General features: G+C 43.0%; 3 protein-coding genes and 1 long non-coding RNA gene across 6 annotated transcripts in view; 2 read left to right on the top strand and 2 right to left on the bottom strand.

Moving 5' to 3' along the window:
- The first annotated feature begins 4,438 nt into the window (after nucleotides 1-4,438).
- PDK4 (pyruvate dehydrogenase kinase 4) lies at nucleotides 4,439-14,630 on the top strand. Its single transcript, XM_015619096.3, has 11 exons — nucleotides 4,439-4,693; nucleotides 5,542-5,683; nucleotides 6,708-6,779; nucleotides 7,329-7,513; nucleotides 7,946-8,035; nucleotides 8,608-8,685; nucleotides 9,308-9,384; nucleotides 9,881-9,979; nucleotides 10,273-10,383; nucleotides 11,095-11,208; nucleotides 12,152-14,630. Exons 1-11 carry the CDS (start codon nucleotides 4,546-4,548, stop codon nucleotides 12,293-12,295), a joined length of 1,260 nt encoding a protein of 419 aa, XP_015474582.1. The 5' UTR covers nucleotides 4,439-4,545; the 3' UTR covers nucleotides 12,296-14,630.
- A 4,366-nt stretch (nucleotides 14,631-18,996) lies between these two features.
- Nucleotides 18,997-21,285, bottom strand: LOC107200490. The gene is made up of 2 exons (XR_001519638.3): nucleotides 21,018-21,285; nucleotides 18,997-19,289 (listed from the first exon to the last, which is right to left on the bottom strand). It is a non-coding gene; the product is annotated as an uncharacterized LOC107200490 (long non-coding RNA).
- Nucleotides 21,286-27,843: 6,558 nt separating this feature from the next.
- Nucleotides 27,844-37,294, bottom strand: ASB4 (ankyrin repeat and SOCS box containing 4). The gene is made up of 5 exons (XM_015649147.2): nucleotides 37,081-37,294; nucleotides 33,372-33,671; nucleotides 30,739-31,229; nucleotides 29,006-29,119; nucleotides 27,844-28,391 (listed from the first exon to the last, which is right to left on the bottom strand). The coding sequence occupies exons 1-5, from the start codon at nucleotides 37,292-37,294 to the stop codon at nucleotides 28,203-28,205; spliced, it is 1,308 nt and encodes a 435-aa protein (XP_015504633.1). The 3' UTR covers nucleotides 27,844-28,202.
- Nucleotides 37,295-52,884: 15,590 nt separating this feature from the next.
- LOC107200070 (serum paraoxonase/arylesterase 2) overlaps nucleotides 52,885-60,948 on the top strand; it is a 14,767-nt gene continuing 6,703 nt past the window's right edge. Inside the window, exons 1-2 of one of the 3 annotated variants that reach the window (XM_015618039.2) lie at nucleotides 52,885-52,969; nucleotides 56,726-56,796. In XM_015618039.2, the coding sequence (XP_015473525.1) occupies nucleotides 52,923-52,969; nucleotides 56,726-56,796 (118 nt within the window). In that variant the 5' untranslated portion in view covers nucleotides 52,885-52,922. Of the gene's footprint in view, nucleotides 53,008-53,325; nucleotides 53,434-56,725; nucleotides 56,797-60,948 lie in introns of those variants that run through there. The other 2 variants (XM_033511852.1, XM_015618038.3) reach the window with 2 other exon arrangements.

The following is a 60,948-nucleotide window of genomic DNA, read 5'->3' as shown; positions in this document are numbered from 1 at the left end:
CTTTTGCCCTGACTTTTCACAAAGTGTCCACTTTTTCCCAGGTGATCTTCTCCAGAGCAAGGCTGTTCACAGTAAATGCAGCCATGGCCCAAAGTGGCAGCTGTCCTGATGACACCTTTCCTCTATTTTCCTCTGCATCTGCAGCTCTCATAGAGGATGCCACGTGCTCTTCCACAAGAACTGCTACAGTAGTCAGCTGAGGCTGGAAAAGGACATTATTTTGTGTCTAACTATGTACTTTAGATCAGTGCCAGCCCACCCTGAAAGTCTACCTTTATTTCCTCTGCAATGGTGTACTTGGCTGAAGATTACTATTCCCCTACGTAGTAAGCAGCCTCCTGAATTGTGACAAGCATTTCAAGATAAACACTTTTGAGTCCTACGTTTATCACAGTTTGAGTCCTAGCTTTATTTCCTGAATGGTACAGCTATATTCCAAAACAGTTTTTTTCCCTCAGCTATTTCTACATTCCCAGTTTAAACACCCTTAGTTAATCTCGTGCAAGCTTCTAGCTATTTTTTTTGGAAAAGCAATTTTGAAACCAGCAATCCAGTCTCATTTTCCATGATTTTAAAGGAGATAACAGATAATTTCAGACATGGGTAACAAAGGCAGGGAATGAGGAAAAAAGGTGTCTCCTGTTCAGGGCTGCTGAGTTGCCATGTTTACAGCTCTAAGAAGGCTGCTGACCAGCCACAGATCCATCTGTAAAATGATCCAGCTACTGTACTCTTGACTTTTGCAAGTTATAAGCAGCCGTGGGAGATTGTGTAAGTGCTGAAGCAGCTGCAGAACCTTTCCCTCACTGAACTAGTGAAGAGGCATGCCAGCTTGTTTGTGTGCTCCTCCACAACCTTTCACCTACTTTGGCTGTTTTGGCTGTACTGGGAGCCCCCAGCAGCTCGACAGCTCGTGTGGCAGCAGTGTCGGGTGACAGAAAGATGAGAACGGGAAGATATGACCCTTGTTTATACTGCTATTTCTGTATTTTTTTCCATGTAAAGGGTGATATAAATATTTAGAAAAAGAAACGTATTAGTAGGTTAAAGTATCAATCCAATTCCATAAAAGCAGACCCATCTGCAGGCGGAGAGCCAGTGATTTGCCCTTGATACTGCTGGAAATTTCACAAGGTGTTGCGAATACGACTCACACACTTGTCACCAGACTACTCCTTCCGCTTACATTCCAAACTTCCTCGTGCTACCATTAATTTCCACCCAGACTTACTGCTCCTTCTGGGTATCATTTACCCTTCCTTACAGAAGCTGAATTAAAAGTTGCCTTTGTCCCTAGAAGAAAATGTTAGTCTGGTTCTGTAAGAGAAAAAGCTTTGATGATGCTGCCTGTCCACCTGTTCGCCAAACTATCCCTCCTAAGTCAAATTTGAGTAGATAATCTCCATAAAAATCTCTGTACAAGCTGGCAGGTGGTTTAGGGTGGAGAGATTAGAATTTTGCTCCATACTGGATAAAAAGGAGAGGAAACTCAACCAGACTCATTCTACTGGAGAGCAGCAGCCATACCAGTAGTCATCCCACATGTTCTGGCTGGTCAGGAGGGCACTCATCCCAGCACATCCTATCGGGTCTCCAGCACTTGTTGGGTTAGGAAGAAGAGCCTTATATTTTTGTCCCCACAGAGAAAAAGGTATGGAAAAAGCAACCATGATACCTTCTATTAGACATCAGCAACATGGTCAGTTATTACACATGCTGGCTGATCAGGAACACAGCTCTAAGTACGGCACGTTGTGTCTCCAGCAGGGGCGAGGACGTAAGAAACAGGAGGCGACAGCTGATTGCAATGGAGAGCTATTAGGAGGCAAATGGACAGGAATCCAGGCTTCATTCATTCCACTCTTCTGGACCCATCTGTTGTGGAAAAAAGCAGAATGTTAATGCAGCTCCATTTTCTTAAGCACAGTCAGCAAAACATTACTGTGACCAAGCAACTGCGAGTGTTGTTACTGCCTTTTTAAAACTTGCCCCAGGGCAGTTCAGAAGAGGAAAGTTAAAATATCTAATCAGCAGAAATGAGACCTGCTCTGATGAATACCGCAGTTCAGAATTTGGCACTGTCCTTCAGAATCACTGTTCTCTGACACCTGCAATTAAAGTGCCACATGTTTCAGAAGGAGGGCGAAATGGTGGTCTGGAGAGGAAATAAAGTGAGAACACTGCTAAAGACAGGACAGATGGACGCATTCTATGAAGTGGTTACAATTTTCACCTGCCTAGTTCACCTGCAGTTTGGCTGATGATGAACCACCATATATTGTTACATTTGTGCCTAAAACTTAGCTTTCTTGCTCAACATTCAAGACCACCACAGTAGTTACTTCACAGATATATGCAAGAATGGAAATTTATGTTTTTCAGAACTGCCTGTAATACATAACCATCATACAAAGCAAGAAACAAATCTGAATTATGAAGGAGACATGCTTCTTTTAGGAGCTCATCTGAGTAAAAAAAACTCAGTTGTGCTTCTGATGTGCAAAATTCTTGTAGAAGTTTGTTTTGATTTGAAAAACATCCAGGTTTTGAGTTACTGGAACTTTGTCCTTTTAACAAATGGGGAAGGTAACACGCTTCCTGTATTTCCTGCAGCTACAATATTACCTTTGTTCACAGCTAAACTGAATATGTAAGTTCATACCTTACTGCATGTAACTACCAGGAAAACATTAAGAAAAGAAGTTGCTGTAAAGAAAATTAATGCAAACAACAGAAATTGTTCTTAGTAGACCATTTCCCTATTCAGACTACTCACAAAGGATATTCGAGTTACTTATATTAAGCAGGTTCAGCATACTAACAGATTAAATAAAGTATCTTGTAGGAATAGAAATAGTGACCTTATAAATTGCAATAACTGCCTGCTGCAGAGTGCTTCCTGACCCAGATTTTATTGCAGAGAGTTAATTTTGAGGTTCCTGCTTGTCACCAATTAGTGGCCTCAGGAAGAAAGTGGAACAAAACAAAAGCTATCCTACAGGTTTGATGGTTTAAACAAATTTGTATTATATTTTCACTTCCATGGCTCATCTGCAACTTGCAGGCAAACCAAGTTTAAAAAGTCAAAAGCAAATAGCAAATTCTTAAATTTTAATTTCTAGCAAGGACAGGAAAAATCAAAGTCATTATATTTGCTGCTATTTCATGTCTATATTTTGCTTCATTTCACATTTCATATGCCAACATTTGATCACTGCAGTAAACCAGAATGTGTTTCATGGAAAAATAACATAATAACTCTCCCAATAAAATAATAAAACAGGGAGCAATAAAATAATAAAACAAAAAGTACAGTGGGAGTAGAATCGTAACTAGGGATAACATATATACTAGGAAGACAAAAATGAGATAAAGTTAAAAAACACAGTCTATTGACAAGCTAAAGTATTTTCCTCTGTCTATTAAACTAAGTGCACAGATTTCTTGTGAGGAATTTGATCTTCCCTCCCATGAAAAAGAGTTTACATGTCTGTTTCTGTAAATACATGCATATAAAATTCAACTGGGGAGTTGTATGCAAATATTAAGGAACAATTATTTTGTATTATTTTACTGCCACATGCTCCTGCTGTTACAGACGAAGATTTCAGATGTCAGAAAGCCCTCCGCTGACACTAATTTCATTCTTCAGTGCGTAACTCAAACCCTGCCCCCAGTGAAGTGGACTTGGCGTGTCGGGAAAAGGCCAGGCAGCACTGGAGATCAAAGCTCCTTCTCCAGCAAAGAGGAAAGGTCAAGGGGCTTTTCCCAGATCGACTGTGACCCTGGGAGATGAGCCGTCCCTGAGAGCACGGTGTCAGCCCCTTCTTAGCTCTAGTGACAGTAAAAAAAGGCCACATGCTGATCTGGGGCCAGTGCGTCAGCAGCACAGCTGTCCTCGGGTATTTGGTCGCTATTAACCAGGTCACAGACACGACCTACATGTCGACAGCCTGAACCCTGCGGCTGGGATCTGATTTTGCTCCCTTTGCCTTCCGCGCAGCCTCTGCTCCGACGCTGGAGCTACCCTGTACCCTGTACCAGCACCGTCAGCACCCCTGCATGAGTGCAAACACACAACTCCCCCGGACACCATCGCGCCCCTCACGCCGGGCCATGGGGTGTCCGTGCACAGCCTGCGGCCCGTGAGGGGCGGGAGCAGCACGGCGCCCCCGCAGCTGGTCACGGCCACCCCGCCGCCTGGCCCGGCCCCTGCCCGCTGCACAAGGTCACCGCGGGCGGCGCAGCAGCACAGCCGCCGCTCCGTGTGCCCTGCTCCCGCGGCAGCCCCGGCCGGCAGTGCTGGCGCTCCCCGCGGCGCTGGCGGAGCGCCCGGCGGGCCGGGCCGGCGGGCACGGGGAGCGCCGCCAGCGCCGTCACGAGCGCCCGGGGGGCGGGCCCGCCGCAGCCCCGCCCCCTGCGAGTGTAAATAGAGGCGCCACGTGAAGCGCCGCCACCCACCGGGGGACAGCGACGGTCCCGGGGCCGTCGGAGCTCCCGCTCACTCGGCCATCGCTTGCGTGCCACGCACCCGCCTTGGCAGTAATGAAGGCTGCCCGGATCGCCCTCCGCAGCGCCGCCCCACTGGCAGGGGCCAGTGCCGGCAGCAGCAGCGGCCGGTTGCCGCAGGAGGTGGAGCAGTTTTCCCGCTTCTCCCCCTCCCCGCTCTCCATCAAGCAGTTGCTGGACTTCGGTGAGAGTCGGGAGGAGCGGGGGGAGGTCGGGGCTGGGGGACAGCTCGAGCCCGGTGCTTGGAGGCTCGTTTCCCCGCGGAGGGGCGAGCCCGCGGGAGGGGTGCGGGAGCGGCGCTTTGCGGGACAGACGAGGCGGCGATCCCCGCCCGGAGGGGTCTGCGTTCAGCCAGCGCTGAAGTTGCTACCGCCCCCCGGCTCGGCTGCCCAGCGCCAGGGCGGAGGAGGAGAGCGGTCCCGCCGGGTATTCCCAGCCCCCCTGGGAATCTGCCGGCGGGGAGGTCGCCTGGGCCGGGCACCCTCGGCCGCAGTTACCCGGCGGCCAGGTGCCAGGGGCTGGAGACCTGTGAGTGCCGCCATCCGAGCTGAAGATGCGCTACAACACTGTTTGGGTGGTGTTGGTAGGGTGCAGGCACGGAGAGGGACACGGGCTGCGGGGCGTGTTGGTGCTCCGCGCACTCGGGGCCGGGCGGAGCCGTCGGGCGGAGCGAACGCGCTGTTCCCCGATCCATTATCGCTTTGGCAGCGCTGGCGGCTGTGCGCACATGATACTGCCAGACGTCACCCCGAACAACCTCCTGTTTACCGGAGTGCTTCTCAGGGGATTGCAATTAAGTCTCATGTCTAAATGGGAGCTGTACGAGTATTCCGTCCAGGAACACGCCGTGTCTTACTGTCATGTAAACACCGTTCAACACAAACCTGTAACACCTAACACTTAGGTGAGCTGGCCAGTAAAAGCCTCATGAATGCAGGGAAGTAAAGTCCTGAAGTTTATGGAAAGTCAGCAATCTGTATTTGCATCTTGAAACTTCTTTAAACAAAAACTTTATTTTGGATTTATTCGTAGGCTCGAATAATGGATGTGAGAGAACTTCTTTCTCATTTTTACGACAAGAACTTCCTGTGAGGTTTGCAAACATCCTGAAAGAAATTGATCTTCTTCCTGATAAATTACTAGGCACTCCATCAGTAAAATTAGTAAAAAGCTGGTAAGTATGAATTGCTTGAGTTCAGCATGCAAAGTAACACCATTTCGAGAACTTGTTAAAGACTTTTTTGAATAGTAGAAAGCATAAGAAAATGCAGTAGAAATGCAGAATGCTTCATCAAATCTGTGTTGCAAGCTGTCACATACTGTCCTTTTCTAGCATACTAAAATTAAATTGAAAAGCAATATGGTTATATTGTTATCTTAAAATATGGTTGAGGGGCACAGAGAGTTAACAGTTCGAAATAGTTAATAGAGCAAATCTTACTTATTATTTAGGAAGGGAGAAAAGAAAACATGTTCTGTTTCCACACAGCATTACCTGAGACCCACACAAATTGGGAAAGCAGGCTATGTACTTGTTTTGATCTCTTACTGATGGAGTTATTAACAGAGCTTCTATTCTAAAGTATATTGCCTTGACCTGTGCAGCAAGTGTTTGAAATTCAATTAACATAATCTCTGCAGTTGACACAGTGGTTGAATCTGATTTAACCTTGCTTACTGGCACAGTTGCAGCATTTGCCAGGATGGCTGACATAAACAGCAGAAGTATTAGAGTGAGATCTAGAAACTCTTCTTAATATAGCAAACTGTTGTGCCTTTGCCGTATGCGTCAAGGCTGTCAGATGTTAGTGCAAGAAGCTCAGCTACTTAGCTTCTGCCAAAGCTGATCAGATTTGGAAAAGTTTTGCTTTCTGATTGGCGTTGTTGTTTGGATCTTCCTTTGAAATACATCTCTTTTCAGGAATTATAGGGGGATCACTGGGTAGCTTAAGTGAGGGCTTAGATTCCTCTCTAGTGGCAGGCACAAGGAAAGACTTAAAATTTCTGGAGTTCAGGCAGTCAAGAAGTGTCCATCTGTCATTCCTTTGTTGGTTGTAACTTAGAAATTTTAAAGATACTTAAAACTCCTAGATGACTTGTTAGGACTAATGATGTGCACAAGACAAAGTATTTTTCATATTGCTAAATTAATAACAATCAAATTAATAGCATATATTTCTTGTGCTCCTTTTCAATAGGTACATCCAAAGCCTAAAGGAGTTGATTGAGTTCCATCAGAAAAGCCCAGATGACCAAAAAGTCTTATCTGAGTAAGCATTTAATTTTTTCTTTGAACTTTTTAGTTCATATTCTACGTTTTACAACATACTATAGACTTACAGTTGTGATGAGCTGAATTTTATAATCTAGCAGGAAGAGCTGAACATAGAACAAACTGGTTGAAATCTCTGACCATGTTTAGCAGTATTGCAAATAAATGTGACCTGTTGCAGCCTAATTTCAAGGTCATATTGCCCCTTGAACTGTCATAACAGAAATATTAAAAAAAATTACCTGTGATGTCATATCTCTGCCTGTTTCCAAGATGTCAGCTTGGGATCTTCTTCCTTTATGTATATTTTCCTCTGCTCAAATAAATGAGTACATATGTGGTAAATTTGTTTTAAAAATGCCAAATACTTCTGTATTAGGGCAACGAAGAATTACTTTTAAAAGAGTGAAAGAACCACACTGTGTTTTAGTATTAAGGCTGTTAAGCATTTATCTCTGCTGGTGCTAGATTAGATAATTATATTATACAAAGCTTGCTTCTATGTAGTCTGAGAATAATATTCTAACACAATCTCTTTATAACCTAGCTTTATAGATACTCTAATTAGAGTCCGAAACAGACATCATGATGTGGTTCCTACAATGGCACAAGGAATAATTGAATACAAAGACACTTTTAAAGTAGATCCTGTCACCAATCAAAACATCCAGTATTTTTTGGATCGTTTTTACATGAGCCGCATTTCCACCCGGATGCTAATGAACCAACACAGTAAGTAGAAATTTTTACCTGAGAAAAAACTTCAACCTAATGAGTAACATGTTAATATAAACACTTCTTAAAACTGCTGGAGAACTGCTTCAAGTGATTTTGTGTGACACTGAAAAGTTAGAAATGGAATCTGTCACTTAAGGAAGTAATGGGAAAACTTGTTTCCTAGACTACAGAATAACTGAAATAACTCTTTCATTGAATATGTAGGGATATCATTCTTTATGTCTGAAAAAACTTTAGAGGTGAGCCACAGAAAAGCCAAGACAGTTTGCTGACAGTAGATGGCATTTGAACTCATGAAAGGCATAAACAACATTCAGTATTTTATGTGATTGTATCTTGCAATCACACAGTATTAGTCTTTTGGGGCTCTTTTTTTAATAACACAGTATTTGGGATTAAATGTTGTGTTGTTCTCATGTCAAACAGCTCTTCTTTTTGATGATAAATCTGGCTCTGGGCACCCAAGGCACATTGGAAGTATTGATCCTTGCTGTGATGTTGTTGAAGTAGTGAATGGTGCGTATTCTCAGAGCTTTAACGTTTCTCTTCCTGATCAGTATCTATATCTGATTGCAAGCAGTTTGGGTACCAGCTTCTGTTGTAGAGGATATTGACTGGCTTTAACTGAAGTAGCTGAAGGCAGGCTATCAAAGCATGAGCTTTTAGAGAACAGAATTTAAAATACAAAGTAGTGGTAAAAAAACATGTTGAAGTAAGTCCTAGCAAGTGACAGATGAGGTAGGAGCTGAAGTTATCTGAGGTGATGAGGTTGGTCTTACCTACTTGTAGAAAACAGATGCATCAGTTCTATACAATAATGAAACTGTACAAAGATTTGCTCATGCTTCTGTAATTGCCCATTTTTCTCGATTTTTGGTGAACACAGTGGATGCAATGTTAATCATTCCCTTGAGACACATCCACTTAGCTATGTCTTAGACTGTCTAACACCTTAGCAGCTAATGCAGTTAAAAGCTGTATTCTGCCATGGATTAGAATGAATTTTTACATTGCTTGATATTATATTGCTTGATATTATTGATTTGTAATATTATATATTACATCATTCATTGAAATAATTATTTCAGATGCTTATGAAAGTTCCAAGATGTTGTGTGACCAGTATTACCTAACATCTCCAGAACTGAAACTTACTCAAGTGAACGGTAAGATGAGCTCTTCCTATCAGTAGCCAAACTGCTTCTTCTACTGAGTCAAAAGGCTCCCAGTTCTGTAACTTTAGTGCACATACCAGTTCATCTGACTTGGGCTAGTTCCTCTTCATTTTCTATTACAGGCATCTCATTTAAACCCCAATTTAGAACTCAAATGTTGGTGTATCTTAAACACAATATTTTTGAGGTACCATTTATAAATTTGAGAAAAGTCAGACAAACCTGTACTTAAAGTAATATGAGAAGTTGCTAGAGAGGACCTCCATATCTGGAATGAGGAATTGACTCAAATGCTGGGTCTGGTCTGAGCTGCCTGCATGTGTCTGATGACAGCAGTCTGCTTAACGTTTGAAGTCCTTTATTTATAAAGGGGAATAAATACTTGATTCTTTTATTTATTTGAAAAGAAACTTATTAAGCAAGTGGCAGTTGCAATCTAAACGCTGTTATGAATGCATAAAGCTGCTTGCCAGTTTTGGAGGGGGGGAAAACCAAAAATTAAATTTGATTTAATTTTTTTTATTTTTGGCAACTTGCCCAGTGTAAAATTTGGGTACCATATAAAAAAATGTCATCACTTTTTAAATTGTTTTTTATTTTTCTTTTCCTTTAGGAAAAGCTCCAGGAGAACCAATTAGCATTGTATATGTTCCATCTCATCTTTTTCACATGCTTTTTGAGCTTTTTAAGGTATGTTAGTATAAACTGATAGAGTGAAGTGGGATGTGGGGTTGTGATCACCAGTAGCCTTCTGCTTTTAGAGATTACATCTGCAGGTTTTCCCTACTGCCTTTTCTGTGGAGTGGACAGTGTATTTAGGAGTGCAGCTGGACTTAGGTGCTGCCAACATGACGTACAGAAATCTGGCAGTCTTTAGCAACTGCTGAACTTTGCTCTTCTCCAGAAACCTGTTGACTTTAAGGGAGTTATGTTATTTAATTTACAGTGCCTGAGTTAATGTTGGGCAAGAACATTGTAATCTTTCACTGAGAAGAGTCTTGGCTATGCTTAGACACTTCTAGGTGTGTGACTTCTTCTGTTCCCATTACGCCAAAATGCTAAGTGTGTCCCTTGGAAACCAGGCACTGATAGGAATAAGGGATAATTTTGCCTCTATGTAAAGGGGTTATTGTTCGAAGTGCATGGATTCAACAACCTCTGATCATGGTAACCTTCTTTTCCATAGAATTCAATGAGAGCAACTGTTGAATTCCAAGAAAACAGTCCTACCCTTTCTCCAATTGAAGTGACGGTTGTTCTAGGAAAAGAAGACCTGGCAATCAAGGTATTTTGTTGGCCTACTACAATGGACTTAATGTAATCTTTTTTATTATACATGCTTAGCTAGTTCTAATAAAAGATCTGGCCTCTGAGAACAGGTCAAAGACCTGCATGAGCACAAGAGCACTCTCTTGATGATATGAGCCTCCATGTATCACAATTATCTAGCTGAAAAATAATGTGCTGCAAAGCAAATGTTTGCATTTATGACTGTTGGAAAGTTGTGTTCAATCGACAGCATTTTAAATACCATTCTTTGTGCACACTTGTTTTTAACTTCATTCTCTCCTAAATCAGATCTCAGACCGAGGAGGTGGTGTTCCAGTGAGGAAAATTGAGCAGCTGTTTAGCTACATGTATTCCACTGCACCAAGGCCAAATGTGGATGATGGTCGAAATACCCCTCTTGTAAGATACTTTCAATACTCATGTTGCACTTAGGTTGTTGTAAGTGTTGGTGGGCTAATAATGAAGCTCTATGTCCATCCTGCTGCTTTGTGGGGTATGCAAAGGTTATGCCAAGCCCCATAAGTATGAATTTACACTTTCTGAAACAGAATTTTAGTATTTAGCTTAGTGGACAAAAATACTCTTTTAAAGGCATAAACAAAGAAGAACATTCCAACCTGAATTTAACCCCCCCCCACTTTTTTTTTCTTTTCTTCCTGCATTCCACTGACACTAACTTACTTTGTCTTCACTCTCCACTCAGTCCTCAAACTTACTGTAGATCATGCAGTCTTTCTGGAGACAAGCACAACTGGAATAGTCTTTTAGATTATTATGTTTATCTCCCAGTAGCAAGCTCCTTTTACTAATCAAGCTGCACTAGCAGTATCAAAGGAGAGAAAAATACTGAAATTTATTATGTAAAAGTGGGACATATATATAAACCCTCCCTCTTTTATGGAGATCTTTTTCTTATGACTTTGGTTTTTTAATGGTCAGCTTCAGCATTCTCTATGAAACTGATTAGAGATTTGTTTTCTTCTAAGAGAAGAGGAATTGCAAAGGATTTTTTAGCAGCTTAAAAATCTCTGAAGACTTTCCAGCTATTTAACTTTAAGCCATTAGAGCTAGTATAAAAGTAATTAATTTTATATTGTACTTTATTTTTAGGCCGGCTTTGGGTATGGCTTGCCAATTTCTCGTCTGTATGCTAAATACTTTCAAGGAGATCTAAATCTTTACTCCATATGTGGTTATGGAACAGATGCTATCATCTACTTGAAGGTATGTATTTAAATTTATTCAAATAAAAGACTGCTATCATTAATGCAGTGGGATAACTACTTGCTACCATTTTAAGGTAAACAGATTCTCTGCTCATGAGTAGCTCTTGTTTTTTATTGAGAAGTGACAGATTTAGTAACTGGTTTTTAACTGGTATCAAAAAAGTCGCTTAGTTTTAACTAGTCTACTTGAACAGCTTCTAGTGAGAGCCCTGTTGGTTTTCAGATTGTGTTAAAATGTTATCTACTCATTCATGGAATACAAAGCAGTTGGAGAGAGCAAAGTAAAGGTATAACAACAGATCTGGTTTGTTTACTCTGAAAACCAGAAAGTCCATATAAACTAAATCCTTAAGGAGTCAAGGTGCTGTTGAACATCTGCTGTATAGCCCCTCTAGTGGATGCAGATACCAGTAATTTTGAACGCTGGGCATATAACTTGCACTGCTGTTTCTAGAAGAAACCTGCAAATAGCACTACATGCTCTTTCTACTTTCTGTGCCTAATCATGGGGAAAAATTGCTTTAAATTTCTCTTGCTAGACTGAAAACACTGATGTGCAATCAGAGCAGAAGTATGAAATGAAGAGACAGTTCAGCTATATATATATGCAACGCTTCCATTGAAAAATTTTGACTGGAACCTTGCAAATCAAAGTTCTTTTCCATGCATTCCTGGACTATCTTGAAATCATGTTAGAGGGTACTGCTTAAGGCCTATTAAAAATGCATAAATAGGATGTGATGTTACTGCATTTGTCCTACCAAATTACCCAAAGCAATCATAGATACTGAAGCACATAAACTACCATATCTATTGTAGAAACATTTGTGTGAATAACTTCATTTTGTAGTGCCACTGGCTTAATACTTTTGGCATGCTGAATAAATTTTTGCTAAGTGACATTATTGAGAGATGGTAACCTATTCCTTCTTGACCTTTAGGCCTTATCAACAGAATCAGTGGAAAAACTCCCAGTTTTTAACAAATCGGCTTCCAAGCATTACCAGGCTACCTCAGAGGCAGATGACTGGTGTGTCCCAAGTAAAGACCCAAAGAATATGGCAAAGCAGAGTGCAGCTTCCTGAAGAGAAGCTGGTATCAAGACATCCCAGGGGATCAAGCTGGCTTTAAGAGCAGCATTTGGAAGTATTCATCTACCTTCAAACAAGCAAGTTTCAGGACTAGCAGAGGAAAAAGAAGATAAGACTATCATAAGCCTAAGCTATATGCACTGAATCTGAAATCTTGCTGTGGACTTCTGGATGAGGAAAATAGAGCACATATGTCTTTAAAAAAGAGCTGTGTATAGAGGAAAATCAAGCTATTTTTTTACTGTGATCAAAGACTTGGTGTGGTAGAGGTGTGCAATTTATAAATCCTGTTTAATGCTTGAATTCTGAACACTGACTGATAAACAAGTTATGCTGATGCATATTTTTCTGTTAGAATAGTTATCAGCGGTTTATCTTATTACAGAACTTCTCAGGTAGACAGATAACATCCATATTTTGGAGTTGTATTTATAACATTTGGAAGAGATCTACTTAACAGTTTAGTCTTGTAGCAAGATACAAACAGCATTCAAGTACAGCCTGACTGGAGCAGAGGGAGCCCTGAGAAGTAGGGAGAAAGTGTTTGCCATATATAAGCAAGTCCCATTTTTTAAAAAAAGCTATTCCAGGAATAATTCTTATGTGGTGCCTTGCTCTGTGACTCACATTGCTAGATATTTTATGTTGAACTGTTTATGGGAATTAAGCTAAGTAGGGCTTCTGTGCATAAGGTAATGAAGAAGAAAATCAGGATATTTTTAAAAGCTGTTGGAAAGATATGGAAAGCTACTTGGTTGTAACAGCTCTAACATTAGGGTACATCTGGCTTATGTCCCTGTATTCTGGAGGATGTGTGCCAAGTCAGTTAGGATTTTCCATTAACTGAAGTTAGACATGCAAGTTGAACAGAAAGGTTTTGGTAATATGTACCATTATAAGCATGTTGTGAAAACCAGCATGTTTAAAACAGTCTTATGGTTTGTTTCTGTTGTGAGATTAGTGGCTCAATACATTCAAAAAAAATCTGCCAATTGTCTTTTTCAAATCTGTATTGGACCACATCTGCTCAAAGATGTACATAGGGAATCCATATCCTGAAAGATGTGGGTGAGCACTGAAGGTCTGTTGGAAAGGTTTTCAGGAGTGGTGGTGGAACTGTAAAATTTATTCTGAGAACTGTTCATTGCAATGGAAAGGGTTTAGGACAGCACTGAAAACTACAGGAAAGCTTTTATGAACAGCAAAATGTGGGGATTCCCACAGGAAAGTGACAGTGGGAGAAAGTTGTTGAGAAAATATTCCATTCTCAGTAAGTTTCTTCCTTGCCCATCTTCTTTGTGTGTTTCCACTTTTGAAAGCAAGGTAAACTTAACAGATGCTAACTACTGGCAAGGTGGCCAGTCAAAAGTTCATCAGGGCTGTAGAATATTACTTGATTTTTTTTTTTACTAATTAGCATATTATCATCTGTTTATATGATCCTTTGCAAGAAGTTGCAGATACAGTAAAGCATTCTGCTCAGTATGACAGTTTTCTATTAGAGATTTCTCTTTGTTGGACAGAAAATTACTCCATATTCCACTATGAATCTAAAATGGTTTTCAACAGGAAACTACCTTTGTGTTCTTGAAGTCCTGTTGAGATGCATTTCTCATTGAAAATAAAATAGTATTTTGATATGCCTCATTTATTTTAAAATCTAATTTTAGATGTATTAATGGTAACTGCTGAGCATGATGACTTTAGTACTGCATGTAGGCTGTTTTTATTCTGCTGAATTAGCTGCAGTCATCAAAAGTCACCAGATCATGTGTGATGAGCTCAGTTCAATGAAAGAAATGGCTAATAAAGAGGAAGTACCTTTGTCTAGAATACACAGGTGTGAAAAAGCTGCTTTCAGTGTCATAGCCATTCATTGATTTTTGAGTTGAACACAAGGTCACAAACACAGACCTAGGTAGTCATTGTTGTCAAGTAAACACAATTGATACCTTTCTGACTGCATCCAGTAATGTTTGAACTTGAGTTATGATCTGATGGTACATCTGTAACACAGCTGCAGCTGCTCGTTAGTAATTTGTGTTTCAAAGTACCTGAGGCACATGGGTGCTGCGAAAATGTTGGTGATGCTGCTTGCAGAGCAAAGCTGTGGAACATTCATGATGCAGGCAGAGGTTGTCAGTGTTAAGTCTACTTAAGGAACACATATGAAATCTGTGTAATATTACAAATTACAGCTATCTGCCTAGACAATACAGCACCTTTTTCAGCATTCACTGACTTTATTCTGAAAGCAGAGCTGTAGTTTTAAGCCTTTTACTTGGATGTAGATGTTGAAATAGTTTTATAATAAAATCTTTTAAATGGTTGTCTGTATCTTTGTTTTTTAATAAATCTAGCAGAAGCAAGAGCTTTTTTATTTTAAGCCTTATCGAGATGAGAAAAACAACACCCATACCGTGTCAGGTACAGCAGTGGGGAGAACCACTGGAAGAATGATCTACTTATGCTTAATATTGCATTGGTTAAGAGGTTATCTAGTACCTAAACTCAGTTCATCACCTCACCCATCTCCTTACTCTTTTTAATTAGGACAGTATTAATTTTGAGATGAGAATTGTGAATCTTCCATCAGTGCATGTCCTATGCTCTAAAATAGTTGCTTTTTGTTCAGTTTAAAAAAATATGAAAATTGACTAAGGAAAGAAAGACACCTATCATTTGGTTTATATCTAACTAAGAGTTTGCCCACAGACTAAAGGGATAGCTGTCTTACAGCTCTGAAGCAGTGGGACAGCTTGCAAAAGCTGTCCATAGCTGGTGCATAAGAAAATGGTAGTGATCAGATGGTGTCATGGTCCAACAGTCCTGTACAACTGGTCCTTTAGCAGGTTTGTGTTGGCCTGGGGACATCCTGCATCTCCCTTAATTTTAAGAAGATAAAGTAACTGTAAAAATGGATGTAATTACTTTACCTGAAAGAGCAGAAGTGAAAATCAGCCTGATTCCAGGTGTCTGACAGCAAGCCTAAAAGTGACAGCCTTTTGTACTGAGTTTACCCTCCTTAAAAATGAAGGTTTCACCTTCTTAAGGATTCTTACTTGTAATGCCAGAGAAGCAGATTACATAGCATCTTGTTTTTGCATTTTGCAATTATCAACATGTACCACTCTGACATATACCAGTATGCCAGGTGTGTTGGGAGAAACAACCCCAAATGTATTAAAGTACAACAACCCCATGATGTATTAAAGTACATCAGGGACTTCAATAAACCACTACAGCAAAAAAAAAAGGAAAAGAACAACAAAAACACCCACTGTATTTTCCCATCATTTTTACTGTGCTGCAATCTCTACTTGCATATCTCCTGTCAGGTTTCTCAAAGCAGAAATACACATGCATGCATTCTATACCTTGTCCAGGGCAGGCTTGGGAGCAGGGATGCCCAAGTGCAGCAGGATCGACCCAAGCTGCTGCCTGCAGCTGTTAAGCACATGGCCCCAGCAGACCCAGGTCTCTCTGCAGCACACTATGCACAGACCATCAGTCCCAGCCAAGCTCCTGCAGCTTAAAAGACAAAATGTGGGGATTTTTCCTTCCCCTGCACAAGCCCAGTGGGTAAGAGAGGCCATGCTCCTGGTCACGGTGCAAGGCTGGCTTGCTGCTGGCATGTCAGGGGGCACTGACATCAGCACGTTTACCCACGGCTGAAGAGCGTTCTGGTTTCACAGGAGATAAGCAGGTGTTGCACTTTCGCCCTTTGCCCTCTGATCAGGACCTTACACAGCCAGGTTCCTGATGTCAACAGAAACCACGCCAAAGCACCCTGTGTTTTCTCTTCCAGATCATTAGCTAAAAAGTGTACACTGATTACTGGTTAGTGTTACGGGTGCCTTGGGCACATATCCCGATTAATCTCCCTGGAGCCTTGATACACAGTTGTACATTATCATCATTTCCCTATCACTTAACCAAGTTTTTAAATCTGCCAGACTTTGCCCTTTACATGCAATAATGTCCTTCCCAAAGAATTATTACAAAACAAGCTTTGCTACCTTTGATAAGAAGCACTAGTGGACTGGAAAAATAGTTGGTTTTTTTCCCTCCTTATGGCAGCAATCATGACTTTAGAGAATTGGCACCGACTTTAGACTTTAGAGGTGTAACACCTAAGAATTTTCTGCCCTTAAGTTCTTTAGTAGTTTTGGCAAAATGAGAGGTAGAACATGGCAGTTTATGATCCCTCATCTCAGTTAATTTTTGGGGGTGGGGATGGTGAGGAACAAGGGGCACACTTCTGCATTAACATCTTTGCATTTGTATTTCCCAAGAACTGACAACACAATTTTAAATGCCTTTGTCCTCACCCTGTATTACAGGCCCTGAGGTGGCTTTACACATCTGTGGTGTCATACATGTTCAAGACAGAGTGACTGACTCAGTATTTGGCTACATGCTCCTACTTCTCACGGTCAGCAAAGGGAAAGGACTTGTTGGTAGGCAGCTTCAGTCAGTTCTGCTTCTCTCTGCTCACCTCACAGGGAAGAAAGGGCAGAAATACCCATGGGCAGTCTTAATTGTTCACTGCAATCTCAAATGTTGGGTGTCAAAGCAAGTAGCTGGAGCACAGCTGAAGTCCTGGGTCTTCAGAATATCCTGAAGGCTCTTAATAATGTAAGATTTTTATATAAACTGAAAAATATGTATGGAGTATCACGAGCTGCTCCTCATCAACTGTCCTCAATATTCCTTCTGCACCTATGAAAAAAAAATCAAAGCAGAGTGCAACAAATTGGCCCATGTAGAGTTAGCACAATTTCCCTGTGTCACTCTTGCTTTGCAGTTCCTAACAGGAAGAGGAAAGAAAGGAAAGCATCTGTCTGATTTCCTGCTGTGTGAGGGGCACAGCCTGGAGGAATGAATCTCACCCCCTTCCTAGGAGTCATGTCCAATTGAAAATCCAGATAGAACTGTGATGCAGGAAACACAGCAAGAGGAGTGACCACCAATCCCACTATTTTGAGCTGCTGAACATTGTCACATGGAATGTGACAGAGAGTCTCTAGTTTAGAACAGGCATGCTTTAAGTCACATTAATGTAATACAACCTGATCTGTAAGGCTCAAAAAAGAAAAGAAAGTAAAAAAAAAAAAAAAAAGACACTTGTTTTCATTGCCAATCTAGAATCTAGGTTGGGCTTTATGTGACAGGATGTACACTGTCACATCACTGGACTGGGCCTGAAAGATGAGAACCTTGGCACGGGATTCGGCACACCAAGTACGACACCTTATCATGACACTGTGTACCTGTCTGCGTGTGAGCTGAGGTGTGAGTTGGATATCTCAGCTGCCTGTCATGACCAGGGTCAGTGTATCCAGAGGACTCCAGAAAGCTTCTTCTGAAACAAACTCTGGTGCCTGAATAGCAATCCTGTCTCCAGTGGCAGAGTTCAACTGACTGTAATGGGATCCTAGACATGGGGGCGCGTCTAGGCACCTGTATTTAGATGGCTTCAGCTGTGAGCTGGCTCCCAGCTCATTCAGTTACCTAAAAATAGACACCCAGTCCTATATGAGGAAGGCTGGAGTATTCTTCCTGTCTCTCATCTGTTACTCTGGAAGACAGAGGTCTTCCACAAGTCCTTTGTCATGCCTGCCAGTCCCATGCAAATCACTTGTATGGACAATTCTAGCTTTCTAAAATATCCGTGAATATTTATGCTTAGGTAAATGACTCAAGTCCTCTTACTAGTTCTGCGTGGTTGTGGAAAACTGGAAATACAGAGCTCAAAATTATATTGCTGCTGTGTCACTGCTGGCAAGGGTGTGTATATAATGGAAAATCCCAGACAATATTTATTCTGCAGCAAATGCCAATGGGATCACTGCAGATGAGCTGGCTGCTGGCACAAACTGTGTCAGCCTGGAGCTGCCTCTGATCAGTGACATTGCTGATCTGTCTGAGTTTGGGACTGGTCCCAGGGCCACATGATTGCAGGAGCCAGCATCACTCTGCACCCCACAGGGCAGCAGTGCTGCCAGACAGCTCTGAGCCATGCTCACTACTCCTGGGACAACTAAATACCAGTTGCTGAGCAGACCTTTTACAGAAACTTAGGAACTATCTGTAGCTGATGCTGACTGTTAAATGCCATGAGGCATACTGAGAAATCACTGAAAGATCTTTTTTGCAGTGTTTATTCCTTAGAGTGGTTTTCTCTTCCTAGCAGCTTTCCTGCACACAGTGCTCTGGGTTGATTTTTAACAAATTAACTAGAAAACAGGTTTAAATACCTGCCAGGGTACTTGTCATCTCCTCCAATCACTGTGGCATGCAGCAGTCAGTAACATGCACTGCAAAGACTATTGGTGACCCAGAGTCACTCCCCTGCTTACAAAGGGCATTACAGGTGGAATTCAACCTTCCCACAGGGGTGGATCAGATGGTTTGGACTACTCTCAGTGTTACCTGGTTTGTGTCATTGCCTCACAGACCACAGGAAGCTGTTTGCTCAGGCATAAAACTGTTTGTGTTGACACAGAAGCACTTGTTTCTGCTTACTTAGGACCTGTTATAAAACCTTCTGATCTCACAACTTTCCCTTGCTTCTAATCAGCTTTGCCTCAGGTTTTACATAAATGCACAATGAAGAAAGCTTCATTTTCAAGCTCTGGTCAGGGGTGCCTGAAGTTTTCGTTATTCATGTTATCAATGAAGATGTGCAGAAGTCTTCTGCTGGTACAAATTTATTAATGTGCTTCTCCTCCATGGCCTTGCCCTCTTGTTCTTGTGTTCTTCATACTCCTGCTACTGATGCCTGGCTCTGCATGCTCTGAGCTATTTTCTGTAGCCAAAGGATGGGAAGAGTCCTTTGGAGACATGTCACACTTCCAAAAGCTTGTGATGATTTTTCAAGGCCACTGGATGGTCAGTTGGCATGAGGAAAAAAAATAAAATTGTAACGCCTTCTGCATATTCCCAGGCTTCTGTCTTTTGAATGGCAACATCTGTGTAAGAACAGCTGAAACAAAGGCAAAATTGTTCACTGGAGCGCCATAAATTGATGCAGACAGACCTTGGTAATTATGTTAGCAATCCATCTCCCATGGATTGTTCTTGCCTTTTCCTTTGCAGCAGAATGATATTCTTCTCCTCTCACTATTGATCTTAAGGGAGAAGATGCGTCTTGACTTTAAATCTGAACTATAGTAGTCAGACAAATTAGAGAACAACTGGGGATCCTCCCAATTGTTCCTAGGAGTAAACATATCTACTGCCTTAGGAAATGAGAGTTTTTGGAGGGAAAAGGTCTACCCTTATCAGGGGGCTGTTTCAGAAGAGGCCAGTTTCTTGTCATAAGAAGAAGATTCCAGCAAAGCTGTTGACAATGAAGGAGTAAAATAAATATTTTTCTTCATTTCTTTGAAGTATATTTACACTGGAAAGTTTAGGGGTTTAAAATAATGTTAACACTTCTAGGAGAATAACAGTATAAATTATGATAAACTTTCACTTAAGGAAGTATTTTTTTTAATAATAGATTCAGAAGCAGTTATTCAGTTGATCTTATTTTAATAGTGTGTGAGTGTGGAATACAGAATATAGATAATGGACCAATGGATTGTCCATAAACATGTCTGAGAACTGCTGATGAAATTTCCTGTTCTTCTCTGTGATGTTTCTAACCTATGAAAACTCTTTTTCAATCAATAAAAGAGTGTTATATAGTGGGATCAACATATTAAAAAACATGATAGATATTAGAGTAGTAATAATTCACCTTTAGACTTCACACCATGTCCACTGAAATCTGACAAGCTTCCTGCTGATGCCAGTGACTGGTGGACAAAGCCAAAATGGTTTGAGCTGCTGATATATAGAAGAGATACATACACCCCCAAATGTCTCTAGAAAACAGCAAGCAAACTAATTTTTAAGTCCTTCAGAGTGCAAGACCAGACAAGAGGTTGGTCTCACTCTGTTACCAGCCATGAGATCAGCAAGATGGCACTCATTGTGCAGGAGGAATTTAAAATCAAGAGCCATACCTAGGAAAGGAAGAGAAGGGTATGACTGACATTTAGACCTTCAAGATAATGTTGAACAGAAATATGTGTATGCACATATGGCAAATAAATGCCCTGAACTGGCTGACAGCTCTTGCTTCAGCTCATCCTACTTAATGCACTACGGCCCTTACACTGGAAGCTTGAGATCCAAACACCCCTGAGCAGAGGGAGGTCAGCTCTCAGCCTTTCTGTTCAAGCCAGGCAAGACCCCCAATACATGCTGCAGAAGTCTGTGTGCAGAGACACCACTGTGTCTGAGGTATGTGTGTGTCCCTGTTCCACAAAGTGGGCAGTTTGTCCTTGCATCCCCAGCCACCAAGAGCCCTACTGAGATAAAGGGGTTTTGCCCATGTCTGGAGAGAGGGACAGAGCTCTTTAATGGCACATGACAGTGACTTGCCACAGCTTGTGCTCATTTCACACAGCTGAGGCTTTTTTAAAAAAGGATTAAGAGTGTCCAAACCCAAAACAATGTGAGGGCCTGCTTCAATATGCCTGGAAGATTATTCCAGCTGTTTGGGGCCAGACACCTAAAAAAGCGAAGCTTGCCTCCCATAGTTAGTGGAGCTCCAGACACTTAGGCATGAATAGCTTGGTTTAAGCAGAGGGCAGGATGGTAGCTAGTGCTAGATAAAAGGAAACAAAACAGCACTGTAAATAAGAAGTGAACAATTACAAACCTTAAAAATACCCCTCAGGAAACACATGGCTGTTGTCTGCTGCTAGCTGCTGGATCTTTTGTTCTGCTTACAGCTTTCCATCCTTTTATTTTCTCTCTTTTTTTTTCTTATGAGGACAAACCCTGGCTGCATATCCAGCACAGCCTGCTCCAGCTGGGACTGGAGGCACAGGAAGCAGTGGTGCCTCTGGGCACTGTTCTGGCAGCCTCCTGAGCCAGGGGCAGGAAACCCATGGGGACAGTGTGTTCCCTGCTGGCTGCACTGGAAGCTTCAAAACATGTTTATGTCGAGTCAGCAAGAACCACCCAGACTGGTCATGCCACTGCTCTCTCTCCTTTTCCAGGCTGCTGGAAGGAGCTGTGTCAAAGTCCAAGCCCACATCTAAGTCTGTTTCAGGTACTGCATGCAGCTGGCTTATGCCTGCCCAGAATCACTTAGCCACCACCTCCAGGTCACCTGAAGTGAAGAGCAGGCAGGGCTGACTCTCTGCCCCTCTCCCTGCTCTGTGTCGGAAAGGACAGCTCTCCCTGTGCTCAAGTGAGCTCCAGCAACTGGGCAGAACTCAGTGCCATTTAATATCAAATCCTTCCACACTCACAGCACAGCCAGGCTGAAAACGGAGTCCTCCTCCTTGATCTTCCACAGACAGGACGCACCCCCTGTCAAAGGCTTAAAGGGACACCAAGTGTGTAACTCAAGTACATCCCTAAAGCACGGAGGTGCTGTGTAGGGTGCCCTGCGAGAGCGGACCATGACAGCTGTAGCACAGCATGTGAAGTACTTAGTGGAGTTTCCATCATCTGGAAATTAAAGCAGGAGAGAGTTGCGTTTCGGAGACCTCCAGCATTCAGCTCTCCACAAGCTGTGTCAGGGTCTCCTGGATGCCTCCATCCAGCCTTGCGAGTGCCACCTAGGGATAGCGCTGTATCTGCAGCTGTTTGCCCGTTGTTAAGGTTCCCCGAAGTGATGGAGAAAATGTTTGGGTTTGCCTTGAACTTGCAGTCACTGCAGTGGAAAGCTGCTCTGCACAGAGGGGCTGCAGTCCTGTGAGCCCTGGGTACCAGGAACAGGCCCCTGGGTGTGCCTGAGGGGGAAGAGCGCACAGGAACATTGTGACCAGATGGAGTCTTGTGTTCATAATAACACTGTCAGCTTCAAGTACCACAAGTCATAGTTCACAGCCCCCAAAATGCAGATTCGCATTGTTAAGTAAACAATGTTTAATCCTCTAATTTAACATTAGATTTCTTTTTTTGTTTTTCTAATTTGCTGTTGAACTTTACCTCCAAATGTGCATAGCAACTCTCCCAGGTTTATTGAGACACTCAGTATTCACCATATCAAAATCTACAATATCAGTTCTAATTCTAATGCCAGTTGTCCCCTTTCTCTCTCAGTTCTTTCCCCCACCACACACACCATATGGACAGACTGATCTCCTCTCTGCACAGTTCTGCCACATCTGCTCATTTCCATCCACCAGGCTGAACTGTCTCTGCCAGGGAGGAGTGCAACCACTGCTCCAGAGGCACACAAAGAAGCTGCCAGAGATAAATGGCTTTGTGAACAGAGGCTTTGCTGATAGACTTCAGATCCTTAGAGCACTCTGGTGTCATTAGAAGCCAAGGTCACTGGTTTGTATTGGTTCCCATACCACTGGAGGATGCAGAATTTGATTTCTTGGAAAGGTGGCAGAACAAGGAGTCTGCCATGTTTCTGATTACAGGGTAGAAACCTCCTGCTATGCTGACAGGTGAAATGTGTGGGCTCAGCTCAACTGAACTGGTGCTCAGCAAAGCAAAGCCCCCTGACTGCCCCACAAAATACATCCAGCATTTGGGTTTCATCCACCCACCATGGGGATGAGGGGTATTTGAGAGAAGATTTTGTTCCAGCCGACTGAGTAAATGAGTAAATTGCTGTAGGTTAGGAAATCCAGACATGGTAGAGGATGGCACAAACCTACAGAACTACAGGTGTGTAGAGGGGTAGTGGCTCTGCTGCCCTTGATAGAAAAGGGTGTAGTGAAAGAGTTGGAGGGGGGTCAGGCCCTATGTCATGTGCCAGAGGCTATATAGCCACAAAGGGGAAGAGAAGGAAAGAATTCAGTGAAATTCTGTGGGTTAATGATGAAGGAAAGGACAGGGTTGTGGAAGAAATGGACCCATATGGCAAACAGAAGTCCAAATTTCTGGCAAGATATAGTTCAGAGCTCCTGCCACCTCAAAATGTGCTCACCATGGATACAGGGTGACAGTGTGCCCTTGAGTTCAGGACAGCCATGCACCTCTCCCTAGCAGGGAATTTGGGAACAGCAGAATGGACTCACCTGGGGGTGGGCTCAGCCTTTGGGATGTAGGTGTAATTCAGTGGGCTCTGTTGCCACTGGGTCTTTTGGGCCAGTTTTACTCTGCATGAATGTTATGGCTTTTCCCTGACTGCAATGTCACTCTGCCTGCACCTTCCAGCATGCTCTGTGCTCATAGCCAGCTCAGGCACTGCCCTGCCCTTCAGCAACACCTGTGTTTTCACACTCAATGAACCAATGGCCATATATTTATAAGGCTCACAATTCTGTCCCCTCTTTTGTAATTTAGGAGCACTCCATAGGGTGCCTCTGAAGGGTGAAGGGCAACACACTGCTACATGTTAAAAAAAATAAAAATCCATTGTCACTTCTGCACTTCGTGTCCTGTGAAGCTTAAGATGTATTTGGAGAAAGAGTCAGAAGCAAATTTCTGAGCAGCCAACAGATTTCATCTGACAGTTGCTGCATATAGCATTTTTTTCTGACCCACTCATCTGCTGTGCCAGAGGTCACTGCCTTTCTACAAAGATAGACTCTGGCAGATCTTTCCACTGCTTTAATATAACTCTTGGGGAGGTTAAGATGCCAGACACTGGCTAGGCTTTGGCACCTCTGCTAAAACTATGTTCTGCACTGTCATTTAGTAGAAGAGCAAACCTTAGGGATTACAGGGAAATTCTTTTGACATATCCTGAAAGTAAAGGGAAATATTGCCATGTTTGACCCATGTGTATCTTGAAGTGTTTCAGAAAAGCAACAGCAGCCCTTCAAGAGCCCTGCAAACCTTCCAGCACTGAAAACCTGGCATGCCTCTTTGTCCTCTGGGAATTTAATAAAGATGTATAATAGCACAGACCACCCCAGACTGTTTCAATCTTCCCTTCAATCTCAAAGACTGAACTCTTGTATGTTTAATTTAAAGGTATTTGTCCCATGAGCAAAATCTGCTGCCAGAAGCATTAGTGGTTTTTCAAAGGATGTTCCTTAAATATGAATGAGCTGAGCCCCTGTGATCATTTTAATTGATCCAGCAGTGCTTGCAGCTAAAAGTAAAGCTGCCACCTTTCATGGCAGACCAGACCTTTTCCCCTGCTGCCTAATATTTGTATTCCTGACATTTTACAAAAATAGTCAGTCTTGCTCAGCCTGGGAGATTTCTATAAATTCATGATCACAGCAGTTAACTTGATTCTGTCAAAACTGGTATATAGGCTGTAAGATATTGCCACATAGAAAAATGAGAATTTTTTTTTTTTTAAGATGGTGAGTGATTTTGGATAAATAAAATGTCATTGATGCCAAAACACTTATGGGCATTATACCATGAGAACAGGCAGCAATGATGGAGAGATAAACCATCTAAGCTCTTTTAGGCTCCTTGTCCTAGTATCTAAAAGCTGACCAAGTATGAACTGACTTTTAAAGCTTGTGCAGGGAAATACAGTCCTGAACACTGTTAGGCTTCAGTTTCACCTACAGACTCTCCACGAATAAATTATTGGAGTTTTGAGTCAAGCTGGCAGACATCAGGGGCTAAGTTTAAAATCTTTGCAAGAGCATTTCGCAAAGAGGATGCCCATATTTCCATGAACAGCTGCATTGGTTCCCCAATAAATGCAGAGTGTTCCTATGGTCATAGAATGGGTAGCTTCTTTTGTCCACAACACATTTGGCTGAAGAACAAATCTCTTTATATACAACTTTATATGTATTATATATAAATATATATATATATTTATATTGTCTCTTTATATACAACTTCTAAAATGCACGAAGACCAAAACCTAGAATCCCACTGTTATCCATTGAGAAGTCATAAAGGGAGCTCTGGGAAAGGGCTGCCAATAGGAATGGGAAAAGATCGTTCATTCTTTGTGCCCATCTGTGCTTTAAATATTCTAACAGGCCATGGGATGCAGTGGAAATGTTCCAAATATGTCTACATCTCTACTAAGAAGCCAAAAGGCAAAAAGAAACTTATTTCACAGAGAGCACCAAACAACCCTGAAAACAATTTTCTGTCATTTTAGGTCATGACTATGCTCAAACTTGTGGTGTAGAGGTTTCTCCTCCAGGTGGAGTCATGAAGTCAGATATGGCTCTGAAAATACAAAATCATGATCAGGAATTATATGACGGTGTGAAATTTCAAGATATCCCACAGAGTCACAGAATCACAGAATATGCTGAGTTGGAAGGGACCCACAAGGACTGCTGAGTCCAACTCCTGTCCCTGCATTAGACTGTTTCCAAGAATCACAACAAGAGCCTGAGGGCATTGTCCAAACACTTCTGAACTCTGTCAGGCTTGGTGCTGTGACACTTCCCTGGGGAGCCTGTTCCACTGCCCAACAACCCTCTGGGTGAAGAACATTTTTCTGATATCTAGCTTAAATTTCCCTGAGACTTCAGGTCATTCCCTTTGGTCCTATCACTGGCCACCACAAGGAAGAGATCCTTCCTCTGCCCCTCCTTTGTGCATCCCATGAATTTAATAATTGGTAATCTTATTATCAGGTACTCCCACACCTCACATGAGCAACTCCATCCAGTGTGTGGGAAAAGAGTACAGTAACAAAGGAAAAAAGTTCTAAAAAGGAACAAATACTAAGGTTTGCTTACTCTTGGTTTCTAGCTTCAACAACAGAAGCAATTAAAGTGCATCAATCAGGTCTTTTTTTTTCTGTGATAGTGATGTTCTCTAGTGTTTTTAACAGCCTGCAAATTCCTATGACTATAATCAGCCTGATCCCACTGTGCTCCCTGTCAGATACCACAATGGCTATAATCTGGCACCTGCTTGGTACAAAACTTGGAAGTGAGCCTGGGTGCCCACAGAATAAAAATTAAGCATGTTCACTGCCGAGGGAGAGGATCAGAGGGAATTTAGGAACACTGGTGACAGCCTTTATTCTTCTCTCTCAGCAAGAGAGTCCTGGCTACGACAGGTCAGAAAACACTGCTATTGTTCTGCCTTAAACCTCCCTTTTCCAGATGCAGAATTTCACTTTCAGAAGGAGCCAGTGTGGGGAAGTGTTTCCAATAATATCAGCTACCCTACATCTGTCTCTTCTGGACTGCCCAGCATGCCCCATTGTCAGGCTGTTCAGAAAGCAACAAAATTTCTTGCCTTGACCAGCTGGCAAATCCTCTTCCTCATGCCTGACTTATAGAGATGCATCACCTAGAAAAGCAATGGGTTTAGATAACCTATGCTTTTTCATCCTTCCAAATTCACTTTTTTTCTGCAGTGCAGAATCCAGTGGATCCCATTGATAGGGAGGTGTCTTAAGCAGATTTGTCTGTCTGTGATGCTGATTTGTCTGTCTCTGATAATGATCGTTCTCCCCAGTAAATTGCTGTGGTATCTCCAATAGAGACATCTCTGCAGCTGTACAGAAATCTCTCATTGGCTTAGTGAAGTACCACGACTTATTACAACTTTATTCACATAAGAGAGCATTTACTCATGATCTGCATTCACTTTGAAATTCCTTATTGGAATGGGAAACTGTTAAACAGCAATCTTCATTGCTGTCCAGTTAAACATAAACAGACCCATGAACTGGATTCTTGTACACAGTGTACAAGCTTTAATTAATGAAAACTGAAAGGAAAGGAAAGTGATTTGTAGCACTAAGTCTGCACATTCCTGCAAATGCTGTTGTTGCCACTTTGTGAGACACAGAGATGCTTGAACAGCTTGGATTCTCTGGTTTGTCTGGGAAGAGCCTAGCGTGCTGTGGGCTGTCTTGCAAAGAGATAACAGTAACAACAGGGACTGACATCTTCACAGTCAGAGATGCAATGAGAAGTCAGGAGTTACTGGCTCCCAGTGGTGGGCCTGACTTACCTCTCCTTTCACAGAGCCCAGAATTGTCAGGACCTAAAAAATGGAACAGCCCAGATGGGTTGCATCAGCCTCTCACCTGCACCTAGCTGCCAAAAATGAGGTGTCCATGCTACCAGGTAAGGTTCATTTTATATTGAGTGAAGAGAAGGGTCATATGCTTCCCAGATCACATCCAGCATCATTCTGAGAGATATTAGGGATGAGTACAAGAACAACTTTGCAGGTTTTGGGGGCATTTGTTTTTTAACACTGCCTTTCTTGACACAGGGATGTTAATTTATCATTGGTCATAGTGAGAGTGCAAACAGGGACAGTATGTACTAAAAGCTACCCGGGTTTGTGTAGCAACATACAAAACAAAAAATTCAGGGCTGCATGTTTCTATCATGTTTACATAATGTGGTTGATAAAGGAAAAAATTCTTACAATTAAAAAGGATAATTATGACAAAGCTTTATAAGATACAGACAGGCAGTGAACAGTGAATTAGCATTGAATGTTAGTGCACAGGAAAAGGCAGAAACTAATGAAGGCCTATCTGTGGTCACAATCGAAAGCCATTTGCCTGTTTCATTCTGGGAAAGCAATTCTGTGGCTTATTTTTTGACAGTATCCTTTCTTTTACTCCCAAAATGACAGCTGAAGAAAATCATAGTGAAACAATATCAAAGGTTGCTCAGATTTAATCTAATGCTATCTGGCAGGCAGAGGTATAAGTACTGAAGGAAGCAGCAGTATTGTTTAAGCCAGGCTGAACAAAGCAGTGTGTGTCCTTGGTGTGTTTGGAGCGGGGGCTTTTCCAGCTCTGCCTCCCCAGCACAAACTGCAGCCTGCAGCTGTGATTTCTCAGTGTAGGGAAAGAGAGCAGCTCCATGGAGAGCCAGTAAATGCCAGTCCAGCTTGCAGGCTGGCCAGCAAATGGACACACACCCAGGGCTGTGTCAGGGCTGTGCCTGGATCTCTGGCACCCCACACAGGCACATGGATCCGGGAAGGGAGATGCCAGAGCCTGCTCTGCTGCAGCTCAGTAGATGATTCCTTCTGGTTCCAGCAGCAAGTACTTCTTCATGGACAGAGGAATGGACAGCAAGGGGACTTGTCGATGGCACCTTTCTGATAATATTGCCCGAATTGCACATCTGCATAAGTGCATCAGTGACCGTGGTGAATTGCTGCACACAGTGAACAAAGAGTCATAGAAATCCTGGTGCCGCTGTAAAAAAAACAACCACAAGTGTGTTTTAGGGCAGCCAGAATATTTGGAGTAAGGATTTTTGAATTAAAGGTGTAATTATGTCAAAGCATATAGTTTGTCCCACAGTTTTGCCTTTTGACCATATTTTTTCCTCTTTAATCTCTTACTTTTCATTTAAATTCTCCCTTGCATTTGCAGCTAACTCATCCTGTTCACAGAAACCTGATCCATGAAACAGAACATAGAGGTACATAGTAATACCTGTCTAATATGGCACTTTAAAAATATTTGCTGACTTAAAAAAAAATATAGATATACATATTGACAAATCTGAAGAAACAGCAGTCATAGCCAGAATCTTTTCACTGGCTGACTAGAGGGACAGCTGAGTTCCTGCTGTACCACTCACAGAGGGTGTTCCAAAGGATAATGTTGCAATTAAAATATCAAAAATATGTCTTTTTCTCAGTGAGTGATATGCTTTTGTCAAATGAGAGATATTAAGAGGGAAAGCCCCCATCCTCTGAAATGTTCTTTTCTTTCAAAACTGTTCTTTCTTTCTTATAGTTTGGTATGGGTAATACAAATAATAAGCCTGGATTTTACTTAGTTGTAACTCATTGAGAGCTTACCTCCAAGACATCCTCAGGTATGGCTGCTTTCCACTTAGATGTCGATTTGATGTGTTCATAGGAGTTGACAACCACCTCCACAGCTCTGGGGTGGGAATGACAGGCTTGTAGCACCTGCAGGCAGGATGCATGGAGACCATGAGTACCACCAGGGAGCTGGGGCTAGCCTGGGTGCTTGGCACTGCACAACGGCAAACTGAGACACAGCCAAACAATTGTGAGAGGATGAAGTTGGAGATGCAAAAGACACAGGGCCCCTCCACACCTTACTGCAAGCACAGTAAGGAACTCCAGGCTCATCCACAGTTTAAGACCATACATAAATGCTACCTTAGATCTCCACAGCTGTCTAGATGGGGTGGGCTTTATCACCCAGGTCTTGTTCATAGCTGGGTTGAGTGACTCAACACCAGGCAAAGCCATGCACAAAAATTCTTGCTTCAGCACATGCAGCTCATGAACACAGAAAAACCCCATCATATGAATGAAAAATGCATTGTTAAAGAAAAAAATTTAAAATATGACCAGAAGAAACAGTTCAGAAGTAAGGCTTTCAAGACACACAAGGCACCTGACACAACTGTTCTTCCCAGTGATTTTAGCTCAACAGGAAAAAAACCCCAGTCTATTGTCACTCATATGCAGGGGATAACATTGCATTCACCCAGTTTCGTCCCATGCAGTCTGCAGGTCTCACAAACAAAACTGCAGAACATCCCTCTGGGATAAATAACCTACATTTTTACAGATGGGCAAATGATAGTTTAGAAGAGAGACTTGCTTCATGCAATAGGATGCAGGAAGAGGAGATTTCAGACATTGCTCTCAAATACCCTCTAGGAGACTAAGCATTGTTCTGCTACAGACAGAACCTGCTCATCCTGGGCTCAGGAAGGCACAATTAAAAAAAAAATTGGCATTTTATTCAAAGGCTTCTGGTTGCTTGGCTTGTTAAAATTTACATATACAGTTGGGAACTGTACACTGTTGCTTAGGGTACTGAGATGAGAGAGAATAGGTCCTGACTTCAGCAAGCTTAGTTAGTACTCTGATATAACAGGACTCTTAGGTACTCCTGTCAGTGTCTTGGGCTTTGCAGGTGTTTAAAAACTTTTTTAGGATGGATCCTGCAATACTTTTTTTTTATTATTATTTTATTAATATTTTTTTTTTATTTTGTTATTAGCTATGAGCCCAGGCCCAGCACATCTCCTTAATTCTCAAATTTCCTGGAAATAATCCGAAACTTTATTGAGAAGAATTTCATTTTGAATAGATTTGAGTAGATTTTAAAATGTCAGATGTGACAAACTGAATCAAGTGGTCTCATTGCTAATCCTTGGTTGAGACCATGAAATATGCATTTCATATAACTTAGTTAAACCTGTATGAAGCCATTGGTTTGACAAAGGGATGTGAGTTCTCTGAAATGGGAAAGTGAATCTGCTCTGAAAAACTAGGCTTCAACCAGCATTTAGAGTTTGGCATTTCAGGTTGGTTAAGAGCAAAAATTAGATATGTGTCTGGTTTCTGGTACAGGCAACTGTAATTTCACTGCAGTTAAGTGATACCACTCTTACAGCAGGTCATCTCACAATGTTTTGGACATTCTGGGCCCACACTGACAGGACTCCTGCAAATTCAGATAGCACTAAATCCTGAGGTTTGGATCTCTCATCCCATTCCTGTTCAAGACCCCACCTCTCTCCATACCCCTACTGTACGAAGACAACCTTATGGAACTGCAGAGGGTATATCCTAGCTGCTCCATGATTCAGTAGCAGCTGGTAGCAGATGTCTGGCTGAGCAGCTGGCCGCACAGATGTCACTTTTATGATGTACTGTAGGGGTGCACAGCCATTGACATCCATGATGTTTGCTTCTGCTCCTGCCTCCAGCAGCATATGCAGCAGGACATGATCACAGTTCCAGGCAGCTTTGTGGAGTGGTGATTTGAAATCCTCATCACGAGCATTCACTTCTGCTTTATAGTCTAGGAGCATCCGACAGATGAGGTGGTGATCCTGGCTGTATATCTGATCCTTATAGTGGAGGGCCCAGTAGGCTGCACAGGCCAGGGGAGTCTCCATGTAGGCATTGAGAGCATCCACCTGTGCTCCCTGTTCCACGTAAAAGGCCACAAGCTCTGGGACACCCAAACGTGCAACGACATGCAGAGGAGTCTCCTCGTCTTTGTTGTTTGTTCTTATGTTCACATTTGCTCCTGCCAAAGAAAGATGATGGGGGAAATGATGGCAATGAAACACTTGTTTGTCCATCTCTCTGTCTTCCCAAGGAAAAGGTCAGGGTGGGCAGCTGGCATGAAATATGTGTAAATGCAAACAGCATGGATCCTGCATTAGTTAAGTCTCCAGGGAAACTCTTAGAAACTCAAGGTTCTTGGATCCAGCTTCAAATGTGATATGCTGGCCCCAAGCTGGAAGACCTTATCTGATCATTCTATTTCAGAGCAGCATGCAAGCCCAGATTTCCGTGTAAAATGCTTTTTCCTATAAATTGAGAACTGGTGGAGAAAGGAGAGAGTTACTCCTGCTCCAGAGAGCAGCCCTGCTCTGCTCTGTACCCTGAAAACCCTCTCTGCAGCACCTCGTTAAGGCGAGCCTGGATGAAAGGACATTTCATAACAGATCCGGGGTATTAAAGATACCATATATTAAAGAAGCACTGCCAGGGTCCCCGGTGGAGGGTCGGGATGCCGGCTCCAAAGCGCTGCGGAGCGGGTCCAGCAGCTGGAGCAAGAGCACCATCTGCCGAGCGGCGAGCCTGCACGGCGGGGACAGCGGGCTCCGAGCCGCCTCCGGGCTGCAAAACCCGGCTGCTAATGCTGCTAAGCCCTGCTGGGTGTTAGCCGTGCTCCATGTCCCTGAGGCGGCTCCGGCAATCCGAGTTTGGAGTGGTAACCAAACGTGGGATCAGCACGGCTTGCCCTGCCGCCCTAGCCAGAGGGGAATAAACTGCAGTGACCTGGATGGAGCCCAAGGGACACCACTGAGCGGGGACGGCAGGTGAGAGAAGCAGCTCGGAAACTGGGGCAGGGACATTATCTGACACCCTGGCTTCAGCTCTTGCTGGGCGCTGCTCTGGGAAAGTGCACACCTGACAAGGTTTGCTCCAGACCTTTCCCATTCTATTTGGAGCCTCAGCATTCAGCTCATATGGAAATCAGAGTTTAAAGGGTGCTTTGGGAGGAAGGGTGGCTTTTAAAGTACTATTATTCTGTTGTTGATGGGTGGGTGGAGAAAGCCTGCAGATTACATCCTTTCACTTGCATTCATCCTATACTGTGTTTCATAAGAGTACATTTGACTTTTAAGCTTTTCTATGCTAGCAAATTCAACTCCTGCTGGCAGGACTCTTTGCTCTGGGCAGGGTACAACTGGCAGCATTTATTTTCCTTTCTACCAAACAAAATAATATGTATCTTTCCAGCAGAAGAAAAGCAATGTTGTTATTCATTTATGACTGCAGATTGTCTTGCCCACAGAGCATGGACTTTGCACTTGGGCTCTGAATCTCAGGAAAAGCTTTCAATAACAACACATGTAACAAAACCAACCCAAAATCATTTGTATTGCCATGGCACAGTGTGATAAATAGAGGAGTCTCTCTGTAACTAAAGTCTTGAACTGTGTTTCTCTTACTGTGTCCTGTGTCAGTACCCTTCTGTTCAGAAAATAGTGTGTGACAAATATGTTTATGGAAGAATTACATCTATTCATATCCTCATTTGTTGCAGACAACCTGCAGCATCATGTACCTTACTTTGGGAAAACAAAAATCTTATATAATGCTCTTTTTTTCCCTCCAGGCATGAGCTTGGCTGCATCCATGACAAATGAAAAGACAGTATGAAAAACTGCATCAAATTTTTCAAGGCCAGATCTCAAAAAACAAGTGGTTGGAAAAATTTTACTCATGTCCAGGAAATTTGAACAAGAAAGAAGACGAGGGGTACCCTTTCATGTGAAAATAGCTCAATAGTAAGCCTAGATGAATAAGACAGAAAAAACCCCAAGAGAAATAGAAACTCTGTGATTCAGAGGAGCTCTGCTGCTGATGGACTGATTGGGCAGTGGACTGGAGGCACTGAAATGGGAAACAATCTTGGAGTAAGGACCAGTGGTAAATGAATGGAAAATACAAATGAGGTGAGGAAACAGAACGGGAGGAATTTCCTCTGATCAAAGAGATGAGGACAAGGGGTCTGGGATAAAGACACGAGTCACCTGTGGGTGGAAAGGATAAATACACATCTACTTTCAAAAGTTGCCTCCTAAGAGAAAGGCCAGGCCATGCCCAGCATCTTTGTCCATGCCATGAGAGATGCTCCAGAGCTTTACCTTACCTCTCCAAAGCAGCTGCTGGGCACAAGGCATGGAGGTTCGTGTTGTACAGAAGTGCAGGGGTGCCTGCCCGCTCATAGAAAAGCAGTTCAGCTTAGCTCCATGGTTGCAAAGGATCTTGAGACACTCAACATTTGCCATTTCACAGGCTATGTGGATGGCAGCTTTTCCATTGGGCCGGCAGTTGATTGTAGCTTTGTGATTGAGGAGGACCAAAAGACTCTCCAGATGTCCATACATGACAGCTAGATGAAGTCCAGTTGCCCAAGATATTTTTAATTTGTAGCTGGGAAGCCAGTACCCTGTACAAAGTGAGAATATGTTACCAGTCTTGGCAAAGACTTTTCTTTGGACTATTCACCTACTGAGAATAATTGAAGGGGAAGAAAGGGTTGGAGTTTTAATGTAATTTACTGTAATTTCACCAGCATAATGCACACAAAGTTCTCTCAAGCATAACTTCATAAAGCACTGTTACTATGTGTGCTGAATAGCCTGCCTTTTGGGAAGATAATTCCCATGTAGATGTACTCCAAAAGAAGCTATCAGACTTTTTTGTGACTGGTATAGATTAAACAATACAAAAACAACAACAACAACAAAAAACAACAACAAAAAAAATTGCTTAGAGAGTTTGAAATGCCACCAGCTAAAAAATATGGGGAAGTTGGATCTCCAGCCTGCCAATAGCTGAACAAAGGTGACATTGGAATGAGACAACAGCGTTTACTTAGGACAGTGACTCAACAGACAGCTCATCCTACTGTTTCTGTGTGGGAGATGGCAGGATCTTGCATGTCAGGGGCTGGATTCAGACCTCCAGGGATGCATTACACATAGATGACCCTTGGCAATACGGCTGCAGCTGTGTCAGGGACCTCCTGCCAACTACTGCCCTGAGGAGCACAGAGTGAGGAGATTGGATGCTGATGTAAGTTAGGCTGAAGAGCCAAATACAAGCAGTGACACCTTAGCATGAAATTTGGCTGCAAAACGATTGTTTTTTTTCTCAGAAAATGTCACAATGATTTTTTTCTTTTGTTTATTTACAAACAGGTGTAAGGCCAAATAACACATAAATACTTGTTCCCAAGTCAGGACTATATGCTTGATGACTGCACAGACACAGTCTCAGAAGTGATTACTATCACCACTTGTTTGAGAAAAGTAAAACATCATAACAATGTGCAGAAGGGCAAGAGAAGTTTAAATATGTTTTTTTTTTATATACAGTACCTGCATCTTAGCTAGAATGTGACTATAAAATTCTCTGGGTTTGATTTATCTATTTCTCCTTGGACAATTGCCTGGTTGAAATCTGTTATCATGTGGAAAACACACACACAAAAAAATAGAGACATATAGAGAGGTCAAATTAATTCAAACCTTCTTTTTTTAGTCTCTAGTTTAATGCAGTTTTCCAACACTAATGTCACATGTATACAGTTTTTACAGTATTCATTAGGTACAAGCAGGAAGGAAACAAAGTGCCGGTGGCAGGGAGAAATGGATTCAAATTCTTCTTCCCTCTTAGATAAATTACAAGTATATTTTCAGATAGGGGCAAGAAACTGCAGACCATGTCATCTACTCTAGGACCAAATTTTTGGGACTGCCAAACCCAGTTCTCAAGGAACCCACACTGTAAATGGCAAGAGCAGCAGCCCTGAGGCCCCAGCGTGCCCGAGCAGGGTGACAGCCTCCTCTGAGGACACTCAACCTGCTGACTGTGCAGCTTACACTGGCAACTCTCTTAGGGCAACCTTCTCATCATAAACCCTCAAACCAGGCACAGACAAGGTGGGCTGTATCCCAAAGTCTCTGCATATAGCAGAGCAAGCTTCTTAAATCCCCTCCCTGTCCAACTGCACGTGCAGTGTTCCCCCTTGCTACCAGTGAGCTGTGAGGCACTTCCAGCTTATCCCACAAAGGGCTGGGTCTCCCATTTATGGCCAGATATAAGCAATAAATTATACATTAACAGCAGGAAAAAGATATTAAATGCCAGGTTATCACTTTTTTATAGCCACAATTCTCCTGCCTGAGTCCACAATATATTTCTGTTGCCTGTGCTGCTTGCAACTCACAGGTGAGTTGTGCTCAGACATTCCCAGGGAACATCTCCCATATCCTCTGCCCAAACCTGTCGACTGAGCTCGGAGGGACAGGGACAGACGCTGAGCTGGAAGCAGATGTGGGCCCCATGGGAAACCTCATTCAGCTTACTTGTTTTTTTGGTTAGTAACATAAAAAACCCATGCTGCAAGCAACATCAGCATCTTTGAGAGCTCTCATCCTCTTTGTAAGAGAGGAAGAAAAGTCACTCTGTCATCCTTGACATCTCTTTTCCACTTCACCACTAAGGGCTATGGCAAGGCTCAGATTGTCAGAATGGTGGGGTGGTAAATTTTTCTCTCCCCTTCATCCTCAAGGAAATCCCCCTTTCATATTATTATTTCACAGTTATCTATCATTCAGATCAAAATTAAAATTTACACAAAAGTTGATAGAAGTGTTTCCCGCCTTTCAGAAAAAATGAATACAATACTATGATTTGGGCCATAAGGATACATTTTCCTCTGTCTCTACTTTTTGGAAAACAGAATTCTGCAAAAGAGAGTAGTTAATGATTGCAGTCAATTGGTCTGTGATTAATAATCTTTTCATTAATCCTGTAGTCTCAAACCACAATCAGATTGCATTTTAGTCTGCTGAGGACAGAAGAAGATAAACTCAGCACAGTGTAGCTTAGTTCATACACTGTCCCTGGGGGAAGTACATCATGACTGCACCATCCCCACCCTGAAGAAATCAAAAGAGCAGGAACCAATTATTAAAGAAGGGGTAAACACAGGAAAAGAGAAGAGGTGAGATGGTCCCTTCTTTTTGCCACAGAAGAGAAAGTGCACTTGCTGTGCTGCTGGTTTCAGAGGTGTTTATCTCCACATATGATTAACTTCTGGCAGAGACTGATCATTACTGCTTTCTAAATACAGAAGAAGAGTCTGTTGGCAAGTAGGTCATGAAGTATGTGGATTTTAGCAAAGAGCAAACTTACTTTTTTGCTTTAAGTTGTAAGGTTTTGGAAACTCTCAGTGTCTGGCTGGGAAATGGTTTGGGTTTTCTACACTCTAAAACAGATGTTGTGTTGATTGTTCTGGTTGCTTTTTTCCAGATTATTTTTCTGTTTTGATAAACTAGCACATCCTCATTTTCTGTCATTTGTAAAAATAAACCTTCTCCCATCCAGCAACATCCAAGGTCCACAGTATTTCCTTAGTTCCCTTGAGCTACGGAGAATCCACTTTACTTCCTTTGGAAATAGAAGACAGGGAATATTTTATGTTTCTAAATAGTCTTTATATGTGAATGGATTAATGCAAGAAATGTATACACCCCCTTTTAGCCTGCATGTGTCTATTCTGGGATTTGCACCCAAGTTCTCTGTGAGGAAATGGCAAAGGGTTCTCTTCCTGGAGTCTCCTGCAGCTGCAGCACCGAGGCTCAGGCTGGGCTCTGGCCTGCCCTTCACCAAGCCCACACAGCTGATAAGCTCCCCTGCTACAGTGGCCCTGGCCATGTGAGCCTGCTGGGACAGTACTGCCTGTGGATCAGCTTCTGCTGCAGCTTCAGAAGAGATAAAAGGCCACAGCTCCTTGAAAATCACTGAAACCCCTCTACTTCCTGTCTGGTGAATGCTGCCACATTTACCTTGTTTGTAGGATGCCAGAATCAGGTTTTCATCTTCCACTTCAAACACTGTGTCCACGTCTATTTTCTTTTGGCTCAAGAGCTCTTCCAGTGTTTCAAAGGCATTGGACTTCAGGGCTTCGAAAAAAGCTTTTTTCACCAACTTAGCAGCTGCAGCTCGAGTAATTTTCCCCTCTGTGTTCTCTCCCTCTCTGTATGTCTCCTCCAAATCCATTTCCAAACGTATCTGTTTTTGCTGTGAAGAGGGGCACACTGAGGTCCCTACAGCACAGTTGCATGCTGAAGTTTCTGAAGACCAGAAGGTAATTTTATCACTCAGTCATGCTGATCTGCTTGTTCTATTTTTATGAGGAGCATTTCGGGCATCGAAATGCCACTCTTAGATATCACCACGCTCTTTTGATGAAAGCGAGGACAGACACACTGGCAATTAAAACAAAATAAGAGTTATCTTCATGGGCTTCATACACATTAAGCTTCATTAACTAGCTGATTACCTTCTGGTCCTGCCCATACACTTACATTAAAAGACACTAGTTCTGGGTGTTTTTTCTCAGCTGGAGAAGCACCCACACTCCCTTTCAGAGTTGCCATGGCTGATTATTGGCTGCAGTGGGATAGGATGCTTTGCCTGCAGATGACTTTTAACTAGTGCAATTCAGGGGAAAAAAAAATCTAAAAAATCTGCAAGGCGCTCTCCATGTGGGAGGTAACCCACTCTTTTCCAGGACAGCATCCTGCTTGTTGGTGCTGAGTTCAGGGGAAACAGGCAGGTCTCCTTGGAAGAAGAAATGCTGGCACAAGGGGCCTGCAGGGCTGTACAGCTGCATCATGGGGTGGGGGATCTCATACATTGCAGGGGGTTTGTGTGTGAATTGACTCAGCTGCAAGCACAGGAGGCTTCATGGGTCCATAGGCTCTTCTTCCCCTGCTCACCCTTCATCTAAATTCAGAAGTTCTCTCTCACAAGCCCATCACCCACTGAACACTGCCCCCTCCCTGCTTTTTCCTGCAGTCTTTGCCAGCCCCATTCCTATACTGACAGCAGTTAGAGGATGAAAACCCACACATAGCTAGCATGAGTTGCTGCCATGCATCACCTAGAAGTGGTTCACACCTGCACCCACCTGGGTTTCTGGGTGAGACCATAGCTAGAAGGACACTATTTACCCTTGATTCAAATCACCCAGCAAAGCAGACACCACTACATACACCATTATAAAGCAATCTTCATATTTCTCCTTCCTGTGAGTTTGGCTGCCAGCTGGGCTGATGGAGAGATGTGAGCCAGGTGACAGTGGAAGTCAGAGCAGCCTCTCTGCTCGAAGGGTTTCCAGGGGCCAGGTTCCTCAGGCAGCCCCATCAGCACCTGCAGGACCCCTGTCCATGGGACTGCTCACCAGCTGTCACCTGTCACAACCTGTGCTCAGCAAAGGTGGTACCAGACAGCAGTTCATATTTGTGAGTTCCTTCTACCTGTTTACTTCTAAATGAAAAATGCTTTACAAAAACTAATTCCCCAAGGTAATGTACATTGAAATAGACACAAGGGGAAGGAAAATGTCTTACCCTGGTGCTATAGGTCCCAGGGAGCTCATCTGTGTCTTTTGAGGCTTAAGAGCAAAGTCAGCATTAGGCTCTTCATACCTTTACATTCCCTCCTGCAGAACCACCTGCTTACTTTGTTACTTTCAGTAGTGGCTGACTTCAGGCTTTAAAAAAAGTGTACCAGCTTCTCTGGTATGAGGAGAGGAACAGGATGTGAACTCCAGATCTTACAGGCTTCTTGTTACCTGCAACTTTATTTTTGAACCACTATATTCCTGGAAAGTCATGGATGCACAAAGCACTGATATCTGGCTGCAATCAGTTGTCCACCTCAGCTACACTTTCAATTTTGGAGTTGATTACCTTTTTATCTATCATCTTTCATAAATGGTATTACATGACAGGAGGATGTTCAATCTGGCTGAAAGGCTTGTGCTGGGACATCTCCATGCCTCTCTGCTGCTCAAAGGTTGGCATGCACGAGCACATTGCTGTAACAGATATTGCACATCTGCTGATCCATCCTGCTTGCTCTTGGTTGACAAGCAAGGTGAAGTAATTTGTGCTGGTTTTGCCCACAGTGAAAGAGAAGGCTGCTTTAAAAATTACCTTACATTTGTCATGGTCCAAGAGTATGCACAGGAAGGAACAGCACCTCAGACCAGATTATGCATTACAACTTGCTCACCTTCAGCAATTTGTGTGGCCTTGCTCTGACTCCCACAGAAATTTTTCTTAACATCATTAAGTTTAAAAGAGAGAAAAGAAGCAATTATACATATGTCTATAGCTTATATAGATGCCTATGTGGCCTTACTAGTTAGTGTTTTCCTGTAAGCAGGACTTGGGTTGAACTTTGAAAAAATTTATTCATATGCATGGTTTCAGTACAATTGCACAAGAATAAGGAAATGTTTCTGTATTTTGCATTGACAAACAATCACAAAAATATAGTCTTTTTAAAGCACGACGTAATTTTTTATTAATTTGCCCGAAGAATAGTCAAAACATATTGAAGAATACAAAAATGCTGTAAGACATGAGGGGACAAAAGGGACCAGTTTTTACTATGTATTTGTATTCCTGTTGTCTGTACGATTTCCTGCAGACTTCTCCCACACCATACCACAAGGTGGCAGTTTGATTTTGAAAGTCAGCACCGATGTCACCCAATCCCCAGCTCTGCCAAATACTCTGAACATTGTACTGTGAAACAATAGCTCATCCCTTGGTTAAATAAGTGGCAGCTACAGTATTTACAATATTTACAAGTTAGACTTGAGGCCACTTTCATGGGTGCTGTGCATTCACATACCATGCCCAGTAAAAAAACAGGGTTTCATCATTTAGGATCAATTGTCTAAATTACAGAAAAAATGCAAAGGCACATTTTTTCCAGAGAGACAGCTCCTTCCCCCAACCCTTCTTTGTGCTCCACAGCACAGGATGAACCACAGGCACACAAACACCTGCACCTTGGGGGACAGGCTGGATCTGCCTCTCAAAAGTGGTTACAGCAGCTCATACATAGCAGGTGTGAAGGTTACACAGCAAACAAGAGCAGAGCAGACAACCTCTTGAGGTGCACTCTGCTTCCCACTTCAGGTGACGAGATCTTTGTCCCTGGCCTTAGCTGGGCTGCTGGGGTCCCTCTCCATCAGCATTACCACCGGCTTATTCTGAAGTTCACTGAAGTCAAGGGAATATTTCCACTGCTTTCAGTGGGTCATGTCCTTTATCAGGTTGGGCACCAAGCAGCTGAGTTGAGCAGGGGATAGCTGCCTGGAGGTGAGTGTGTGAGCACCATTGGGGTGGTGGTGTGAGAAGGATGACGGCACGGGAGTGTGCATGAAAATCAGAGCTGGGACTGCTCATAAGAAGATAAAGACAGGCTTAAGCAGAGAATGAGAAAAGACATACTGCCAGACTGTGCAGAGCATGATTCCTGAGGAGCCAGCACCCCTTCACTGACACTTGCTGATGTAGAGCAGTAATCTGTTGGCAGCCACATAATTCACAGAAGTGCTGGGAACAGCTTGAAGGGAATTTGGAGGTGAAAACCAACATCCTGAACTCTATGCTGGAGCAGGCAGGAAGCCAGCAAAAGGAGAGATGCTCCCAAAGAATGGTGGTGATGCAAGCAGAAGCATGGGGCTGTTCCAAGTTGTGATGGTGAACATCCTGGCAGTCCCCTGGCAGTCCTGGCCAGCCAGCCTGTCCTGTAACAACCCTGTTCCTGTGGCAGCAGTGGATGCAGGGTCACCCACACAGGCGGTGTCACAAAGGTTCTCCTCTGCCCAGCTGCAGAGGGAGCTGCCCTGCAGCAGTGTCCCAGCACGCCTGGCCAGGGAGGTTGGTGGCCAGCTAATGGGGGTCACTTCAACAGCAGGAGCACACCTCCTGTTCTGCTCTGGAGCCTTACATACTAAGGAGGGAAATGCACTGGATGTCAGATCTGTGGGCCTGAAGCAAAAAGCAGATCCTTGAGTTAATCCCACACTTTGATCTCTTCTGAACAGCTCATGCTTGTAGAAATGCTGTTGCAGTAGTGATCACAACCCTCACTCTGCCCTGGCCCTTTCAGCATCAGACCAAGTCTGACTCAGTGGGCAATATTACCTCGTATATCCCTTGTGCTGCCAAGTGTATCCCTTGTTTCTTGTCAGCTCTTCGCTCCCAAACTGGATTAAGCCCAGCTCTCTTATTCATCTAGCACATTTTTTTCCTAATATTAATATTGATTTTTTTTTTCACTGCTGCACATCTTTCTGCCAGCTTTAGCCATCATTATATTTTATCTGATTTTCTTTTTCCAGGATGCTGACTCTGGGTGTGAAGATTACATAAATCATCCCCATGCTTCTTGTTTTATTTCTTATTAGGACAAAAGCACTTTAGCTCTGCCAGGTGCAAACTATCCTCTTCAGGTGCTCAGCTGTAAATCATCTTTCGAGAAAAATCATCTCTGTAAATTCATCCCTGTGACTGGTTAACCTGAAACCTTCTTAGTATCATTAGTTTTGAATCCTCTGTTTGTTCTTTGCTATATTATTTCATTTTTGTTCTCATTTGCAAGGGATGGAAATGGTCTCAGATACTGAAAGGCATTTAGACATAAACTTCCCAAGTCAGTGAAATACAGCTCCTAGGAACTGGGAACCTGTGTGCCCAGGAGAGCTGGGACCTTACAGCTTTATTTTCAGTAAAGCAAGAGTCATTTAGAAATATGGAGCAACTGATGAGCTTAAGCCTTAAGGTACACACATGTTACAAAATCAAAAGCTGATGGAAAAAATCCAGAATTTTGTTCTCATGGAGGTTCTTGTCTTCATGGTGAAAACTTAGCCCACCCTTCCACAGGTTTTTTTTTTTTAATTTTTGTGCCTGTTCTTTCCATCTTCAGCCCCAGGGAGCCATTTCCATTGTTCCAGTTCCTGCTATCAGTGTATTTATTAGCATGTTCAGAAACTCAGAGTTGGATTAGCCATTGATATTGGAGGGGTGGTGTTAAATTAGGTATTTTACATTAAAGAATAGTCTTTCAAAAACTACTACTAAGATAATTATTAGTTTATTGGCCTATAAAAAGTATGTGCAAAATGCACTTGTTCTACAAAACCATTATAAGAAATATACCAAACCAGAATGCTTGAAGGTTCTCTTTGGTTCAAAGGGCATGAGTGTTGTAAGCACAAAGCATGAACACAGAATTTAAAATCAGGTGGCTAGTATTTTTAAGACATGAAGAAGACATATATATGTTTAGTGGAAAATTCTTATGTATTTTGCAGTTTGATGTCTGAGTATCCAACAGTATGTAAAACAGTAGGACTTAAACATGAATGTGAATCTTTACCTCTTTTTCCTCCTGATGCAGTGAGGTTTGGACTATGGTTTCAACAAAGCCTGTGGAAAGCAGTACTTTAAAGACAAGCATTCTTTCAGAGCAAAAATAATCCACTGCCCATAGAAAGTGCCTTGCAGGCAGCTGCCTCTCCCCTACCCACTCTGATGTGGAGCTGCTGCTGTTTGGCTGGGCTCCCTGCTGGGGCTGAACCATGGCAGCAGCTGGCTGAAGATGATCATCATCAGCTCTTCCCAACAATTTTTGCCTTGCCTGTCAAAGTGAGATTTGTGTAGACCTGAGATGGTGTCTCTGAGATGGTTCCTATGTATTAAATGATCTCCTTGATATTAAATATATATTGAATAAAGTGACAGGAGTTTTAGGACAGGCAAAGAGCCAAAGTGTGAAAGGATCTCCAGTTCTGAAACTGCTCTACAATGCCAGTTTTCTTGGATCAAAATGCTGATGTATGAAAATAGAAACACTTTCAGCAGAAGCAGTATTGGTATTCTTTAAACAGACACCAGAGAGCCAACTCCTTGCTGGCCTGGGAATAAAACTATTCTTGCTCTGAAGGACTGAATTTGAAGCAATGCCGAAATAAAGCATATGGAAGAATCTGCTGAAAGGGTAAATGTGTGGAAGGGAAGAGGAGATATCACAAATTAGGCAGTGCATCACAAACACGGCTGGAGGCAGCAGAGAGGCAGGGACAGCGCAGGTCCGATGGGCTTCATAATCGTCCTACGCCCACGGGGTTGTGCCAGTGCTCTGATTAATGTTTTCAATCTCTGCTGTTGCCTGTGTTTCCCAACCATTGCTGATAAATCAGTCACTCATACACGGTGGCTGCTTGCTACATTTCTGACCAATGTAAGCTGTTAATCTTGCTCATTTGGGGTATTGGCCTCTACCTTCCCCGAGCACAGCAGATCAAGTTGGAAGGTGAAGAAGCGACAATATTGTGTGACAATATACTGTGTTAATCTAAAATAAGATATGCACATCATCTTATACACTGGTTTTATTGCTAGCGGACAGGATAAATCCTGTTCCAACTGCAGGAATTCCAGCTCTTGTAGACAGACATCCAAAATGTGCATCCATGATGAAAGGCTGGCTTGGCTTTGATGCTGTTGTGTGGGATGTGGAGCAAAGGGAATTATCTCCATCACTGTGCAGTGGGAGGATGTATGAACAAACTCTTGCATCATGGAATGGAGCTTAATATGTTTATTCACCATTCTGAGACCATTAGTACAAAAGCCAAGAAAATAAAAGCAAATATTTCTCATTTAAGCTTACAGTTGCCTTGATTTACACCAGTTATTAAAATACTCCCTGAGGAAAGAAAATAAGTAATGTTACCATTTACCTCCTAAGCCTCTGAATGACTGAACCAGTAATATGGTAAAAGCATCAATATCTTATAGCTATTTATATTTTGATTTTCTGCGTACTGCTGTTTCCAACATTATATAGAATACGTATTGTAAAATTATGTTCACTTTAATGAGCTTGAGTTAATTTACTAGATCTGTATAGAAAAATGTGCCTGCAGTATTAAAAGCATTTTATTTCCATTTAAAAATCTGTTGCCATAGTGACCAATCACAACTTTCTCAGTATCTTTGTCTAGGCATTGGATGTAGGCTTTATCTTTGCTTCATTTTATTTTTTCCTTCTGCATTCTCCAGGCCAAGTCCTCATTTAACTCATTTTTTATTCTTTTTATAGTCTGTCCTTTTCCAACCATATTCTCAATTAAGTCATTTTAACTAAGTTATAAATAAAGATCACAACTTGGCTCTTCCTTTTAAATCATTATGTAAGAAACAGGAAAATACAGTGCTGCATGCTGTAGGCTTTCTTTGTTGTCAGCAGATTACCCAGATCTAGCATAAGAAGTACTGAAATATCAAAAACCCCATGAGTCTGACACTTTTTAGTATCAATATAGTCATGTCAAAGATCTGGTGAATTGCATCTACAACTGAAAAGCACTTGGAGAAAATTCTTGATATTTCAAGAAGATTCTTTATAATCCAACCTTCAAAAAAAATCAACCCACTTATCATTCTGTTGCAGCACAAATTTTGTCAGTAATGTATTTCCTTCTGAGAAATGGTAACTTAGAGTGGTGTTTTTATTCCCAATTGAAATATATAACTTCTCCAAGAGAAGAACAGGCTAAAGAGCCTGCACACTGCTGTATCCTCTCCACCTAGGGCTAGTGGAAGATTTTTTACATGAGGAGAGGCACAAGAACATTTCTGAAGCAAGGATAAGTGTAGAGAGGAGATCTAGTTACTCACTTTTGCCATCACCTTCCTCAAGATGAGACTTTCGTGTCCTTGGTAGGCACAGGGAAGCAAATAAAACTATTCAAAGACAGACACAAGCCAGAGTGAGATATCTGGGAGGATTATGTGACTCTTACAGCACACCCAGTGCACAGCTCAGACAAGAAAATATTTTTTCACCTTTGCCCAAACATTGATACCTACATAACAAGTAATTATTTGTTTATTTAACTACAGCATAAATATCTGAGTCTTGAGTTTGTCACATTGTCTCTTGCAAGAGTTTGTGGAAACACTTGTAGGGTGCAAATTCACTTGTCTGAAGATGGAAATCAAAACCAGATCAGACATACTCGGGAAACATTATGTGTAAAATAAAGCAAATATAATCTGTGTTATAAATCTGGTTGTAAAGTAAGCCAAATGAAAGAGGGCTACAAATAACCCTCTGTAGGAGAGTATTTTTAGTAGTAAATGATAGATGTTTGTCAAAAGCAGTAATTTAATCAATATTTAGTTGAGTTGATTTTTAAAATATATTTAGTAATAATATGCTTAAACAAAGTTAATTAGTAAATAAGGTATGTGCTATGGTGATGGTAGAAACTGCTTTCAAACACTATGCAGAAACAGAATCCTACTGCTTTTTATTAATTAAAATTTTTGCTTACTTAACACTGAAATGAAATTGAAATCAATTTTTGATACAAAATCTGTTGTGCTATTCAGCAAACTACTTTTTTTTTTTCCCCCCTCTTAATCCATCTAATTTCTCACCTCTGGGTCATTGGAAAGTGCACTGAATGATTTGGTCATCATACAGATATGCCTGATACCCGGAGGAAAGTCCACAGAAGAAGTCAGAGAAATCCCTTTAGAAAAAAATTCCAACTTTTCTTTCTAGGGACATTCTGGTCTTATTTAAAATGAACCAATAAATGACAAAGTTCCCCAAACCATACATATATAATTCTGACTTATTTTCTTACAAAGGATATGCTTTGTTCACATGCTAAAAACTTAGAAAGTTGGTACTGCAAAAAGTGACCATAAATATCCAAATTTCTTGCAATCTAATGCATCTCTGAAGAAACAATTTGAGGAAGATTTCTGTCTGATGTGCAGTTCTGTCACTGCTGTTTGATTTCCAAAGCAGGGTGGTCCAAAGAGAGAAAACTGCCACAGGATGAAGAGGTCTAAATGTTTGGTTTTGGCCATTGGTGCCTCTGGTCCCTGGGGCATGTGAGGGGTGGAAGGAAAGGTTGTGGCTCCCAGCAATGAACTCCTTGCCCAAACCATTCCCTCCCAACACCCAAAGCCTGCTTGTGACCAACACCCTGGGGGACACCCACGGCACTGTGTTGGCAGTCTAGTGGCATCTTCACCTACAAGTGCCCAGTGTACTCCTAGGGGAAGGAAAAGAGTAGGAATTGGAGACCAATCTCTTAGCCATCTCCATAAAACACAAGAGATTTTAGGCATTTTAGGACTCAGAGCAAAACTACACACTTGATACAAAACTTGGGGGAAGCTGCAAGCAAGAGGCAGTGGTGTGTGTCCTGCTGAAGATGTCAGGGTTAATAGGTTTCCCTTTCTGTGCTGTCTCTGGTGACGCCCAAGTTCTGTGGCTGTGTCTGACCCGCTGTGCAGAGATGCCCCTGGGCCGGCCTGGGGCCAGCAGACTCATCTGCCCATCTTTTGTTTTGAGCTCTGCACAGCACTCAGTTGTGTCAGTGATGACATTTTACACAACAGTTGAAGCCCTACCTAGGCTTTAAAGGAAAATGCTGGAAATTCCAACTACGGGCATTGTATTGAATTGTAGAAGAAAACAAGAATTCAATGAGTTTTGAAGCTGCTAATGGGGAAAAAAACCCAAACCCAACCACCAAACCCACTTATATGAATACAGATTTTAAATATATTGAGATAAGAGCTTAGTAGTAGATCACATGGAAAGTTTTAACAGGTGGCTCTGAAGTGCTTGACAGCCTTCTGACCACTGTATGTAGGATTGCTGAAAGATGAAAGTACATGGCTTTATTTCTTGTTCATGGTGCTGGTATCTGTAAGTCAAATTAATGTGGCCAAAAATTGGAACATGGTCAGCACTGTGTGTACCACACTTTGATCAGAAAAGGTGAGTTTCACTCAAAGTTGCTAATCAAGGGTTTAACATATAATCACTGCTGCTTTCTTATCATACAACAGAAATCTGCTGTTTGCTTTTAAATTTCAAATTTCTGCTCATGTTAGAACAAAAGGTGAACCACAGAAAAAAAAATAAATGTGTGCAGTGTCTCCTAAAAACTGTTGTCAGCCAAATTCCAGTGGTTTTGATATCACATGCTCAAGCTGTCTACCTGCTGGAGGGCTGCTGGAACCAGTCACCCAGGATACTCCAAGGAGAGTACTCCAGTGTTCTGGGGGTCCAGCGTGCAGTACTCTGTGCTGTGTACTCTCCAGCTCTGCTTTGTTTTCCTTGTCCAGAAAAGACAAAGTCTACCTTCTTCTAGCAGGTTCATCAGAGCCAAATGAGATTCATGTACAACCTGTTCTTGAGCTGAATTAGGTTGGGAGTGAGGCAGATGTGTACATCTGACAGTGCTCTATAAGATCCCGTGGGTGCCATGTGATGCCTCCTCCACAAAAGCAGAGTGAAGAAGGCAGGGGTGGAGGGTGTTGTTTTTGGATGCTACAAAGGCTCTGGCACTACCAAGGCCACGTTCTTTGCTCTTTGGCACACATTTGCAGAGGAGAGGCTATGATGTAGCAGCTCTCAAGGATTTCAGTACGTGTTGGATTAGGTCCTACAGTCTTTTTCACATTATCTGTTCATAGTTTATGCTTAAAAGAAGAGTTAAATAGCTTACGATTCCACATGAATTATATCTTTATATGGTTACGCTGGACTGCCTTTCACTTTCTGCCCCAAAACACAGCTATGTGCAACACATATATGTGATATATGCCAGTGTACATAAGACTGCAAGAGTCTTTGGCAGTGGTTAATATTTGACAATGGATCAAATCTCAGCATTCAGGACATTGACTTTCCAGTTTTTTTATTTGCAGATGCATGAAAGTAGTGCACATAGAGTGGGCTGAGAGTCAGAGCAATTGTTGTGTATTGCCTGAGAGTCTAACCGTACAGAGGAGTGATAATGACAGGAACATGCTCTCCTTTACTTGTCTTTGAAGTCAGGAATCTCCTTGCTTTTATACACAGCTTTAATCTTTCAAAAGCCACATGGCCCTCTCCCTCAGCTGAATTATCAGTCGCAGTGTTTGAGGAGCTTGCTGCCACGATAGCAGAATGTCACCTGCAAGACTGAAGGATTGTACTGCCAAGGCACACTACTGGCTCAGCATGCTTCTGGCTGAAAAAAGACAGCATTATTTTCTTTATGCTTGTGACAGGGCTGAACTGTGGCTGTGCAGTGAAAACCACCAGTACTATCCTGCACACCCAGCACCCTGTCAGCACCGAAGGGCAGATTGCCTGAGAGGACCTCTCTGACTTTCGATTTACCCTGGCATCTCTCCAGCTGAGCAATTCTGCCACCTATAAAATAATTAAAGCAGCTTGCTTTGCCACTTCTTCCAGATGCAGCAACAAAATCTGCTGCATGAAGGCAATAAACAAGAGCTGGGCTTGGACATAGCCTTGCTTGAGGCTGTTTTTGACAGTGACATGTTTTGACATCTTGTCATCACAAAGAACCTTTTCATTACCCCACATCATCATGAAAGAACCAAAATATACTCAGAAACTTATCTGGATACCCAAATTTATGCAGATGCCTCTGGGCTGCTCATGGCTGGCAGTGCTGGAATCTTCACCCAGCTTTTCAAAGGCCAGGTAGAGACTTTCACTTGCTTTGAAGCAGGACAGAGCTAAAAGCCAGACTGTTTCTGCAAAAGCCTTTTCAGCACCCTCACTCACAAATCTGCTGATGTCACTGTGACAGGTATTTTTGTCAGCAGTTGAGAAAATCAATATATCTTGCTGTCACTGCAGGAATGTTTTTACCTTTTTCATTGTAAAGGGTACTATGCATATGTCTTCTTGAATGCCTTGAGGTACCAATCTCTTTATTAGGTGATAGTAGTGAACTCATGTTTTCTAAGTGGTTGGTGACACTGTATTTACATGCACTGGTAGGGTGTGAGCAGGGACTTTGCCTTGCTCTGTGGTAATGTGGTAGTCTCCAGATGCTCTAGGAATTTCTGCTCCTGGTTTTTGAATGGGGAGCTGAGAAGTGGCTTTTAGCTCTAACAGGGCTAAGGAATGCAAGGTTTAAGAAATTGCTGAGATATTTGAGTAGGCCATTTGCAATTTCCCTTTGATCAGCTAACTGGGTTAAAGTGGTTTTAGGCCACAGCATTTGTAGAGAATCTTGTAATTTCCATGATCTGCAGCTTTAGTAGCCTCATCTTTCCCTCATCTTTCAGTTGGCAAACCACAGGCTTTGCTTGTGATTTCTGCCTGGTTTTGTGGGAAACAGCTTCCTTGCCTGCCAGTTCTTATTTTTACTTGAAGCTAGTTCAGCACCTGCATGTCAGCAGCAGTGTGATGCATGTGGCCTTTACATTAATCCAGTTTTAAAATATGAATTCAGCAAAACCAGTGAGTTCAGTTTAAGATCTCACTAGACTCTCTTTGAACCTTTCCACACTGTTGACATCTTCTGCTTGTTTCTACAGTTAAACTATAGCAATGTCTTCTTTATCTTCACACCCACATGTCTTCTTCTGAATATCATCCAGTATTTGCAGAGCAGCTATGGGTCACCAAGCACTGCCTGACTCCTCAAGAGCTGTTGATCAGACTTGCCCTCAATGCCCTCCAGAGCTTGGGGCCCTCAGTGCCCTCCACGAACTGAAGGATCCACTTGATATTATCACACCTGCATTGTAGGCTTTTGTATTTAGTCAGGTAAGCCCCCCAGAAGTGCTCTAGAATTATATTCTGACCTTTAATCTTTAGCGTAAATTCATTGTAAATACTTCGGTGATGCAGATATCAGTGGATTTACTTCAGATCAACATCACTATAGGAGAGAGTAAAATCTGGATAAAAAGAGAGTTTTGGCTTTTTAAAAGTTTGTTTGGCAAAACATATCATGTTTCATTAATGACTCAAGAATGATGCATTATGAAATTGCTGTGAAATCCAAATCTGTGTGTACACAGCTTCTGTATCTTACCTGCTAAAAAAAAAGATGATGATACAAGATAGAAAAGCACATGTAAAGGGCACATCTTTTCCAAATGAAAGATTTCAAAAATTTGTAGTAGAAAAATTTCCCTTTACCTTAAGTAATTTAAAAGCCCCCTTTTATCCTCTCAGTAAGCAGTCTCATTTCGATCAGTCAGGAGAGACAGGGAAAGAGGAAGCCTAGGCATCTACAGACTGCTACTTGTCCTACTTCATGCATGCTTTCCCAGATGGAATAAATCCACCCTTGGACTTGTTTACTGAGGGTTTCTTTTCTTTCATTGACTGTACAGGAGTCTAAATGACTAAATTAGCATAAGACTTTTCTTGTCTCCCTGCTCTGCTAATTTCCTTCACTACCAGGCTTGGTACATATCCCTCTCCAGCTGATTACACACAACTCATTTCTGCTTTTAGTCATTATGCTGTGTGGCAGGGGCTCACCCCCAGGTCTCTCCTGAGTGTCCCAAAGCAAAGAACACAGGGGGATTTGCAACAGACCGAAAAGCAATTAAGAGTTTTCCAGCATTGCTGAAGCCAGCCTGGGCGCTGGTGAGGGAAAGCCAGAGTGGATGTGACAGTGCCAGTGGGCAGACCCCAGGCTGGCTGGGACATGATGAGGAGGTAGGCTGCTGAGAAGCCCAGGGCATTCCTTCGGTCAAGGGTGACTTGATAAGCAGAGACTTCAAGGGAGATTCATTCCATCTACCTTCAGGCATCTACAGAGCAGATTTCTGCACTTGAATTAGTCACTGTAGGCTCCTTTCTGATGAATGCAGAGAAATGTCCACTTCCTAGGGAAGATTTCTTTATCTATTTTAGGCACCTTTTATATGAATTGCTTCCTCAAAGTAACTGTTTTCCTGCTGTGACCATAAAGGGTGCCTAGGTGGCTTGAGATCAGCAAGAAGTATTGAAAAAGCACAACTCACTTCAAAGAAAGACAGGAAAGTACCTGAATGATAACTCTGTTAGGGGTTACTAAAATGGTAAAGCACATCATACTGAGCTAAAAAGAATTAAGAGTTAGGAAAGAAGCTTGGGAGATTTATCCAGTTTTCCCCCCATTTCCTTACTCTTCCTAAGCCCCTGCTTACTGCCTTTGTTAGCTGTTGGGCTGAACCCTTGATCTGACACAGTATGGCCACTCCTTATGACCAGCTGCATAAGATTGTATGGCAATCTTATGACCAGCTCTGATGCCTTCATCTCCTCTGCAGACATCGACATTTTATCAGATGAACTGTCTCAAAATTGAGTTCCGGACACTAAACAGTATGTGCTTTTGCAAATTAAACTGCAGTGTAAATAAATGAAAAATACTATGCCAGGAAAGTGGTCTTGGTGTGAAACCTGAGATAAGAAATCAGCAGAATCTGTATTTTGTCATCATGGCTCAATCTACATGACAGCAGTTATGTTTGTGACAGAAGGGATATGCCTGATCTCAAAGATCTTGCCCAGTTAGAAAGGCTCTTTGGGAAAGCTTTAAACTAGATTTGAAGGGGAAAGGGGATAGAACCAGTCTAGCTAGAGATAAACCTGGAGACAGTACATCAGTGTTTGATGGATAGTGTGCCAGCATGTTCCCTTAGTCTGCTGCCTTTGTGGCAGGGGGATGGAGGTGGATGGAGATTCACATGGCAGCAAAGATGCAGGTGTCATCGAGGTGTTAGAAATCACAGAGATGTGTGAAAGTGCTCATGCAGGACTTAGGGCTTCTACCCTAACAATTGCCCAAATCAAGAACATCTGCACCAGTACATACAGCATGGGCAACAAACAGGAGGAGCAGGAATTCATCATGCAGCAGGAAAAACCATGATACAGTTGTTAGAATGGAAACAGGGTGAGGAGGCTCACACAACGGGAGTATTGCAGTGCAGTCCTGTCAAGCCTGTCTTCAGTGCCAGGGAAGATCATGGAGCAGATCATCCTGAAGGCCATCAAATGCAATGTGCAGAACAAGCAGGGGATCAGGCCCAGCCAGCATGGGCTTGTGAAAGGCAAATTCTGCTTGCCCATCCTGGTCTCCTCCTGTGACAGAGTGACCTGCTCAGTGGATGAGGGAGGGGCTGTGGATGTGTCTACCTATACTTTATAAATCCTTTGACATCATTTCACACAGAATTCTTCTGGAGAAACTTCTCCAGTGTGGATGGGTACACTGTCCACTGGGTGAAATACCTGGATGGCTGGACCCAAAAAGTGTTGGTGCAAGGAGTTAAATTCAGCTAGTGGCCAGTCATGAGTGGTGTTCCTTGGGGCTCAGAATTTGGGCTAGTCCTGTTTAATATATTTATTAAATGTTTAATATATTTATTATTTATATTTATTATCTATAGTCCTGATTAATATATTTAATATATTATCCAGATGTGGGGATATAGTGCACCCTCAGTAAGTCTGAGGTGACACCAAGCTTTGTGTGAGTGTTGATCTACTGGAGGGTAGGAAGGCTCTGCAGCAGGATCTGGATTGAATCAATAGGTTGAGGCCAATGGTATGAGGTTTAACAAGGGCCAAGTGCCAGATCCTGCACTTGGGTCACAATAACCCCATGCATTCCTCCCAAAAAGCCTCATCTATCTATAATTTCAAAGTTTTCAAGGACTAGAAAAGGGTCAAGGAGTATTCCAAAACTGAGAGGGAAAGGTATTTTAGAGTCACTTCTCTTCCCTGAGACGCTTTATTTGAAGTACTACTAAGTGCGGAGCATCTGCTTGGCCTTGAGGGCGAGGGCAAAAAGAGCAGAAAAGCCCTTTTAAGTGATTGCTCAGATGTTCAGAAAAGTGCAAAGGAATGTGTGCAGGGGAGGACATTCACTGAGCAGGGAAGGGAAAGATAACTGCTGAGTGGGGCCATTAACCTGCCAAGTGCGTTCCTCCAAAAAGCAGAAAGCACAGGGAGGCCAGCACTAAAGATGATGCAAAAGCCGATTGCTGCATGGAGGGATCCTGGAGCCCCGAGGTGGGTTCTGCAGCCCCTCTCCTGCACAGAGGAGAAAGGTATCGGTGGGAGGGTGGCAGTGGAAGAAACATCATTGCGGGGGGAGCTTTGGTATTTGGTATGTGCACATATTAGCGTGCACATTCCAGCAGAGGCGTACACGGAGCACCTGAACGTTCCGCATCACGCAGTCTTGGTCCGACACACTTACTTTTGTACAAGGCGTATATTTTTTTATAACGGAGCAGGGAGTGGGAGCTCCTGCCTTTCCGGGGGAGCCGTAGCCCGGAGGCCGCAGGGAGGCACAGGCTGGCCCGGTGCCGCGGGTGCGGGCACGGCCGGGCGGGGCCGGGGCGAGGGGGGCAGCGCCGGGCCCGGGGGCGGGACGGGACAGGACGGGACGGAGCGGCCATGGGGAAGCTGCTGCTGGTGGCTCTCGTGGGGATAGCGGCAGCCTTGGCTGCGGAGCGGCTGCTGGCGTTCCGGTGGGTGAGCGGGGTTTCGGAGCCGCGGGTGCCGGTGCCGGTGCCGGTGGGGCGGGACGCGGCTGAGCGACCCCCGGGTGCGGGGCTGAGCCGGGCGGGGCGGCGGGCGCTTCCCTCCGCCCTCCGAGCGGCGGGACAGCCGGGCTGGGGCACAGCTGAGCGAACACCTGCCCCTGCATCAGCGCAGTGTCGGCCAGAGGGAAAGGGCTCTTCGTCATCATCATCATCATTGCCGTCAACATTATCAAGGGAACCGTTCTTTTCCCGGAGAAAATAGAGGCGCTGTGATGCCCTTTTCATCCGGTTTCGGCATGAACTAACTTCGGGACCAGTTATGCAGCGGAAATGCCCTTTGCACCGAATGGATGTGAAATACTCGCCAGGATGATGTTGGGAGCGAGGGGGACAAGGGGAGAAGGTGCCATGGGGCAGGGGGGTAGCACCTCTGCTTTTATAGAGCCTGTAATTAACAGGGATGTGCCAAAAGCACTGTCTGTGAATTTACCTCATCTCCTGCCAGCTGGCCAAACAGTAACCCCAAAACAATTTGCCAGGAACTTGGGTTATTTTCTACCAAAGCTGGACAAAATTAGCCCCTATGTACATGTGGTTTGCTCTGATGGAACACAGACTTTGGTGATCCTGAGTTGTGACCTCACTTGCTGTGAGCTGAAATACCCAGCCATGTCATGCTCCATATCACACACCTCATGCCATGAGGCGTGAATGTGAACACTGGTGTTACAGCGGCTTCTGTCCTGAAAGCTCCCAAATGTGTAACTGGTCCTTTCAGGTCACAAAACTGAGGCTGAATTACTATATTGGAAGGTGACTAAGTCATTATAATTTTGCTGAAGTTCACAAGGACTCCAAATGCCTGATTCATCCAGCTAATTGACCTTTGGGTATATAGTAATTGCATCCAACTACAGAAGGAGAGCTTTAGTGCCTGCACCCTGGCACCTGGCATGGATGATGGCTGCATTAAATCCACCTCAAGTGTTATTGGTGATAGCCACAGTGGTAATGGGGCCCTCCTGTCCCGGAGTTGCATAAGGTGGGATAGCAGAACTGGAAGACAGTCCCAGGCTTTAGTGGGGTGAGCCATTTCAAAGTGCTGTGAAGAGCAGGGGACTCCACCTCTCCTCCAAACTGAATGAATAAATGAAACATTAGGAATCTGGTAAAGGAGAAGCTCTGTGAGCAAACAGGATCCCCCGTCTCTGTAGCCTCTCTGTGGGTTTTTCCTGTGTGCTGCATTTCCTGCAAACTGCAATGTACCAGCAGTCTTAAGACAGTTGCCAAGTTTGGAAACACACAACCTCAGATCACAAAGTACTCTAAAACTAATTTAACAGTCTTGAGAGGAGAAACTGTAGGTGGTGTTAGCTCTTGCCAAGGGTCTCTTTTATTCATCCCCTACCCAGAGGGCAGGAATTCAGCAAAGACTTTGTCCAGTTCCTTCTGAATTTGTAAAAAAAACAACCCAGAATCAAAAAAACCAAAAGATTCATGATTGGTTAGTCTAGAGGTGAGAAAAACTAAAAGAGGTCTTTGACTGTGCAACGGGTTCCTTCTGAAGAAAAGGGAAGGCCTATGGTCTGTGTCCCATGAAGTAGGACAGCAGGTGGAGGACTGAAACTGGAAAGAGAAAATGTGAGGGAAAAGGTGCCATGCACTGGAGTTGCACCAAGTAGCAAAAACCTCTTGCTTTCTTTGAAGTTGCATCCCACACATGTTGCAGGTCCTCCATATTCCAGGCTGTTCTTGGTACGGCCAGTTTGTAATCTGGGCCATCTGGCTGCGTGGCTGAGGCTGTCTGAGCTAGATAAACTGACACATTTTGGAAAAGCCTCTATATATGCTGCAGGCTTGTGACTAGTGTCCTTTTGAATTATTCTCATTCCAGCCTATGAAGTGTTTCCCTGGGAATGCTGTCGGGATATCATCATCCCTTGCTGGCTGCTGGCTGAGTCCCTGCTGTGATTTTGGCTCAGGGTGGCTTGCAGCCTGCCTGGGAAAAGCTGATGAAAATAGGGAAGGGAAAAGCCCTAAGCAGGCAGCAGTGCAAGCTTCAGGCAGGATCACTCTGAGCCACCCTCGAGGGCTTGGTGGTTTTGGCTGTGCCAGGATGCCAGTGGGTAAGGGAGCAGCTGATAGCCCTCCTGCGCCGTCTGTGGGCTGGGAGCCAGCGTGATCCTCTGTCAGTACCTCCTCTGCTGGGAGGGTGGGCTTGGGAGGGTGAAAATGCAGGGCTGACATACCCTGCAGTGCTCAGCTGTATCACATACTTTTCATATCACTGACTGATACTGCTGTTTAGTTTGTTTATGCCTAAAACTATAACATAAACATGACAAGGTTTTGCTATGGGATCTCTGCATTCAGAATTTCCTGTGCATGCAGTAATAGCCTCAACACATTAATATAATAGTTACTGTGTTAGGTTAAGTGCTTCCTTCTGGGCAGAAAAAAAATTAAATTCTAGCACGCTAGAATACATAGAAATGCAACATATTTTCTTGTGTCACTGTGGACCAGCATGGTCAAACCTCCTGGTTGTGAGGTGTCATTCATGCAGATTTGCAAACAGTTTGGAACTGAGGAAATGGAAAAACACAAACTTGTGTGTGCCTGTCTGTATCTGTTTGTACGATGAAGTATGAGCCAGAGGTGGAATTTCATGAGCATTCATGAATGAAATACACACTGATGAAAGGTAATGCTTGGAGTGGTTACCAGGAGAGAAGAGGAGGGGATAGGGTAATTGCTGAAAGCCATACTACTAAGTCCTGCTTGTTGTAAGGAAATGATCACTCCTGCCTTGCAACACTGCTATTGCTGCTTTTGAATGCAGACCAAAAATGAAGAAAGTGCAGCTGCTGGTGGCCCAGTCACCAAAAATAGGCAGTGGGTTGCAGTAGATCGCTCTCTCCTCATGTGAAATATTAGTCCCAACTCCAGGGTGCTTCTATATTTAGGTGTCTGAAACCTGAAGAAAGTGTGGTTATGTTATGATCTGAGCTGCAGCGGGTCATGAAAGCTTATTGCTGAAGCTCATGAACAAAATGAAGTTTCTGAAATTACTCAGTGTAGAAGAATCACTTAATCCTTGGTGAAACCATTGCCGTGATTTGGGGCAGTTGCTGTTGTTGGTTCTGGAGTTTGCTTATTCAGTATTTTACAGCTGATTTGTTGCTGCAACATGGCAGACAAGAAAACTGAAAACTAGGAAAGTTACCTGTTTTAAAACTGTCTGTGTGCTGTTTAACCCTGCTCTTTCCTCTTGCAGGAACAGACTCAATGCTTCACGGGAAGTCGCCCCAGTGAGCCTCCCGAACTGCCGGCTCATTAAAGGGATCGGTACGTGCTTAAAATTACTGAGCGCATTGCTTTTGTCCAGCCTTCTTTTGTCACGGCTTCTTAAAGCCAGCTTCCAAGCCTGATCCCAAAACCAAAGTGCTGATTTGACTTTCATTTGCTACTTGGACTTGGAAAGAGGGAGAAACTGCAGGAAGAAAACGGTACTGGAAAAATAGCTGGGTAGAAGCTGATATTCAGTTTCTTTTCCTTTTCTTGGAATTGAGCACCTTGCAAACACCTCTGCTTTGCTAAACCACTTAGGAAGTGATTTTGCTTTCAGATGAGGTGTGCTGGTTCTTCAGGCAGGAACCCACAGGTGGCTCAGCTGGTGGCATCTTGGAGATGGGAAGTGCAGCAGGGGTGGGAGCTTTAGGAGAGGGCCACAGGCACATGGCAAAGGAGTGGCTGCTAGATGCCAGGTGGGATGTCCCTCCTCAGCTGCACATTTTGGGGATATTTAGGAGCTGGCTGGTGCTGTGGTGGCGGTTGCAGCATGAGCTCTGTTGTGCAATGCAGCTGTGAGGTTCCAAAGAGCGAGAGGTCATGTTTGTCATCTTAGTCTGGTTTGCAGAGAGGTTTAACAGAGTGGCTGAAATGTTGACTTTGTACTTTGGGCCATGTGTTTGACACACAGCAGTATTTCTGTCTTGTTTTTTTCTCTCCATTTCAGAACACCAGTTTATAAAATGGATAGCTTTGAAATTGATTATTTTTTTGTGTCTCCATTTCTCCAAAAAAAACCCAATGCAGGCTTGATAGCTAAGGATTTCCCCCTCCTTTCTATTTTTGGAAATGTCTTAAATTATGGTGACATTTTTCTGGATTTTTCATGTGTAAAAAAATCATTGGATGAGCTTTTACAGCCTTGCCTTTGAGTTTGCTGAGTCAGTGAGTTGATTTCATAAATCTTGTTCTTCCTCGTGTCAGGATTCAAACATCTTTATAAAGTCAAATTGCTGCTATGAATGCATATACAAGGAGTTCCTGTGCTTGAAAATAGGTACAGAAAAAATTGCATTAAAAAATTTCCAGGTCTTCTAGATTAAACTGTAATTTACTCATACAAGACAATGAATAATGCTTGTTGGATGGTGATGAATATAAAATAATTTATGAGTGATTTTTTAAGCATATTACTATTGCAATCTTTCTAAGACTTTTTTGCAACACAATTGCAAAAAAGAGGAAAGAAGGAAACCTGGAAAAGACAAATAGAGTTGTGTTTCATTTCTGAATAGTATCTTGGTTTTTGTGCCTGACATTTACATGCAGATTAGGTTATTTCGGAGAACCTGTCTTTGCTTAGAGGCAGTGGATCCATTTACAGAGCTTCATTTCTGCTTCTTGCTGGATTTTCTTAACGCTGTCCTTTCACACAGAGAACTGCATCCTTGCCCTGCCTTTGCTCTGCAGTTTTCTATTTTTCAGAAAAATCACCAGAAATTAGTTTAGCAGGTCCAGTGTGGCAGAAAGAGAAGTTACAAAGGATTGTACAAACTTAAAAGTTGGCATGTTCACTCAAATATCTTCTAAAACTCATTTGCTGTGACTAGGGGGCTTATATCACTCAGGGTGACCAAGGATCCCTAAAGCTTAAATGCTGCCTGTGTAGTACCACTCAGACATGGGGTTCTGCTGTACTGGATCTGCAAGCTTGCTTGTGTGGGTGACTTTGTGTGAGGATGTCTTTGTACATGGATGTTTTGGCCTCCTGGGCCTTTTTCCTTTAAAATGTTAGGATAAAGCTGCATAAACAATCTCTCTTTATTTTAATGTTTAAATCAGTCCTTCTGAACTCTTAAATGTGACATAGGTCCCAGAGTTGGATCAGCTGAATCTGAGCAAAGTAACCCTGAACTATTCATTCTGTACAAAGAAGAACAAACCTCTGGTACAATCTGTGAATTTTAAGTGATGGATTTATAGTAAGTGAAGCAAACACCGAGTAAATGGAAGACTTCTCTAGTGGACCCTTTTCTTTCTGTACAGTTTCATTTTTTATCTTTTTTAAGACTTTAATCTATTCTGCTTTTCAGATATTGTGCAGTATAAGCACAGATGCACACAGTGAACAAACTGAAATTTCAGCTTTTCCTAAGCCTCATTCACAAATACGTAGGAAAGGCTATATTTGTAGAATAAACACTAGCTTCTGAGTTTTATTGGTGTCTTATCATGTTACTGGTTTATAATAAACTAACCATATCTCCTGTACTAATTCCTGAAATTCAAGAAGCTACTACAGAAGTTGCTACGAATACTTGCATCTTGGAGCAGTTTGTGGGATATGGGCAAAGCAGTGTCACACTTTTGGACATGAAATCCAGATAGGTTTTTTCATTAGATACACCTGCAGAGTACATCATACTAAGACAAAATAAAGAACAATAAAAAGCCAACATTTCTAAAGTAAGCAGCACTTTTCGACACTATCTTCTGATTTTTCTTAAATGCCCTTCTTCACATAATCCCATGGAGAATCTGGGCTCGGTGATACAGTTAAACAACAGAATGCATGGAAGTGATAGCTAAGGGGTCAGTTCCTAACTCTGCCGGCTCACAGAGTGTCTGGAGCAGCAGCAGCAGCAGCACAGAGCCCTCCCAAAACAGGGTGTGCAGGAGAGTCCCTGTGGCCAGCTGTGTGTCTGCAGCTCCTCCAGGGTGTGCTGAGTCAGCAGTGCTGTGCTGACTCAGCATTCCACTGCTCTCCTGACACCACTCGCTTCCACACATTCCAGGGCCTGGCCAGGGAGCACCCAAAATGTGCTTTGCTGGGCAGTTTCTCTTGAAGCAGTTGGGTGCAGGGCTCTCACTGCGTTCCTTCCGCCGGAAACTGGTGGTTTTTAATTATCTGCTCCCAATTAGCCTGCTCATCTTTCTGCTTGGCAGCCTCACTGATTCAGCAGCGATAAATGATAAGATCTCTGTTTATTCACTCGCCAGTGTGTGCTGCCAGTAAAAGCTGTCTGTCCAGCTCATGTCACCATGGCAATTGAACCTCTCAGCACTTATTTATGCTATTAGCCTTGCAGCAATCCTGGGAAGTGGAGAATTGCTGCTAACCCCATTTTATAAATTAACCCAGAGCTGGAGAGAGTGGGGCAAAGGAAATGAGTTTGTGGCTTAAACCAGAATGTAAGCTGAGCTGAGAAAAAAAGGGAAAAAGAGCCCAAATTCAAAACTTTAATTGAAAAATACAGGCTCTAAGTGTCTCTGGACACTTCAGTACAGATGTTATCTCCTGCCTGAATTAGTCAAAATTTAGAACCTAGGTGTGGGATAGCAGCTGACTCCTCCCAAAATGCATTTTCAGACTTTTTGCTCTTCAGAAGGCAGGGATACTCTGCTTGTTGCTGTCATGGGACAGAGCAGGAACTTGCTGAGGCCAAGGAGGAGCTGGCCCTGGCCAGAAGTGAGATGTTGTGCCACTGCATCTTCCCAGGATTGAGCTGGGGAGGAAATTTCCTGAATGGGTGAATTTGGGGTTCTGGTTCCTCTCCACAGAGGCTGTCAGTGACCCCAGGATAAATTACAGCCCAGCCAAACCAGTGCTTGGATAAATAGGAGTTGCTTAAAAGCAAACAGTAAACCCAGCTCAAATTTGCAGGTGCTTCCTTGGATGGGGGTGTTGAGGTGCAAGGGATTGTGTGACCCATGCAGGCTCACAAGTGTGGTTATGGCAAAGCAGGAGGGGGTGTGGAGACGTGGGACAGCTGGGTGGAAAAACCTGGGGTTGATGGCTCTGATAAAGAAAACCTGCTGAAGAATTTTCTTTAAGCAGATGCTCCTGGGTGGTTTCCCTCATCATCTGGAAAGTGGCTTGTGAGGAATGCTGTTTTTGCTGGTGATTTGGAGAAGAGAGGGGAGGCTTCTCAGGGGAGCGGTACAAACGTGGGATGGCAAACAGGCTTCAGCAGTGGAATAAAAGCTCTTTGGAGAGTGCTTGATGAAAGCCTAAAATTGTTCTAGTGTTCTTACTGAAGGGTTTTTATTTTATCTTCCTTTCTTAGCAGGGAAAAATATTACAGGAGCTACAGGAACTGGCAATATTGGAAGTGATTACCTGTAGTTGAAAGTGAGGTCTAACTATGAAAGCCCTTAGCTGTTACAGATATAGTAGGTTCTCTGTCACTTGAGAGCTTTAACTAAATA

The sequence above is a fragment of the Parus major genome, chromosome 2 (assembly GCF_001522545.3).
Source record: "Parus major isolate Abel chromosome 2, Parus_major1.1, whole genome shotgun sequence".
Lineage (NCBI taxonomy): Eukaryota > Metazoa > Chordata > Aves > Passeriformes > Paridae > Parus > Parus major.
This window is presented reverse-complemented; position numbering and strand designations above follow the sequence as displayed.

What these genes read in the sequence shown, in the direction of transcription:
- PDK4 (XM_015619096.3), top strand. Translation starts at nt 4,546, where the DNA reads ATGAAGGCTGCCCGGATCGCCCTCCGCAGCGCCGCCCCACTGGCAGGG. An exon ending in CAAGCAGTTGCTGGACTTCG is followed by an intron (nt 4,694 to 5,541) that starts GTGAGAGTCGGG and finishes ATTTATTCGTAG; the next exon opens with GCTCGAATAATGGATGTGAG. An exon ending in AAGAAGACCTGGCAATCAAG is followed by an intron (nt 9,980 to 10,272) that starts GTATTTTGTTGG and finishes CTCCTAAATCAG; the next exon opens with ATCTCAGACCGAGGAGGTGG.
- ASB4 (XM_015649147.2), bottom strand. Translation starts at nt 37,294, where the DNA reads ATGGATTTGGAGGAGACATACAGAGAGGGAGAGAACACAGAGGGGAAA. An exon ending in ACCCTCTGCAGTTCCATAAG is followed by an intron (nt 29,120 to 30,738) that starts GTTGTCTTCGTA and finishes TCCTGCCTGCAG; the next exon opens with GTGCTACAAGCCTGTCATTC. An exon ending in TACCTGAGGATGTCTTGGAG is followed by an intron (nt 28,392 to 29,005) that starts GTAAGCTCTCAA and finishes TTTTTTTTACAG; the next exon opens with CGGCACCAGGATTTCTATGA.